Source organism: Hypanus sabinus, unplaced genomic scaffold, assembly GCF_030144855.1.
Source record: "Hypanus sabinus isolate sHypSab1 unplaced genomic scaffold, sHypSab1.hap1 scaffold_447, whole genome shotgun sequence".
Taxonomy (NCBI): domain Eukaryota; kingdom Metazoa; phylum Chordata; class Chondrichthyes; order Myliobatiformes; family Dasyatidae; genus Hypanus; species Hypanus sabinus.
The window spans coordinates 79,243-151,331 of NW_026781321.1; the positions used below are offsets into that span (position 1 = coordinate 79,243).

At 46.9% G+C, this 72,089-nt stretch overlaps 3 non-coding genes across 3 annotated transcripts; 2 read left to right on the top strand and 1 right to left on the bottom strand.

Annotated features, from left to right (window-relative positions):
• The first annotated feature begins 19,800 nt into the window (after positions 1-19,800).
• On the top strand, positions 19,801-19,873 carry trnav-uac (transfer RNA valine (anticodon UAC)). The gene has a single exon. It is a non-coding gene; the product is annotated as a tRNA-Val (tRNA).
• A 2,548-nt stretch (positions 19,874-22,421) lies between these two features.
• Positions 22,422-22,503, bottom strand: trnas-gcu (transfer RNA serine (anticodon GCU)). The gene has a single exon. It is a non-coding gene; the product is annotated as a tRNA-Ser (tRNA).
• A 4,900-nt stretch (positions 22,504-27,403) lies between these two features.
• On the top strand, positions 27,404-27,492 carry trnar-ucg (transfer RNA arginine (anticodon UCG)). Its single transcript is given in 2 exon segments — positions 27,404-27,440; positions 27,457-27,492. It is a non-coding gene; the product is annotated as a tRNA-Arg (tRNA).
• Positions 27,493-72,089: the final 44,597 nt, after the last annotated feature.

Genomic DNA, 72,089 nt, shown 5'->3' on the forward strand with positions numbered 1-72,089 from the left:
GAATGTGTGCAACTCGCTCACATTCGTCTTCCCTCCCCTCTCCACAGTGTTCAACTATTTCGTTTCTCCCTTCCGCCCTACCCCTTACCATTCTCTCAGCCCACTCCAACCCCTCAGCACACCGTCCTACCACTCAGCAAGACACGTCACCAGCACTCACACACAGTGAGCACGCAAAAGATCATGATGACGTAATAACAGTCCCGAAACCAGCCTTCCCAATCCACCCCCCCCCCACCCCGGTGACGCCGTGGCTGCATGTATACGTCATCACACCCACACAGAACATCAGTAAAAAAACAACAACGCAGGACAAATATAGCTTAACACTGGACATCCCAGCCCACCGATATCATCTCCCGACGCTCCCCGACCACCTGTTAGGCGACACCGCGGCTTTATGGAGCAGTTCCCCTCCCGACCATCGACTCCGACAATGTCCAAGGAGTGAAAAGGTGACCCGGAACTTTGAGAAATCGATGATCATACCCAACAGACACACACAGTGAGCACACACAAGGACACATTCACGCAATAAATATCTCGAGGCCCACTTCACCTCTCGAACACAACCACTTCCCCTCGACGAGTGTTTGGAGACTGGGTCTATGGAGAGAGAAACGGAAGGATGGGGTGAATCCAAGGGGAAATGAAGTCTGCGGTGAGAGAGACTGACGCAGACATAGTGGGGAATATGAGAAATACTAGGAGAGAACAGACAGGGGTCAGAAGAGACTTTGGAAAGAGTAAGACGAAGCGGGTGGAGATACTAGTGGAAAGGCAGACATTGGGGAGACACGGGGACAGAGATTCGGACGCGAGAGAGAGACAGGGGAGAACTCGTTACGGAGAGAGATTGTGGGAGAGACGGAGTGGTCCGGGAGAGAGTGTCTGGAGGTAGCGAGAGAGAGAGAGACTGGAGAGAGGGAGAGACTAGGAGGAAGAACATCTGGAAGAGAGTGACTGGCTGACTGGATTGCTGAGGAGAGTGAGAAAGGGGCGGGATGTGACAACAAGAGAGAGACTGGTGGGGTAGAGATAAAAACATGAGAAGTTTGAAAGGGACCTTGGATGCGGCGAGTGGCCATGGTGAGCAAATAGATCGGGGTGGGTAAAGCTCGTAGATGTGGTTTGGGAAGAGAGATCGGAGTGGGGATGGAAATTCGGTTGGGCAGAGACCAGGATGAGGAGCGAGATTGGGGCACAGAGAGACGGAGAGAGCGGTTGAAACCTAGGAGAGAGATTGGGAGGGGGAAGCGACCGGAGTAAAGAGAGCCTGGAGGAAAGTGAGATGGAGGGGGATACGTAGCGATTGAAACTGTGCGAGAAAGTGACCGGGCTCGGGAGAGACACGAGGTTGTGGAGACGGGAAAGAGTAACTGAGGGAGTTAGAGATTGGTGGGAAGGGGAAGAGACTGGGGGTTAGAGAAGGACAGTTGGGTGGGGAGACACACGGGGGATTATACTCTGAGGGACAGAAAAACAGCAGAGATTGACGGGGGGGTGAAAACGGGCTGGAGAGAGGTGGAGATATGGCAGTGGGAGAATGTTATGAGAGAGAGACCGGAAGTGTGAAAGTGGGTAGAGAGACACTGGGCAGAGAGACGGAAGTGAGAAAGGTTGAGTAGAGAGAGTAGGGAGAGAGAGAGAGAGAGAGAGGGAGAGAGTGACGAGGAGATAGTAGGGTAGAGAGAAACTGGAGAACAGAGAGACTGGGGGAGAAGGATAACGTGTAGAGCGAGTGGGTAGGGAGACGAATCGAGGGGGCTGAGGGGATAGAAAGCGTAGGGGTAGAGACTGTGGGTTCTGAGAGATGCTGAGAGATATGGAGAGAGAGGGCGAGGGAGACTCCAGGGCGAATGGGGTGGGGCGAGAAATACTAGGAGAACAGACAGGGAGAGAGACATTTTTGGGATAGACAGATTGGGGAGAAAGAGATTGGAGAAGAAAGATGACATATGTGTGCCAGTTCAGTAAGGGACACAGATATTTTGGGCTGAAAGAGAGACTAAGAGGTAGAGGGGATGACTGTTTATTAAGACAAACTGGGTAGGAAGAGACTTTGGGAAAGAGAATGAGGAACAGGACAGATGAGGGGATGGACACTGGGGAGCGACAGAGACGGGGAGAAGGCGGGTGAGAAAGTCGAGGGACAAAGTGTCGGGGAAGATAAGATGTGAAGAGACAGAGCGCTTGTGGCGAAAGAGAAGGGGGACACTAGGAAGAAACGAAAGGGAGTGATAAGGAAGAGAGCGAGAAAGAGCGAGAGAGTTAGAGACTGGACGAAGAGATTGGGAGAGAGAGAGAGGATACGGGTGACAGTGTCTGGAGTGCTGAGGAGAGAGAAAGTGGGGAGTGAGAGTGAGAATAGAGTGACTGCTGGGGTAGAGAGAGTTTGAGGTTTGAGAGAAAGAGCAGGCGGAGAGAGTGGACGAAATGGAAGAGAGGTCGGGGTGAGCTGAGGGATCTGGAATGGGCGGAGATATGGCGAGAAATATCGGAGCGTGGAGGGAAATTGGGTTCAGGTAGGAAGTGGAAGGAAAAAGTGCCGAGAGAGAGACAGAGAGAGAGAGAGAGAGAGAGAGAGAGAGAGAGAGAGAGAGAGAGAGAGAGAGAGAGAGAGAGAGAGAGAGAGAGAGCGAGAGAGAGGAGTGCTGCAGAGAAGGACTTGGGGGAGAGAAATAAGAGAAAGAGACGGGAAGAGCAGATATCGCTGGTAGGTTTGCTAGCATGGTTCGGCTGTAAACTAATTGGCAAAGGAGATGGGAACAAGGGGAGAGAGACAGAGGGGTGTAAAATGAGGGTAGAAGCAAAAAGTAGTAAGGTGAAAAGTAAAAGTGGCAGGCAAATCCAGGGCAAAAAGCGAAAAGGGCCACTTTTCAACATAATTGTATAAGGGCAAAGCGTGTTGTAAAACAAGCCTGAAGGCTTCTTGCGTCAGTAAGAGGAACATTCGTAACAAGGTGGATGAATTGAATGTGCAGATAGTTATTAATGAATATGATATAGTTGGGATCTCAGAGACATGGCTCCAGGGTGACCAAGGATGGGAGCTCAACATACTGGGATATTCAATATTCAGGAGGGATAGACAAGACAGAAAATGAGGTGGGGTAGCATTGCTGGTTAGAGAGTAGATTAAAGCAATAGAAAGGAAGGACATTAGCCTGGAGGATGTGGAATCGATATGGGTAGAGCTGCATAACACTAAGTGGCAGAAAACACTGGTGGGAGTTCTCTCTCGGCCACCTAAGTGAGTTTGGGGTTTGGGGATGGCATTAAAGAGGAAATTAGAAATGCATGCAATAAAGGAACAGTAGTTATAATGGGTAACTTCAATCTACATATAGATTGGGTGAACCAAATTGGTAAGGGTGCTGAGGAAGAGGATTTCTTGGAATGTAAGCGGGATGGTTTTCTGAACCAACATGTCGAGGAACCAACTAGAAATCAGGCCATTCTAGATTGGGTATTGAGCAATGAGGAAGGGTTAGTTAGCAATCTTGTTTTGCGAGGCCCCTTGGGTAAGAGTGACCATAATATGGTGAAATTCTTTATTAAGATGGAAGTGACATAGTTAATTCAGAAACAAAGGTTCTGAACTTAAAGAAGGGTAACTTTGAATGTATGAGACGTGAATTAGCTAAGATGGACTGGCAAATGATACATAAAGGGTTGACGGTGGATATGCAATGGCAAGCATTTAAAGATTGCGTGGATGAGCTACAACAATTGTTCATCCCAGTTTGGCAAAAGAATAAACCAGGGAAGGTAGTGCACCCGTGGCTGACAACGGGAATTAGGGATAGTATCAAGTCCAAAGAAGAAACATAAATTAGCCAGAAAAAGCGGCACACCTGAGGACTGGGAGAAATTCAGAGTCGAGCAGAGGAGGACAAAGGGCTTAATTAGGAATGGGAAAAAAATATTATGAAAGAAAGCTGGCAGGGAACATAAAAAAACTGACTGTAAAAGCTTTTACAGATATGTGAAAAGAAAAAAAAAAAGATTGGTTAAGATTGTTTCCGATGTTGTGGAAGTACAGAACGAGGGGTCACAGTTTAAGGATAAAGGGGAAGCCTTTTAGGACCGAGATGAGGAAATCTTCTTCACACAGAGAGTGGTAAATCAGTGGAATTCTCTGCCACAGGGAAGATTGAGGCCAGTTCATCGGTTATATTTAAGAGGAAGTTAGATATGCCCCTTATGGCTAAAGGGATCAGGGGGTATGGAGAGAAGGAAGGTACAGGGTTCTGAGTTGGATGATCAGCCATGATAATATTGAATGGCGGTGTAGGCTCAAAGGGCCGAATGGACTATTCCTGCCCCTATTTTCTATGTTTCTATGTGAAAACAAGACGGGAGACAGTAGCAAGTGATTTGTCGGGGGTTGGTGAGAAGCTTGGAGGGAGATCACAGGGTTGGAGAGAGGCGCAGATGAGTGACTGTGAGGTGTAGAGAGTCAATGAGACAGCCTGTTAGAAGTGAGGCGAGAGACTAGATGTTAGATAGAGCCGGCAGAGCAAGAGACTGGGGGAGGGTTATAGAGAAACTCGGGGATGAGACACAGACTGGGATGAGGGAGGATGGGGCATTGTGAGTCAGATAAAACGTTTATGTATCGTGATTCATTAGAGGGTTTTCATACTCGCTCGTCATTTTAGGATCGCACAACTTCCATTGTAAAATCCCTCTGAAGCATCCATCCAGCCCTTTCCGTCTCGGACTGCCCCTTCCCTCCCTGTCACACTGATCCCCCTCTCCACCATAACTCGCGATCCCCTTCTCTGACCACCTTCGCGACAATTCTCACTTCCGCTCCCGACCACCCTCTTCTGTATGACGCCCTCCCTCCCCTCCTCCGACTTGACCCTCACTATCTCGGTGACCCTCTTCTGAAATTGTGTTCCTGCCCTCTTTGTTGCCCCTTGTCCTTCACAATCGGGACAGTGCCTGCCTGCTGGCGAGAGATGCAGCGCCCCGGGGAGTGGAGGGGGTTGTGTACGCAGACTGGATACAGCCAGCCCTGTTCCCAGTCTGCAGTCGGATTTAGAGTCGCAGACTGGAGTCTGGGTGGACTGGAAGTAGGTAGGGAGAATCTGGCCCGTGTCTCCGTCGCCTGTACCTTGAAATACCCGTGTTCCCCCTCCAACCAGCAGGTCCATTCTACTTCCCATTCAATACGGTGATTCACTGGTGCCTATCCTTATCCGGACGCAAAACGCCCCCGGCTCCTGCCTCTGTCCCAGACGGTAAGGGTGCTGAAGGCGCGGGAGCATCCTGATTGTGTGTTCAGGGTGGCCTCGCCTGCGAGTCGTTCTGCGTCCATTGGTCCTGAGGCCGAAGTGGCTGTGGGAAGGTGAGGGAAGGTTGGAGCTTTACCTCAACTCCGTGATTCATGGGGGAGAGCCGTCCCGGTGGGTTGGTGATCAGAAGTCCAGGCACTCGTGTGTTTGGCGGTGCTCCTGGGCTCGGGGATTCCGTAGCCTGGAGGTCAATGGAAGGCTGGAGTAAAAGCATGGGAATGCGGGACTGCGCCGTTAGGGGGAGCTACTGGATGGAGGGATGTGGCGGGGAAGCTCGATTTGTCATTGTAACTATTTATGGAATAACACGAAACTGACTACTGTGAAAAAAAAACAGCAACATTTTTGTTTTAGAGTGCATCACTCGGTACTGGCACACACCTTTCGTAAACGGGGACACACAGAGGCCTGTGTCAGTATCAAAATAATGCCACCATCTCCCTATGTCTCCCCAGCCTGGTGTCACCCCAAACAAACCCCACTGCCCCGTTGTCCCAGCATATTCCCCATAGCCATGTGTCAGTCCTGAAACAAATCCCCCTGCCCCGCTCTCTCCCCACACCATCGTGTCAGTTCCCAAACGAATCCCGTTACAGCGAACTCTCCACACGAACCTATGTCAGTCACTGAAGTAACACTGAGGTTGTCTACAAGAAGGGTCAGAGCCGTCTCTATTTCCTGAGGAGACTGAGGTCCTTTAACATCTGCCGGACGATGCTGAGGATGTCCTACGAAGCTGTGGTGGCCGGTGCTATCGTGTTTGCTGTTGTGTGCTGGGCAAGCTGGCTGAGGGTAGCAGACACCAACAGAATCAACAAACTCATTCGTAATGCCAGTGATGTTGTGGGGGTGGAACTGGACACTCTGACGGTGATGTCTGAAAAGATGATGCTGTCCAAGTTGCATGCCATCTTGGACAATGACTCCCATCCACTCCATAATGTACTGGTTAGGCAGAGGAATACATTCAGCCAGAGACTTAGTCCACCGAGATGTAACACTGAGCGTCATAGGAAGTCGTTCCTGCCTGTGGCCATCAAACTATACAACTCCTCCCTCGGAGTGTCAGACACACTGAGCCAATAGGTCCTGGACCTATATCCACTCGGCATGATAAACATTATTATTTAATTATTTATTTGTTATTGTTATATTTCTTCACCATTCTTGGTTGTTGCGGCTGTAACGAAACCCAATTTCCCTCGGGATCAATAAAGTATGTCTGTCTGTCTTTCTATTTGTCTATCTCCTCACAGGCCCGAAGTTTCCAAGGTAATGAATTGGCTAAATGTAATTGTGATACTTTAGGCTGGAATCTCAGAGCTAAAACAGGAAACGGATGCACCCTGGGAAATGTTCACCGGAAATGAGAAGGTATTTTAGGCAGCACTTGGATAGGGTTCTGGGCAGGTGAATGAGCCATGTTCGACAGAGATGTGGATCATCTGGTCAAGAGGAAGAAAGAAACTGGCCAGGTTTAGAAAGCTAGGATCGGTCACGGCTGTCGAGTTACAAGACAGCCTGGGACGAGCTGAAGAATGGAATTAGGGAACTTGAAACCCCCACGGCATTCTAGATGTATGTGAAGAAGAGGATGACTAGAGTAAGAGTAGGACCGGTCAGGGTAATGATGAAACATACGGCTGGATTTGTTAGAGGTGGGACAGGTCCTTAATGTGGACTTTACTTAAATTTTCAACAGTAAGAGCGATCCTAACATTTGGGAGGACAGTTCTAAACGGGCTGTTGTGCAAAAACAGGACGGGGATGTAAAAACGTGGATGTACAGGAGCTTTTGAAAAACATTCGAATAGATAAGTCCTCTTCTGAAGTTGCGAGAAACCCCAGCTTACTGTGGGAAGCGGAGGAAGAGATTTCTGCGCCCTTAGCGATTACCTTTGCGTTATCACTGCCGCACTTGTAGTATAGGGGACCTAATTCAGTGACGGGCAAATTATTGGAGAAGTTTCTTAGAAACCGAATTTGCGAGGTTTGGGAGAAATTGATTTCGGAGAATCAGAATGGCTTTGGGAAAGATAGGTCATAGCTCACTACCAGGTTCAATTCGGTGAGGATGTGACAAAACACATTGGTAAAGGTAGAAAAGTTTATCAGGTATACATAGATTTTAATAAGGCATTTGATACGGTTAACCGTGGTAGGACCGTTCATAGCGTCAGAAGGTTTGGTATCCAGGGAGAGTTGGCTGGTGGATTCAGGACTGACGCCCACAGAAGGCAGACAGTAGTTGTGGATGGAGCGTTTTCTCCCTGGATTTCGGTAACCAGTGGTGTCCTGCACGGATCAGTTTGAGGCCCCGGCTTTTGGGTTTTTATGAATGATTTTAGAAGGTCGTCACCGATTTCAACAGGACGGTGACAGGACGCAGAGCTGCCCTGAGGAGTTACAGATGGAGCTCAATCCGAATGTTACAGAGTGATTCTCTTTAGGAGAATGGATTTGCAGACAGAGGGACTACTTGCTCGAGTCAACCAAGGGTCGCACATTAGTACAGGTTCCACAATGGATAAGACTTTCTCCAATAAGCCGAGGGCCGCTCATCGCTCCGAGAACCACAATCGGCACGGAGCGGTGCACTGCAGGAGCAGAAGGAAGTGTGATTGACAGGTGAGCTTGACCACATCCGCTGTTCTGCACAGAATCATAGTGACGATTGTCTTCTGAAAACAGTTGAACTCGGCCTTTTCTCCTTGGAGCGATGGAGGATGAGAGGTGACCTGATGGAGGTGTACAGGGTGATGAGAGGCATTGATCATGTGGATAGTCAGAGGCTTTTTCCCAGGGCGGAAATGTTTGCCACAAGAGGACACAGGATTAGGGGGCTGGAGAGTATGTTCAGATGAGATGTCAGGGATAGGTTTTCTACGCAGGGAGTGGTGTATGTGTGGAATGGGCTGCCAGCAAAGGTGGTGGAGGCGGATGCAATAGGGTGTTTTGAGAGACTTTTGAATAGGTACATGGAACTTAGAAAAATAGAGGGCTATGGGTAACGCTAGTAATATTTAAGGTAGGGACATGTTCGGCACAACTTTGGGCCAAAGGGCCTATGTTGTGCTATACGTTTTCTATGTTTCTATGTTTGTATGAAAGACAATACACCTGGAAGCAAATCAGGAGAAAGACAGACAACTTTGTGGCAAATAATAGAACAGCCTGAAAACCAGCGGAATGGTCACAGACTTCACTTGTTAAGTTTTCTTCAAACATAGAATGGATGGCGAAATACTCGTAGAATTGTGGCGGGTTTGAGAATATCTTTAAAGTTAAATCGACTGCATCGCAGGTCACGGGTATGGGGTGGTCAAGTCATTCGCTGGAAGAGCTCAGGTTCCTGCCAAACACCCCATGTTGTGCTTGAAAACACTGTTCTTCAAACTGTCCACAGCCCTCTCTAATTTCCTGAGGACACGTTCCATTTTTGATCACAGGCCTCTGGAATACCGCTGTGGATCTTTTACAGTGTTTGGAGGAAAATAAGTGCAGTTTTATTGTAATACATGTCAGCTGTAATGTCATTCCATCATTCACACTGCCCGGAATGACTGGAATGGACGAAAGAAAAGAAAGAACGAACGTTCCCCTTTAATAAATAAGTGTTCTCCATTTCACCCGACAGAACAAACTCCATCCTCAATCTCAGAAGCGAATGTGCTCCGTCAAATGTTAAAAAATAATTTGACTTCAATATGCATGCCGACTTTAAAGGCAACACAGATATAAAAATATCCTACTTAAATTGCTGAAGCCAGGTATCATGGAAAATAACATGGAAAATTCACATCATATTTTATTTAAAGTAAATAGATTGCAATATCCCTTGAGGAGTCAAATTAATGACACGGGGACAGAGTGAGTAAAAATAGTTTAACGCAATTGTTTGTGCAGTTGGTTGTCACTAATGTCCCTGACGTGATCGCCACGCTAATTGTCTTGTGGAATTGTGGAATTGTTCTCACCTCAATAAAAGTCTGCTAAACCGATCCCCAGTCAACCTGAGCAGCTGAAACGCTCCGTAAAACTGAACGCTGCTTCTGACGGAACATGCGATATCCGGCGATTTACTACATCGCAGCCATTTTCTATCCCACACTTGTAGCGGTTGGTGTCCCCGGTAAGATGCCGGAGCTGGTCACTTTATGTATGGTGCCGTCGTTACTCTGCTGCGGTATCCGCACTGTTACTGAGCACAAATGCTACCGTCGGTGGAAACGTGTTTCCGGAATGAAGGATTCCGGCATCTAATGGTTTTATTTTCATTTTTCATACTTCACTCACAGGGCTTTCTTCTTCTTTCGATATTGACACTGCTTCATAATTTGATCGAAGTGATCTTTCTTTTATCAATTATGTTTGTGCCGATATTGACATTGTTTCATAACTTCACTTCGCTAGGCTTTCTGAAGTAATGCTGGTCTCTGCTTTTCTAGGTCCGAGTCTCTATCAGTGCAGACACTCCGACCTTTTAACAATGTGACAGCTTATTTAAATGACGGTCCAGTCTATTTGCGACTCGTCGGTCTGTTCTTCTGTAAGGCACTAAAAGAGAACTCGTGTTTTATATCTCCTCACTTTGATACAACTACAAATAATCACGTCTGTTCTTTCACTTCCAATAATGGAAACGGTGCAGTTTACAGGAGCGATCGACTGCTCAACGGTCCGTGTGTCGTGGAGCTCGGATGCCTCGCTCTAAACTGTGGGAAGGTCGCCAATCCACTGACACTCACACCCGTCATTGTCCTCCAGCAGGAGTGCAGCGACTGAGACCGCACACACTGGACTCCCGCTTTCCACTTCCAAACAGACGATACCCTGCATAGCATCGGTAGAATGGGGGCATTCAGGGAACTGACTATATTCCTATTTTGTTTCCAAATTTCTTGCAGTTAACTTAACGGCGATTGCGATCCTTTCTCGGGGGAAATGCGGACTCTCCAAATGCATCACCCGTTACCTGGTTGGAATGGCCACAGCGGATCTGATGGTGGTTATCGTTGTTGCTTTGGTGGAACAGACCAACAATATCTACATTTATTCCAGATCCCTGCTCATCACTCCTGTATGCGCTCTGACACTTGTATTTCGGTTAGTAACGATGGACTGTTCTGTTTGGTTCACGGTCAGTTTTACCTTCGATCGCTTCATTGCAATATGTTGTCGAAAGCTGCGGGAGCGATACTGCACCGAGAGAACAGCAACGGCGGTTATCGTGACCGTGGTTATAGTGAGCTGCGGGAAATGTGTTCCGTTATACTTTGCTATTGAACCTTACATCATCATTGATAACACGCCGTGGCGGTGCGCCCTCACACATGAATACGCTACTTCACCCGTGTGGAGAGGATACGCATTACTGGACTGTATTTTAACACCATTGATACCAATCGGCTTAATCCTGGTGTTTAACGGGTTAACTGTAAGACATATCGTTGGGGCAAATAGAGTCCGCAGAAAGCTTCGGCACAGCAGCGACAATCAGAAAGATGCCGAGGTGGAAAAACGCAGAAAATCGATGATTTTGTTGTTTTCTATATCAGCTAATTTCATACTATTTTGGATGCCTGATGTAGCCCATTCCCTGAAATGGCAAAAGGAAAACTATTTTTACCAGGACAGATATTTGAGTTCCCCAGTATACATCCTACAGCAATTTGGGTACATGTTTCAAATGCTCAGCGTGTGCACCAATACTTGTATCTATACACTGACACAGAGGAAATTCAGAGAAGAGCTGAGGAATGGAATGAAGTATGTGTTCACATTAACTGGCCATCGATGTAGATAATGCCCGCGTCTAACGACAATTCAGTGGAGTTTTAAAATAAAGCTGTTTTTCAATGAACAGGTTTGGCAAATATGTCATTAATTCAAACAATCATATCCCTGGTCATCCGCGAAATGCAGAATTTGCAGAGTTGATGACTTCATGCAGTTCAGGTAGGTCGCAATACAAACTCTCAATGCTTCTGGCGTGATTGTCACTTTGGTTGAAGTATGTTCCAAACTGTCACAGACACTCGACTGTCATAAGGGCAGGGATGGCTCCAGGAATTTCCGGGGTTCAGATGTTTCAAAATGGGCAGATTCGGGTAACAAACTGGAAAGTGAGTGCGATGGGAAACCAGGGATATTATCGCAGCTGCGGATACGGAGGGCAACAGTGAGACAAACAGAGACATGTGATCACCTCATTTGGATTATTCTATACAGCCGCCCCTCTAACAAAAAAAAAATACCTGCAACGGGAACAGTGAGGAACCGATCGGGAAGCGGGACGTGGACAAGTTCAATGTTATTGACATGGGTAACTGATACTTCCACAATATTCTTTGGCATCTCCCCAAGGTGAAAAGTTTCGGTACAGCATAATTTCTCAGTTGCGTCCAGGAAGGATTAATGTCACTATAAGAAGACAGGTGGACTAGCGACTAGTCCGTACCGGATCTAATATTAGAAAAGGAAACGGATCAGGTGACAGATCCTTCCGCGGCTGAGCATTACAGAACAACAGGGCACAACACCCCTCCACTTACTTTGACCAGGGAGCATGGTATCTATTTAATTGGGGATCAGCGAATTATGGTGCTACCTGGCAGGAACTCGGGAAGGTAAATTGGGAAATGATCTACTCAGGGAAATACGCAACAAATATGATGGGATTGTATTGGGAGCACTGAGATAGGGTTCAGTATAGGTTGTCTCCGTGAAGCAGGGAAAGGATGATAGCGTAAAGTAACTCTGGGTGACAAGAAAGTTGGAACAACTCCTCAAGAGGAAGAAAGAACGATACTTAAAGATTAGGTAGAAAGGATCAGGTAAGGTTATAGCAGTTCAAAATGTAGAAAGGAAAAAAATTAACAATGGAGTTAGAAGAGGTCGAAGGGGACTTGAGAAGTTCTTGGCGAATTGTACTATGACGAACAGGCGGAGACTGGAGAGAGTCTGTGCAGATCAGAGGAAAACTTGTATCTGGAGTCCAAAAAGGCAGTGAAGCTCCTCACTGAATACATTGATGAATGTGAACACAGCTCGAACATGCCGACGCTCAGAAAGAGGATGCGCTGGAAACTTGGAAAGCATTATGATAGATGATTCCCCGTAACCGGAAGGGATATAGTCCAGGTAATTTGGGAAAGCGAGTGGAGATATTCCTGAGATTTTGGACAGGATATTTGTGTCTTCGCTGGCCACGGAAGTAGAACTAGATGACTTGGGGGGTGGGTGGAGGGTGGAAAATGTTATTCATTTGTTGACGAAAGATAATAGGGATACTTCCAGGAATTACAGACCAGGGAGCCTTACATCAGTAGTGTGTAAACTACTGGAGAGGATTACTGAAGAAGGAAATTATGAATATTTGGAGAAACGTTGTCTGGCTACGGAGAGACAACATGGCATGTTGTCCTTTATGAGTCAGATTGAATTATTTGAAAATAAATGAAAATAAAACCAACAGATGAACCAGGACAGTCGATGTGGGTGCATTAATTCTGGTCAGGTGTTTGATCAGTTCCCCATAGTAGACTCATTCAGAAAGTCAGGAGGCGTGGGATCGAAGGGAACCTGGTTGCGTTGATTCAGATTTGGCTTCCTAACTGAAGGTAGATCATGCAGTAGATAGGGTGAATTCTTGTTGGAAGACAGCGGACAACCGTGTTCCGCACGGAGGGTCGAAATTGTGGTACAAGTTACAACTCTATTTTGGACTCTGCAGAAACAGGACTGAGGGAAATAACCAATTTAATCTGATCACCCAGCAACAGCTGGAAAGTTAATGGAATTAGAGTTGACGATGTAAGCAAATCGCTGAACTAGTGACTGCTAGTGAACTAGTTATCTTAACTATCCCGTCATTTACATATTACGTAAAGATGCTAATTTATGGAAATAGGGCTGAAAACGTAAGCAGATCGCTCAGCTATTGACTGAACCGCCACGTTATCTAAACTGACCTGTCATTAACATATTACAGGACAGATGCTACAATGACTTCAAAGCAATCATTTCCAGTGGAGCCCTACAACTTGAAAACAAAATTTCAAAGTGTTCAGCAGCAGGTTTTTCTGCTTATTAAAATAACTAGCCTTCCAAAATGCCAATTCCAAATTCCCAATTCAAGTACACACCAATTTATCTGAATGGCAATTTACCTCTGAATCGTGGTTTTATCATATCGGGTGTAGATACGCTCAGATTTCGATCTATTTAACCCTGAATCCACATGGCCGGTGTGGAATCCGTGTCTCCGTCTGAAATCAATAATAAATGAAACATACAAAACTACACAAACTGAAAACGCAACGAAGGCAAAGCAAATATTCGGGCTGAGACTTTTCTTCCTTCAAAACCATCGCAGGCAATTGGAGAATACAGAATAAACAATTTCCAAAGCTTCCATCCTTTATCATCTCACATCTGCGCTTCCATCCTTCAGCATCTCACATCTGCGCTTCCATCTTCTCACGCTGTAACCATCCATTAACTCAGTCTCCATGCTTCAGTATGAGCAAGGACAGAGGGATCGGACAGTATCAACGACTTTCTAGATTGGTCGGTGCTGTGAGACATTAAAGCTCTCACCCAGATGCACAGTCAGACAGCCAAAGGAAACCACCGCACAGAAACAGGGTCTTCAGCCCGTCAGGTCAATGAGGAATTATTTAAACTGCCATCGACCTCACCAGGAACGTGGCCATCCATATCCCAGTACCTATCCAGTCATCTCTGAAACGTTCAATTCGGAATCTCAAATACCATTTGTGTTGGCAGCACTGTCTACTCTCTGGAGTCCATCTGGGTGAAGAAGCTTCCCCTCCTATTTTCCTTAAGCATTTCACATTTCACCCTTCACCCATGATCTCTGGGCGTATTCTCGCCCAACATCAGTGGAGAAAGCCCGCTGGCATTTACACTCTCTATACGCGTCTTAATGTTGTATAGCTCTATCATAATCTCCCCTCTGTCTTCTACCCGCTCGGGAATACAGTGCTACCATACCGAATCGTTCCTTTTAATTCAAAACATCCAGGCCCGGCAATAGCCGTATAACTTTGTTCTGTATTCGTTCAAACGTATTTATATCTGCACTGTTGGTAGTTGAGCAAAAACACAATATTCCAAATTAGGCCTCAATAATTTTTTAAACAGCATCGACATACCACCCCTACTCCGGTACTCAGTACTTTCGTCTCCTTTTTTTTTTTTTGCGACGCTTTCTAACTGTACCGCAACTTTCATTGAATATGGACCTGCATTCCCAGATTCGTTTGTTCTATCGTACTCCTCAGTGCCTTGTTTCTCATTGTGACATTGTGACAAAACCCGCCGTTTTTCAGCCCATTGTTCAAGTTGGTCCAGATCCCGCTTAATGCTCCGTTAGTCTTGCTCACTGAGGAGAAAGAGACTGAGGAATGTAAAGAGACGGCGGCGAGAGTCTGAGAAGGACGGGAGGGAAAGAGGCAGCCGAGATTTTAGGAGAGGAGAAACGGCAGTGGGGGAGAGAAACTGAGCGAGACCAGGTGGGGCGGGGTAGAGGCAGAGACCGAGGGCTTAGAGAAAGACCAGGGGGAGGGAGACCGGGGAAGTCGAGAGATCTGGAGTGAGAACAGATATTTGTGATGTGGAAAGATCAATGTGAGGAGGAAGATTGGAAGTGAACTGGGAAGGGTCCGAGACAGGTGTGGATATGAGTGAAAGAGGGTAGGAAGAGAAATTGGCCCGGGGGTGGTTTGGGGAGACTGGTGGATACAGAGAGACGCGAAATTAAAATATTTGGAAGGGTAATAGACACAACGGGTTGAGAGAGAGACTAGGATGTGGTCGGAAAGTGTGAGTCAGAGAATACTGTCAATAAATGCACTGAGCGATTAGAGGACTTTCCTTCCTGCAGGGAATTCTGGGATTGCAGCGCTTCCATTCTAAAGTCCTTCAGAAACGAGCAACCCGTATCGTCTCGCTGACCTCTCTCACCCTGCCTGCTTAAATACTCTCCTTCCCACACCGTATCCTCGATCTCGCTTTCCTAAACTGGTCTTCGCGGTCCTCACCCTCTCTCCGTTTCTGTGATCACATCCGTTGGCTCCTGTTACGAACGCCGCAAAGTAGAATGCTGAAACATACTGAGTCATGTCAGTAACGGGACATTCTGGACCATATACAGCGTGGGACCTTCTCCCCGGGTCCCTCTACCCATATGTCGGCTGTATAACCGGCCCGACCAGAAAGGGAAGCAGTGGAGGCTTACCTAAATGACTCTTTCGCGGCGGGCATTATCCGACCCTCGTCTTCCCCTGTAGGCGCAGGATTCTTCTTTGTGGGGAAGAAGGACAGCTCACTGAGCCCCTGCATTGTCTACCGTGGCCTGAACAACATCACCATAAAGAATAAGTCTCCACTGCCCCTCATCAACTCTGCCTTCGAGCCCCTTCACGGAGCCACAACTTTCTCTAAGTTGGACCTGCGGAGTGTCTATCACCTGGTCAGGATAAGGGAGGGAGATGAGTGGGAAAACAGCTTGTAACAGCTCTCTTGGTAATTTCGAATATCTGGTCACGCCATTCGGCCTCATCAATGCCCCCGCAGTCTTCCAAGCCCCGATAAACTATGTGGTTACGTAATTTATAAACAGTTTCGTTTTCTTTTATTTGGACGACATCTCAATCTTCTCCCGTTATCTCCAGGAACACACGCATCATGTCCGTCAGGTTTTTCAGAGGCTTTTGGAGAACAAGATATTCTTTAAGGCAGAGAAGTGCAAGTTCCATGCCCGTTCCGTCAGTTTGCTGGAGTACATCATTGAGAGCGGCCCAGTGAGGGCGGATCTCGAAAAGATCCGGGCGGTGGCGGAGTGGCCAAACCCCACGACGCTTAAGCAACTCCAGCGATTTCTGGGGTTCGCAAATTTCTACCGTCGCTTCATTAGGGATTACAGCCGGGTGGCAGCGCCCCTTACTCGACTCACCTCTCCTCCCACCCCCTTAAACTGGACCCCCGAAGCGGACTCGGCCTTCTCGGAGCTAAAGATGCGTATCACTTCCGCTCCCATCCTGGGCCAACCTGACCTGTCTGGTCAATTCATTGTGGAAGTCGACGCCTCCGACTCTGGGGTGGGAGCGGTCCTCTTCCAACGGTCCAGCCCAGACCAAGAGCTCCATCCCAGCTCCTCCTTCTCTCGCCGCCTAAACTCCGCTGTGCGGAACCACGACGTAGGGAACCGGGAGACACCGGCCGTCAAACTGGCTTTGGAGGAGTGGAGACACTGGCTGGAGGGAACGGAACATCCATTCATCATCTGGACGAACTACAAGAACCTCGCATAACTCCAAAATGTCTAACACCTGACCTCCCGCCAAGCCCTTTGAGCATTACTTTTTGGCCGTTTCGAATTCACACTCGCCTATCGTCCTGGTTCCACGAACGGGAAGCACGATGCTCTCTCTCGTCAATATGTCTCCGAGTAGGGCTTCCCAACCCCGAGACCATTCTTCCACCATCCGGTGTGGTGGCTACCCTCACCTGGGAGGCCCAGCGGACTCAACCTGACCCAAGGAATGGAACCGCCAGTCGTCTCTTCGTGCCCGACGCTGTTCGGTCTCAGGTTCTTCAGTGGGGAAACACTCCTCGTTTCGCCTGCCATCCCGGGATCGATCAGACTCTGTTCCTTCTGAAGAGACATTTCTGGTGACCCTGCATGGATGCTGACACTCTCTCCTTCGTCTCTGCCTTTTCTGTGTGTGGCCACGGAAATGTCTCCCATCGACAACCTGCTGGGTTGCTTCATCCTCTACCTTTCTCTTGTTTGCTACCCGCTTCACATGGTAACACTGCTGTACTCAACGTGGTGGACTGCTTCCTGAAAGCCGTGTACTTCGTAGCCCATCCCAAACGCCCTACAGCCCGTGACACAGCCGACCTCCTTGTTCATCATGTCTTCCGCCTTCATGGGATTCCCTCGGACATTATTTCTGACTGGGGTCTCCACTTTGTCTCTCAAGTCTGGAGTTCCTTTCGTCAGGACCTTGGAGCCTCAGTCAGTCTGTCTACCGGCTTCCGGTAGACTAACGGTGAAACCGAACGATCAAACCAGGATTGGGAGCAGCACTGCGCTGCATAACCGCCAACAACACATCATAATGGAGCACCCATCTCGCTTGGGTAGAGTCCGCCCACAACTCCCCGGCCAGCACCGACACGGAACGCCGCCCTTCGTATGCTCCCTCGGCTACCAACCCGCTCTGTTTCACGTACATGAAGACCAAACTGCTGTGCCTTCAGTCAGGCCCGTCTCCGCGGGGCCGCAAGATCTGGAGGGATGCGCGCGGCCTTGCTCCGTTGAGCCGACCGCAACCGGAGGATTGACGATCGCCATCGAGTTCCTGCACCCAGTTATCGGCCTGGGCAGGAGGTTTGGCTCTCGTCAAAAGACATCCCCCTTAAAAATGAACCCAGGAACCTCGCCCCTCGTTATATGGGACCTTTGGAAATTGAGTGTGTACTCAACCCCTCGGCGGTCATACACAAACTGCCAAAATCTATGCACATCCACCCTACATTCCACGTTTCACAATTGAAAGCGGTATCTGTCAGCCCTTTGTGCCCTCCTGCCGAACCCCTCCACACGCCCCGATTATTGACGACTACCCAGCAATGAGGCGACCAGAACTAAGTACCGTACTCCAAGTTGGTTCTGACCAGGGTCCTATATAGCTGCAACATTACCTCTCGGCTCCTAAATTCAGTTCCACAATTGATGAAGGCCAATACACAATATGTCCTATTAACAACAGAATCAACCTGCGCAGCTGCTTTGACTGTCCTATGGACTCTGATATCAAGATCCCTTTGATCCTCTGCACTGTCAAAAGTCTTACCATTAATACTATATTCTGTCATTATTTTGCCTTACCAAAATGAACAACTTCACATTTTTCTGGGTTGAATTCCATCTGAGTCTTCTCAGCCCAGTTTTGCATCCTATCAATGTCCCACTGTAACCTCTGACAGCCCTCTACACTATCCACAACACCCCCAACCTTTGTGCTAACGTCAAATTTCCTAACTCATTCCTCCTCTTCCTTATCCGCGTCATTTATAGAAATCACGAAGTGTAAGCGTCCCAGACAGATTCCTGAGGCCCACCACTGGTCACTGTTCTCCATTCAGAATATGACCCGACGACAACCACTCTTTGTCTTCTGTGGGCAAGCTTGTTGTGGATCCACAGAGCAATGGCTCATTGGATCCCATACCCCCTGACTTTCTCAATAAGCTTTGCATGGGTACCTTATTAAATGCAGGTTGATGCTTTGATTTGTTCGCCACTAATACAGCTAGCACTGTAACTGATTGGTTCTTTCGTTCAACCCGCGAGGCCTCAGTTTTGCTTTTTGAACATTACTGAATTATTTATCGGAGCAAAATATCACCCTCCGTCCCGCGACGCACCCGCCGTCTACTCCGGAGTCGAATTAACCAAAAGGAGAAGCAACGAAATCTTCCATTCCTGAAGTCATACTTCAGAAATAGTTGATATACTCTCATTGCTCCTCATCTTCTCCGTTGTACTGTCGATAAAATCCACTGCATTGCAAGATGAGATCAGAAAACCAGTTAAGGCTCCATTACTTCCCATGTGACAGTCCAAATGAAAAGATGACCTGTATCGCCAGCCTTAAGGCACAGAAGAATTCACAGTGAGATTCGTACCACTCCTTAGGATCGTAAACGGCACATCGGACCTTATATTCGGGGTACATTCAGCCGTTCTTTCTGTGAGTGCTCTCACAATTCCACCACCACCTATCAACCCCTCTCGCTAATAACTCCCTCTACCGGTTACTGGTCCACCTGTTTATCACTATTGTCCATGCATTTTTTGAGAGTGGGTGTGGGGGTGTGATCTTCAATAAATGAATTGATCGCAATCACTTTAAGAACACCAGGCAACCTGCTCACGGGTAGTGTAGCCGAGAGGTCTCTGAGGTGACGGGGCTTCGAATCACAGCACCGCCACGGTTCGAATGTATCCCGGTGTTTGTTCGAAATGCTGCCGTTGGGCGGACGGAACCAGCCGACATTCACCAAGCTACTCCTGCAACAGAAAACCCTCATCCCTCTGATAATCCCATAGATCATTTCTACAATCACCCCAGCTCAATAAATTTGTGGCTAATATTTTGTCACTAAATTGACTGTGGATTTGTTTTTTTTTTAAGTGGAGTCCTCGGAGTCCTCGTGTTGTAGGACGCTTCTGAAAGAGCTGAGCATCCACCCGCTGAACAGACAGACCGGAGCTCTCATCGCTGAAGCTCGTCTGCTCTTTACATAGGCCAACCCACGAAAAAGACCAGGCGGAAGAAAGAATTTCGTTTTCTATTTCTTGGGTGTAGAAAAGATTGTTCTGAAGAACAAGATGAATGAGTGGAGAGTGAAGGAGGTGTGCAGGGTGTCTGGTCGATGCTCAATAGCGTAGAACATTTCTGTAGTGTAGTGGTTATCACGTTCGCTTTACACGCGAAAGGTCTCCAGTTCAATCCTGGGCAGAAACACTCTTTAGACTCCAGGATTTAGAGAATAAACCGTGAACGTTTCAGTTCGGATTCAAATGAATTATCATGGGAATGCCCCTGCAGGAAATTGAAAAGTAATGGTCAAAAACTTCGTGCATAATCGACAGAGCATGGGAATTGAATACTTTTATTGTTTCGAGACAAGGTGATGATGATGGGAGATCGCATATCGGTACAGAGACAGGGTCACTATCTTTTAATATATCAACCTTGCTGTGTATTGCTGCAAAATGTAGCTACTTACGAAACATCCCACGCGAGCATACAGATTAGTAATTAACTAGTGATGTTCCCCCCCCCCCCCCCATCGTTAACTTCACAAATAAATATACAGATTTCGGTGTATACTCGGCCCCGTGACTCAACGCACAGCTCCGGATTTTCCCTCGGTACCGTGTACACCTATCACATTATTAAAACCTGACTGCCAGTCAATCTCAATAAAACGGCCACTGTTATATTATTCAACGTCCCGATGACGGACTTACCACTGATGCGCCAATCTGCCCAGTCGATGTAAAATATGTATCATTGAAGTTGCAAAATTTTCAATCAAGATTTATTTGAAATATCAGGGGAATCGAAGGGAGAAAGCTAAAAACTGTGCATCCGAAGTTACGAGAGAGATGGATGGGAAACTCGAGTTTTAATCAGAGCCACCCACAACATTCACACGCTGTACGGAAACTCCTTCAGTTTGTGTTTTCCTTGTAGATTCCTCACCTGCGTGGCAGCGGTTGACACATTTCACCTGTGCGGTGCAGACATTGTGCCGCTCTTCCTCTGTTTCCAGAATCACATGACAAGAACACACTCCACTCGACCATTCTTTGATATCAGTTCGGTACACTCGAGCATTAATCGACAATGCGCTGTGGTCTGAAGGAAGGATTCAAAGTCACCTCCTTCAGGATCTGTGCGCTCAACTCCCCGTTCAGAATTTCCGCACGCACCACCATCCCACCCTCATCTTTGCGACGAGACGAAGGATAAACGAGGGAAGAAGAAGGGTGAAACTGATAAACATCGCATCTTATAACGACGTTCAAGCATTTTGCCCTGTAGGCGCATTTATAGTGATCGTTCAAGGAACAACGGAGTTTCGAATAGATCCAGAGGACCGAAAATTGGAAATGTCTCTCCACTCTTTAAAGGGAGGGAAACAAAAAGACAGGGAAGTATAGGCCTGTTAGCCTTCTCCAGTATTTAGACGATGTTGTCCATTACTAAGGATGACGTTTTGGGGTACTTCGAGGCACATGTAAAAATAGGCCAAAGTCAGCATGGTGTTGCTTAAGGGAAAACTAGGCTGACAAATCTGTTGGAATACTTTGAGGAAATAACAGACAGGATAAATGAAGAAGGGTCAGCGGATATTGCTTGCCTGGAAAATCAGAAAGAATTTGACAAGGTGCCAATCTTGAGGTTGCTTAACAGGAGGAAAGACGGTGGTATTACGGGAAATATACTAGCATAGATCGAAGGTTGGCTGGATGGCTGGAGGCAGCGAGTGGGAATAAAGGGGGCGTTTTTCTTGTAGGCTGCCGGTGATTAGTTGGTGTTTGACCCATTTATTTTCATGTTATATGTCAATACTCTCAATAAGGGGTTTGATAGTTTTGTGGCAAATTGGCAAACCGTTAAATATAGATTGATATTAGTGTTAGTGTTGAGGAGCAGGACCCGGCAGACGAACTTGGTCGTGTGCTTAGGTAATAGCTATAAAGGCTAGTACAGGCTTCCTGAAAGATTAACTTGCAGTTTGACTCAGGATTAACGAAGGGAAATGCAGTGATGGTTTACATATCGAGAGAACTGGAAAATGAAAGGAAGGATGTAATGCTGAATCTTTATACGGCATTGGTCAGACCGTAGTTGGAAAATAGTGAACAGTTTGGCTCCCTGATGGAAAAGCGGATTTGTTGGCATTGGAAGCGGTCCAGAGGACGTTCGCGAGAATCATCCCGGGAATTACAAGGTGAAATATGAAGAGCGTTTAATGAGTTTGTACTCGCTGTAGTTTCGACGAATGACGCGTTGATCCAATTGAAACCTATCGATTATTGAAAGGCCTAGGTATAGTGGACCTAGAGAGGATGCTACTGGTCGTGGAGAAGTATAGGAAGAGAGGAAGCAACTCCGGAATATAAGGACGCCCATTTAGAACAGAGATAAGGAAGGACTTCTGTAGCCAAATGGCTAGGAATTTGTGGAATTTATTGCCACGGATAGCCATGGAGGCCGTCAATCGATGTATTAAAAGAGGTGATTGACAGTGTCATAATCAATAAGGGGGTCAATGTGACGAGGAGAAGGCAGGAGAATGGGGTTGAGAGGGATAATGTATCAGCCATTCCCGATGGTCTCAACGGTCTAATTCCTCTCTCAATGTTATCGTTTTATGGGCAAATTTGGAGACAAGTTCTAATTGTGAACATTATTTATCATGACTCACAAAACAAACTATCTGGTAAACGTTGCAGATCTGGATGTTTTCCAACCGATGGCTCCTCAGAGTAAGAGGTCGCGACGAGGGTGGGATTCGAACCCACGCGTGTGCAGCACAATGGATTAGCAGTCCATCGCCTTAACCTCTCGGCCACCTCGTCTGCTCTTCCCTCTCTTGTGTTCCAAAGTTCTGAATTTCATCACAGCACGTGAAAACCCCGCTTATGTTCCACACATTTGTCTCCAGATTCAACCTCTATTTAGTTTGCCTGTGATGCTTATCGGAATTCATGGAAATGGGGAAGGAAGGCTTATGGAGACAGGTGCTAACCACAGCAAAAACAGAACTATCTATTACTGGCATTTCAGCCGCTACCGCCGTGCTATGCCAGATTGATCGATTCAGTGCTCTGTAACTCTGAGAAACAGTGTGTTTCGAGCTGTAGAGTGAGATAGCACTGTATCGAAGTAAATATGCGTCTAGTGGCTTGCTTATCATGTTGTCTGACTTCAAGAAAACGGATATTATAGTTAATTCTAAGCCAGCTCCAAAACAACGGCTTTTCGTGTACTGGCAATTGTAAGAATCCGATAGCCACTAAACTAGAGAAACACTGAAGAGCACCGAGCACTGCCTGAGGCAGCAGATCCCAATGTCCAAACCTTCACCGACACAAGCGCAGGCCGATAGCCACTAAACTAGAGAAACACTGAAGCGCACCGAGCACTGTCTGAGGCAGCAGATCCCAATGTCCTAACCTTCACCGACACAAGCGCAGGCCGATAGTCACTAAACTAGAGAAACACTGAAGCGCACCGAGCACTGCCTGAGGCAGCAGATCCCAATGTCCTAACCTTCACCGACACAAGCGCAGGCCGATAGCCACTAAACTAGAGAAACACTGAAGCGCACAGAGCACTGCCTGAGGCAGCAGATCCCAATGTCCTGACCTTCACCGACACAAGCGCAGGCCGATAGCCACTAAACCAGAGAAACACTGAAGCGCACCGAGCACTGTCTGAGGCAGCAGATCCCAATGTCCAAACCTTCACCGACACAAGCGCAGGCCGATAGCCACTAAACTAGAGAAACACTGAAGCACACCGAGCACTGCCTGAGGCAGCAGATCCCGATGTCCTGACCTTCACCGACACAAGCGCAGGCCGATAGCCACTAAACTAGAGAAACACTGAAGCACACCGAGCACTGCCTGAGGCAGCAGATCCCGATGTCCTGACCTTCACCGACACAAGCGCAGGCCGATAGCCACTAAACTAGAGAAACACTGAAGCACACCGAGCACTGCCTGAGGCAGCAGATCCCGATGTCCTGACCTTCACCGACACAAGCGCAGGCCGATAGCCACTAAACTAGAGAAACACTGAAGAGCACCGAGCACTGCCTGAGGCAGCAGATCCCGATGTCCTGACCTTCACCGACACAAGCGCAGGCCGATAGCCACTAAACTAGAGAAACACTGAAGCACACCGAGCACTGCCTGAGGCAGCAGATCCCGATGTCCTGACCTTCACCGACACAAGCGCAGGCCGATAGCCACTAAACTAGAGAAACACTGAAGGGCACCGAGCACTGCCTGAGGCAGCAGATCCCAATGTCCTGACCTTCACCGACACAAGCGCAGGCCGATAGCCACTAAACTAGAGAAACACTGAAGCGCACCGAGCACTGTCTGAGGCAGCAGATCCCAATGTCCTGACCTTCACTGACACAAGCGCAGGCCGATAGCCACTAAACTAGAGAAACACTGAAGCGCACCGAGCACTGCCTGAGGCAGCAGATCCCAATGTCCTAACCTTCACCGACACAAGCGCAGGCCGATAGCCACTAAACTAGAGAAACACTGAAACGCACCGAGCACTGTCTGAGGCAGCAGATCCCGATGTCCTAACCTTCACCGACACAAGCGCAGGCCGATAGCCACTAAACTAGAGAAACACTGAAACGCACCGAGCACTGTCTGAGGCAGCAGATCCCGATGTCCTAACCTTCACCGACACAAGCGCAGGCCGATAGCCACTAAACTAGAGAAACACTGAAGCGCATCGAGCACTGCCTGAGGCAGCAGATCCCAATGTCCTAACCTTCACCGACACAAGCGCAGGCCGATAGCCACTAAACTAGAGAAACACTGAAGCGCACCGAGCACTGCCTGAGGCAGCAGATCCCAATGTCCTAACCTTCACCGACACAAGCGCAGGCCGATAGCCACTAAACTAGAGAAACACTGAAGCGCACCGAGCACTGCCTGAGGCAGCAGATCCCAATGTCCTGACCTTCACCGACACAAGCGCAGGCCGATAGCCACTAAACTAGAGAAACACTGAAGTGCACCGAGCACTGTCTGAGGCAGCAGATCCCAATGTCCTGACCTTCACCGACACAAGCGCAGGCCGATAGCCACTAAACTAGAGAAACACTGAAGCGCACCGAGCACTGCCTGAGGCAGCAGATCCCAATGTCCTGACCTTCCCCGACACAAGCGCAGGCCGATAGCCACTAAACTACAGAAACACTGAAGCGCACCGAGCACTGCCTGAGGCAGCAGATCCCAATGTCCTGACCTTCACCGACACAAGCGCAGGCCGATAGCCACTAAACTAGAGAAACACTGAAGCGCATCGAGCACTGCCTGAGACAGCAGATCCCAATGTCCTAACCTTCACCGACACAAGCGCAGGCCGATAGCCACTAAACTAGAGAAACACTGAAGCGCACCGAGCACTGTCTGAGGCAGCAGATCCCAATGTCCTGACCTTCACCGACACAAGCGCAGGCCGATAGCCACTAAACTAGAGAAACACTGAAGCGCATCGAGCACTGTCTGAGACAGCAGATCCCAATGTCCTGACCTTCACCGACACAAGCGCAGGCCGATAGCCACTAAACTAGAGAAACACTGAAGCGCACCGAGCACTGTCTGAGACAGCAGATCCCAATGTCCTGACCTTCACCGACACAAGCGCAGGCCGATAGCCACTAAACTAGAGAAACACTGAAGCGCACCGAGCACTGCCTGAGGCAGCAGATCCCAATGTCCTAACCTTCACCGACACAAGCGCAGGCCGATAGCCACTAAACTAGAGAAACACTGAAGCGCACCGAGCACTGCCTGAGGCAGCAGATCCCAATGTCCTGACCTTCACCGACACAAGCGCAGGCCGATAGCCACTAAACTAGAGAAACACTGAAGCGCACCGAGTACTGACTGAGGCAGCAGATCCCAATGTCCTAACCTTCACTGACACAAGCGCAGGCCGGTCGGTTCTGGCGTCTGCAAGCAACGGTTGACATTTAGAAAAAGAGAGCACGCATCTCTATCAATGACGAATTGTTTTTATTGGACCATTCTCGCTGATTCCAATCCCAGAATATAAGGCCGCCTCAAAAGTCAGTGGCGTGCATCTTTACAGATGTTTTTTTTTTCTGTAAGAGAAACAGCGAAATAGAATATTACATTTAAACAAAGTTGCAAAATTTATTGATATTAACAACAGTAGTCGAATGTTCATCTGGGATGAAAACACTGCGTTTTAAAATTACGTTTAGATCGGTCAGCGGATGAGTCATCTCGTGGAAATGCCTGACAGCAATTCGCACGTTTCGCATTTTTTCTATTCGCATTTCTTGCAGAAGACGATCGTGTGGCCGAATGGATAAGGCGTCCGACTTCGGTGCTTAATTCGAAGTGATCAGAAGATTGCAGGTTCGAGTCTAATCACGGTCGATTGACCAACCTGACGGTTTTGGTTCCATTCTGTCCCCCACTCTCTGCAGCACAGTTGCCTCATGTGAAACAACTGCACGCACGGGGATTAACCGGATTACTCCGCCCTGCTGGGGAACCGAGCGAAATATCACGCCTTCATTATACGCAACTTATAATGTTATGTGTCCCGTCTGTGATGTACTTCTACGAAAACTTACATAAACAACGCGTTGAAGCTTCTCAAACTTTCGGGACGAGCTGATGCTTGGAAGGTGATATCTAGTTCACACTGACCTCCATTTCCGACCCTACCTTTTCTGAACGAATTTTCAACCCCGCACTGATAATCACTTTTCCCGTCTCGAAACCCTCCTCCAATTCTTGGACAACCCGATCTGATTCTACCCCTCCCCGGACGTTTTCATCGCTACCTGCCGACGAGACATCATCCGGCTCGACGTTACCACACTCGCTCCTCGTCGAAGTTGATTCTCACCGAACGCACTTTCCACCTTCCACTCTCTCAACGTACCATCGGACAGCAGGCAAAGGGGTTGCTGCTTTAATGTGGCGGACTATCGCCTTGCTTGTAGAGACCAGGCAGTAGCTTTCAGACACCTCCACATACTCAGAGAGGGAGATACATCAATGGGAAGGGATAGCTGGAGAATGACAGACCGACAGACCAACTCAAGCGGGATCTTATGTAAACCCTAGAGTTCTAACCTGCGATTTCGTTTCCCTAACTCATCCGAGGTCATCTCTGTATGTCTGTCTGCCTCTGTCTGTCTCTCTCTCTCTCTCTCTCTCTCTCTCTCTCTCTCTCTCTCTCTCTCTCTCTCTCTCTCTCTCTCTCTCTCACACACACTCCCTTCCACCACCCTTGTAGCTCTCCATCTCTCTGTTTCTCCCTCCCTCTACCGTTCCTCTTCTTTCTGGCTGGTAGACTTTTTGTGCTGGGTACCATTGACAACCGCTCCCCAGGCATTGTCAAATGAATGGCATCGACCTTGATCGTCCACTCACTTCTGGCCCTGCTTATTCAATCCTAATTGGGATTCCAATCCCAGAATATAACGCCGCCGCTAAAGTCAGTGACGTGTACCTTTGAGAATTCCTTTCTGTGACAGAAAGAGGTAATTGAATTTAAGTGAAGAGCCCAAAACCAGAATGAATGTAGAGATATTGAAAACAATGGCTGAATGCTCACCTGGGATGAAAACACTGCGTGCCAGTACTTTTAGCTCAGTTGGGAGATCATTCTACAGGTGGGAAACTACTTGCAGCAGTCAACATGTTCCCCATTTTTCCCCTGATATTTCTCCTACAATAGGACCGTGTGGCCTAATGGATAAGGCGTCTGACTTCGGTACTGGATTGGAAGTCATCAGAAGATTGCAGGTTCGAGTCCTGTCACGGTCGTTTTGCCAAACTGGCGGATTCGGTTCCATCCTGTCTCTCACTCCCTGCAGAATGGTTGTCTCAATTCCGCGTGGGGATTAATCGGAGTACACCACCCTCGGGGAAAATGTAATGTCTCGTCTTCGTTGTACGCAACCTATAATAGTATGTGTCCAGTCTTTGCAGTATTTCTGAAAGCACTTCGTTACCAATTCGTAAACAATTCATAAACAATTCGTTGGGGCTTCTCAGTGCTCTCCATCAACTGACTAATATTCTCTGGCCTTGACCGTCTCATTTTCTCTATGGATGTCCATTCTCCCATCAAAGGGGCCTTAAAGCTCTTCACTGATTTCTCAAAAAAATAAAAAATAAATTCCCTTCGTCACCACCATCCTCCGTCTGGCAGAACCGGTCCTCAACTCAGCAGTTTGTCCTCCAGCTCCTCCCTCTTACTCTAATTTCAATGGGTGGCCATGGAACTCGCATAGGACCCAGATGTGTCTGCATTTTCCTAAAACAATCCATGTCCCAAACCTTCCCCGGTAACGCACCCCAATGCTCCCACCGCTACGTCGACCAATGCATTGCTGCCGCTTCCAGCAGCCGTGCTGAGCTTGACAATTGCATCAGCTTTGTCTGTAACTTCCACCCTGCCCCACGTCCCACTCCATGCAAGCAAGTCAAAAGGAAGGAGGAACCAGAGGTCCATGAGCCAGTCCTCTACGGAGGACGAGAGAGGGTCAGCAACTTCAAATTTCTGGGAGCTACTATTTCAGGGATCTCTCTTGGACCAATCACGTGCAATTGCTAAGAAAGTACGGCGGCGCCTCTGTTTTCTTAGGGGTTTGCGGAAATCCGGCATGACATCTGAAACGTTGACAAATCTCCATAGAAGTGATACAAAGTGTATCGACTGGCTGCATCATGGCTTGGTATGGAAACATCAATGACTCCGCTTCAGCAGCCGTCCATAGCAATGAGTTCCACAGACTCACCACTGTGATGGTAGAAATTTATCCTCATCTTTCTTCTAAAGGGAAGCCCTTGTATTCTGAGGCAGTGCTGTCTGATCCTAGACCTTCCCCACTATGTGAATTATTTCCACCACATCCACTCTCTCACCGTCTTTCAATGTTCTGTAATTTTTAGTGATATCACCCAAAATTCATCAAACGCTTCCCGCACGTTAACCCTTTAATTTCGGGATCATTGCCCTGTGCTTTCCCGGCCACCTTTCCAATGCCAGTGCATCCTTCTTTCGATAAGGTGATCGAAATTGCTCATCATCCCCGATGTGCTGTCTGATTATATTAAGACTCAGCATTTAATATTGTAGTCCATACAAAATGAATGCTGACGTCGCATCCACGAGGAAATCTGCAGATGCTGGAAATTCAAACTGACTTAGAGTCTCGGCCCGAAATGCCGACAGTGCTTCTCCTTATCGATGCTGCCTGGCCCGCTGTGTTCCACCAGTATTTTGTGTGTGTTGTTGCTTGATGACATCGCATACTGGATGATTTGATGCCTATGGGGACGGCAGCCTGGAAGAGTTTGAAGATGTCCATGAAGACGTCAGTGCTTTGGCGTGCACACTGCCTGAGCAGTCGGCCTGGGATTTTGACTGACCCGGCGCTTTACGGGGACTGGCTGCGTGCAGAGTCGTTCCTATGTCTGCCGCTGCTGCAGACAGCGGCTGCCAGTCTGTTAGACTTGATGTTCCTGTGAGTTTGCTCTCTGCGGAGTCCTTCTCACGTTCCAATTTGAACTTACAGCGAGTTTCACTTTTAATGCGGATAACAGCAAGTCGGCCGTAAAGGTGCCGAGAGCAAAGGATTGTCGGAGTTATCTTCGACAGCGGCTTTACGCTGATAGATGAAACTTCTCTTCCATGATTTCATCTCCCAGATCTTCCACTCTGCATCCATTGCAACGGCAGTTGAATTTTATCTGTGGGCACAGATTAGATTGCAAGGGAATTTCTGAACGAGCACAGCGTTTCTTCACAATGTCTGCACCGACCTCACTGATACACCGGCCACACAACTCGGTCACTAACGGAAGGAGTTCAAAGAGCGCGCACACAGAACTGGAAACATTTGTTCACCTATGTTCTTACCAGGAACACCAATAACGGCAATGATCATGTAATATATCTTTTTCACACGGTAAAACGTTTCAAGCATGTTGTGTGAGTTTCCGCCTGTCTTCCAGCTGCCCGCGATCTGGCCCAAGAAACTCTGAGCTGATGAATCTCCACTGTCACTCCAGCACACTGACTCTTCAATTCTACACAAGGATGACGTGTCTTCAACAGCAGGGGTAAAAATAAAGATGATGCAATTCAATTAAAATCCCATTATGGAGAGGTTGACACGAAATTGCAACATCTCAAAGATGAAGAAAGGACGATTGGAGAAGTCAATGAATGTTGTTGTGAAACACTCTCCGGCTCGACTCTCGGTTCTATGATTGCGATTGTTGATCTTGTCCATTCCTCGGGTCCACTAATGCGATACGTCATTGGGCTGCTCTGCTTCTCTCCGGGAATTTTCTCGATTGTTGATCACAACAATGGAAATTTAACAACGAAAAAGTTCTTCGTACCTTTTTATAATACAGTGCAGAGTCTTAAACTAAGATAGTGTCCAGGTTTACGATTATACTGAACGGATGCAGATTAATGAAATTAATAAACGCTCTGTAGTGCGACTCACGTCCATCGACAAAAAGCGGGTATTCCCAGTGGCCAAGCTATTCCGTTCCACTTCCCAGTCCTTCTGTGACATGTCGGTCCATGGCCTCATCTTCCACCCTAATGAGTCCACTTTCAGTTCGGATGTGCTACACCTCGTATTCCATCCAGACAGTCTCCAATTCCGTTCCACTTCGCAGTCCTTCTGTGACATGTCGGTCCAGGGCCTCATCTTCCGCCCTGACGAGTCCACTTTCAGTTCGGATGTGCGACACACCGTATTCCATCCAGCAAGGCTCCAATCGGTTTCTCCAGCCAGATATTTTTCTGTTCCTCCTTCCTCCTTGTTTATGTCTCCACTCAGGCCTCTAACCTCAGTTCCTGGCCTGCCTACCTCCGCCCCCGGTAACTCTGCCCCTTTACTGCCTCCTATGGTCAATTTTCTCAGTGAGAGTGATTACCGCGTTACCCATCGCCTACAGTCTGTCACTCTGGGCAAACAGTGGAGTTCGCCCCTCTCCGCCTCTGTCCAGCGACGAAGTTCAATGCAAATTTACTTCCAGTGTTTTCATGTCTGCGTCTCCTCTTCGACTCCCCGTTTCTCACCCACACAAAAGGTCAGGTTTGGCTCGCTCCTTTTAAATTCTGCAACTACCCTTCTGACCGGGGCTCGTTCACTCCCTGTCAAGCGATCCGATCGTATTCCTTCTTCTCCAGCCATTTCCACTCATCAACTCCCAGCCTCTTATTTCATTCCCCTACCTCACCAAAGTGGATTCATCTCTCACATTCTAGCATGCCCGCCTTCTCTTCCTACCACATCTTCCTTTTTCTTGTACCTTTCCCTTTCTTTTCCAGTGCTTATGAAGGGCCCCGGCCCGTAAAGTCGACTGTTCATTCATTTTCACACATTTTGCTTCACCTGCTAAGTAACAAATGTTATTCGACCCCCATCACACACCAGATAATTCCGTGTTTTACCCCGTCCCTCCCTCTATTCAAACATGAATATCCCAGCCTGATACAGACCTTCCCTCCATCTACTCAATGATTAAAACACCATTATTACAAACCAATTCTGTCCTCCCTCCACACTCCGATTAATATCCCCCGTACCCCTAACAGTCCCTCCCTCTACACAACGATTATTGCACCATTATTTCAAACCCATTCTGACCTTCCTCCTCTCTCCGATTGATATTCCCCCCCAACATTTCCTCCCTCTAAACAACAGATAAAACACCATTATTACAAACTCATTCTGTCCTCCGATTAATATCCCCGGTGCTCCTAACATCCCTCACCTCCATACACCCATTAATCCGCCATTAAGTATCGTTATTCTGTCCTCCGATTAATATCCCCGGTACTCCTAACATCCCTCACCTCCATACACCCATTAATCCGCCATTAAGTATCGTTATTCTGTCCTCCGATTAATATCCCCGGTACTCCTAACATCCCTCACCTCCATACACCCATTAATCCGCCATTAAGTATCGTTATTCTGTCCTCCGATTAATATCCCCGGTACTCCTAACGTCCCTTACCTCCATACACCCATTAATCCGCCATTAAGTATCGTTATTCTGTCCTCCGATTAATATCCCCGGTACTCCTAACATCCCTCACCTCCATACACCCATTAATCCGCCATTAAGTATCGTTATTCTGTCCTCCGATTAATATCCCCGGTACTCCTAACATCCCTCACCTCCATACACCCATTAATCCGCCATTAAGTATCGTTATTCTGTCCTCCGATTAATATCCCCGGTACTCCTAACATCCCTCACCTCCATACACCCATTAATCCGCCATTAAGTATCGTTATTCTGTCCTCCGATTAATATCCCCGGTACTCCTAACATCCCTTACCTCCATACACCCATTAATCCGCCATTAAGTATCGTTATTCTGTCCTCCGATTAATATCCCCGGTACTCCTAACATCCCTCACCTCCATACACCCATTAATCCGCCATTAAGTATCGTTATTCTGTCCTCCGATTAATATCCCCGGTACTCCTAACATCCCTCACCTCCATACACCCATTAATCCGCCATTAAGTATCGTTATTCTGTCCTCCGATTAATATCCCCGGTACTCCTAACATCCCTCACCTCCACACACCCATTAATCCGCCATTAAGTATCGTTATTCTGTCCTCCGATTAATATCCCCGGTACTCCTAACATCCCTTACCTCCATACACCCATTAATCCGCCATTAAGTATCGTTATTCTGTCCTCCGATTAATATCCCCGGTACTCCTAACATCCCTTACCTCCATACACCCATTAATCCGCCATTAAGTATCGTTATTCTGTCCTCCGATTAATATCCCCGGTACTCCTAACATCCCTTACCTCCATACACCCATTAATCCGCCATTAAGTATCGTTATTCTGTCCTCCGATTAATATCCCCGGTACTCCTAACATCCCTTACCTCCATACACCCATTAATCCGCCATTAAGTATCGTTATTCTGTCCTCCGATTAATATCCCCGGTACTCCTAACATCCCTTACCTCCACACACTCATTAATCCGCCATTAAGTATCGTTATTCTGTCCTCCGATTAATATCCCCGGTACTCCTAACATCCCTTACCTCCAGACACCCATTAATCCGCCATTAAGTATCGTTATTCTGTCCTCCGATTAATATCCCCGGTACTCCTAACATCCCTCACCTCCACACACCCATTAATCCGCCATTAAGTATCGTTATTCTGTCCTCCGATTAATATCCCCGGTACTCCTAACATCCCTTACCTCCACACACCCATAAATCCGCCATTAAGTATCGTTATTCTGTCCTCCGATTAATATCCCCGGTACTCCTAACATCCCTTACCTCCACACACCCATTAATCCGCCATTAAGTATCGTTATTCTGTCCTCCGATTAATATCCCCGGTACTCCTAACATCCCTTACCTCCATACACCCATTAATCCGCCATTAAGTATCGTTATTCTGTCCTCCGATTAATATCCCCGGTACTCCTAACATCCCTTACCTCCATACACCCATTAATCCGCCATTAAGTATCGTTATTCTGTCCTCCGATTAATATCCCCGGTACTCCTAACATCCCTTACCTCCATACACCCATTAATCCGCCATTAAGTATCGTTATTCTGTCCTCCGATTAATATCCCCGGTACTACTAACATCCCTTACCTCCATACACCCATTAATCCGCCATTAAGTATCGATATTCTGTCCTCCGATTAATATCCCCGGTACTCCTAACATCCCTTACCTCCACACACCCATTAATCCGCCATTAAGTATCGTTATTCTGTCCTCCGATTAATATCCCCGGTACTCCTAACATCCCTTACCTCCATACACCCATTAATCCGCCATTAAGTATCGTTATTCTGTCCTCCGATTAATATCCCCGGTACTCCTAACATCCCTCACCTCCACATACCCATTAATCCGCCATTAAGTATCGTTATTCTGTCCTCCGATTAATATCCCCGGTACTCCTAACATCCCTTACCTCCACACACCCATTAATCCGCCATTAAGTATCGTTATTCTGTCCTCCGATTAATATCCCCGGTACTCCTAACATCCCTCACCTCCATACACCCATTAATCCGCCATTAAGTATCGTTATTCTGTCCTCCGATTAATATCCCCGGTACTCCTAACATCCCTTACCTCCATACACCCATTAATCCGCCATTAAGTATCGTTATTCTGTCCTCCGATTAATATCCCCGGTACTCCTAACATCCCTTACCTCCATACACCCATTAATCCGCCATTAAGTATCGTTATTCTGTCCTCCGATTAATATCCCCGGTACTCCTAACATCCCTTACCTCCATACACCCATTAATCCGCCATTAAGTATCGTTATTCTGTCCTCCGATTAATATCCCCGGTACTCCTAACATCCCTTACCTCCATACACCCATTAATCCGCCATTAAGTATCGTTATTCTGTCCTCCGATTAATATCCCCGGTACTCCTAACATCCCTCACCTCCATACACCCATTAATCCGCCATTAAGTATCGTTATTCTGTCCTCCGATTAATATCCCCGGTACTCCTAACATCCCTCACCTCCATACACCCATTAATCCGCCATTAAGTATCGTTATTCTGTCCTCCGATTAATATCCCCGGTACTCCTAACATCCCTTACCTCCACACACCCATTAATCCGCCATTAAGTATCGTTATTCTGTCCTCCGATTAATATCCCCGGTACTCCTAACATCCCTTACCTCCATACACCCATTAATCCGCCATTAAGTATCGTTATTCTGTCCTCCGATTAATATCCCCGGTACTCCTAACATCCCTCACCTCCACACACCCATTAATCCGCCATTAAGTATCGTTATTCTGTCCTCCGATTAATATCCCCGGTACTCCTAACATCCCTTACCTCCATACACCCATTAATCCGCCATTAAGTATCGTTATTCTGTCCTCCGATTAATATCCCCGGTACTCCTAACATCCCTCACCTCCACACACCCATTAATCCGCCATTAAGTATCGTTATTCTGTCCTCCGATTAATATCCCCGGTACTCCTAACATCCCTTACCTCCACACACCCATTAATCCGCCATTAAGTATCGTTATTCTGTCCTCCGATTAATATCCCCGGTACTCCTAACATCCCTTACCTCCACACACCCATTAATCCGCCATTAAGTATCGTTATTCTGTCCTCCGATTAATATCCCCGGTACTCCTAACATCCCTTACCTCCACACACCCATTAATCCGCCATTAAGTATCGTTATTCTGTCCTCCGATTAATATCCCCGGTACTCCTAACATCCCTCACCTCCATACACCCATTAATCCGCCATTAAGTATCGTTATTCTGTCCTCCGATTAATATCCCCGGTACTCCTAACATCCCTCACCTCCATACACCCATTAATCCGCCATTAAGTATCGTTATTCTGTCCTCCGATTAATATCCCCGGTACTCCTAACATCCCTTACCTCCATACACCCATTAATCCGCCATTAAGTATCGTTATTCTGTCCTCCGATTAATATCCCCGGTACTCCTAACATCCCTTACCTCCATACACCCATTAATCCGCCATTAAGTATCGTTATTCTGTCCTCCGATTAATATCCCCGGTACTCCTAACATCCCTCACCTCCATACACCCATTAATCCGCCATTAAGTATCGTTATTCTGTCCTCCGATTATTATCCCCGGTACTCCTAACATCCCTTACCTCCATACACCCATTAATCCGCCATTAAGTATCGTTATTCTGTCCTCCGATTAATATCCCCGGTACTCCTAACATCCCTTACCTCCATACACCCATTAATCCGCCATTAAGTATCGTTATTCTGTCCTCCGATTAATATCCCCGGTACTCCTAACATCCCTTACCTCCATACACCCATTAATCCGCCATTAAGTATCGTTATTCTGTCCTCCGATTAATATCCCCGGTACTACTAACATCCCTTACCTCCATACACCCATTAATCCGCCATTAAGTATCGTTATTCTGTCCTCCGATTAATATCCCCGGTACTCCTAACATCCCTTACCTCCACACACCCATTAATCCGCCATTAAGTATCGTTATTCTGTCCTCCGATTAATATCCCCGGTACTCCTAACATCCCTTACCTCCATACACCCATTAATCCGCCATTAAGTATCGTTATTCTGTCCTCCGATTAATATCCCCGGTACTCCTAACATCCCTCACCTCCACACACCCATTAATCCGCCATTAAGTATCGTTATTCTGTCCTCCGATTAATATCCCCGGTACTCCTAACATCCCTTACCTCCACACACCCATTAATCCGCCATTAAGTATCGTTATTCTGTCCTCCGATTAATATCCCCGGTACTCCTAACATCCCTCACCTCCATACACCCATTAATCCGCCATTAAGTATCGTTATTCTGTCCTCCGATTAATATCCCCGGTACTCCTAACATCCCTTACCTCCATACACCCATTAATCCGCCATTAAGTATCGTTATTCTGTCCTCCGATTAATATACCCGGTACTCCTAACATCCCTTACCTCCATACACCCATTAATCCGCCATTAAGTATCGTTATTCTGTCCTCCGATTAATATCCCCGGTACTCCTAACATCCCTTACCTCCATACACCCATTAATCCGCCATTAAGTATCGTTATTCTGTCCTCCGATTAATATCCCCGGTACTCCTAACATCCCTTACCTCCATACACCCATTAATCCGCCATTAAGTATCGTTATTCTGTCCTCCGATTAATATCCCCGGTACTCCTAACATCCCTTACCTCCATACACCCATTAATCCGCCATTAAGTATCGTTATTCTGTCCTCCGATTAATATCCCCGGTACTCCTAACATCCCTCAACTCCATACACCCATTAATCCGCCATTAAGTATCGTTATTCTGTCCTCCGATTAATATCCCCGGTACTCCTAACATCCCTTACCTCCACACACCCATTAATCCGCCATTAAGTATCGTTATTCTGTCCTCCGATTAATATCCCCGGTACTCCTAACATCCCTTACCTCCATACACCCATTAATCCGCCATTAAGTATCGTTATTCTGTCCTCCGATTAATATCCCCGGTACTCCTAACATCCCTCACCTCCACACACCCATTAATCCGCCATTAAGTATCGTTATTCTGTCCTCCGATTAATATCCCCGGTACTCCTAACATCCCTTACCTCCATACACCCATTAATCCGCCATTAAGTATCGTTATTCTGTCCTCCGATTAATATCCCCGGTACTCCTAACATCCCTCACCTCCATACACCCATTAATCCGCCATTAAGTATCGTTATTCTGTCCTCCGATTAATATCCCCGGTACTCCTAACATCCCTTACCTCCACACACCCATTAATCCGCCATTAAGTATCGTTATTCTGTCCTCCGATTAATATCCCCGGTACTCCTCACATCCCTTACCTCCATACACCCATTAATCCGCCATTAAGTATCGTTATTCTGTCCTCCGATTAATATCCCCGGTACTCCTAACATCCCTCACCTCCACACACCCATTAATCCGCCATTAAGTATCGTTATTCTGTCCTCCGATTAATATCCCCGGTACTCCTAACATCCCTTACCTCCATACACCCATTAATCCGCCATTAAGTATCGTTATTCTGTCCTCCGATTAATATCCCCGGTACTCCTAACATCCCTCACCTCCATACACCCATTAATCCGCCATTAAGTATCGTTATTCTGTCCTCCGATTAATATCCCCGGTACTCCTAACATCCCTTACCTCCACACACCCATTAATCCGCCATTAAGTATCGTTATTCTGTCCTCCGATTAATATCCCCGGTACTCCTCACATCCCTTACCTCCATACACCCATTAATCCGCCATTAAGTATCGTTATTCTGTCCTCCGATTAATATCCCCGGTACTCCTAACATCCCTCACCTCCACACACCCATTAATCCGCCATTAAGTATCGTTATTCTGTCCTCCGATTAATATCCCCGGTACTCCTAACATCCCTCACCTCCACACACCCATTAATACGCCATTAAGTATCGTTATTCTGTCCTCCGATTAATATCCCCGGTACTCCTAACATCCCTTACCTCCACACACCCATTAATCCGCCATTAAGTATCGTTATTCTGTCCTCCGATTAATATCCCCGGTACTCCTAACATCCCTTACCTCCACACACCCATTAATCCGCCATTAAGTATCGTTATTCTGTCCTCCGATTAATATCCCCGGTACTCCTAACATCCCTTACCTCCACACACCCATTAATCCGCCATTAAGTATCGTTATTCTGTCCTCCGATTAATATCCCCGGTACTCCTAACATCCCTTACCTCCACACACCCATTAATCCGCCATTAAGTATCGTTATTCTGTCCTCCGATTAATATCCCCGGTACTCCTAACATCCCTCACCTCCATACACCCATTAATCCGCCATTAAGTATCGTTATTCTGTCCTCCGATTAATATCCCCGGTACTCCTAACATCCCTTACCTCCATACACCCATTAATCCGCCATTAAGTATCGTTATTCTGTCCTCCGATTAATATCCCCGGTACTCCTAACATCCCTCACCTCCATACACCCATTAATCCGCCATTAAGTATCGTTATTCTGTCCTCCGATTAATATCCCCGGTACTCCTAACATCCCTTACCTCCACACACCCATTAATCCGCCATTAAGTATCGTTACGCTCGGCTCTCTTTTCGAAAAAAATAATTAATTTCACCATCAATTCCCACCCTCATCTCCCCCCGTGCACCCATTGTGGAAGAAAATTTGAATTGAATTTTGTCGTCAAGCTTCGCTTGCATGTTATTGACCAAGATTAGGATCATGAGGGTGACAGGATAAGACAGATTCTGAATTGCCTGTGCGAGCTAATAATGGGTCATGCGAATATTGAGGTATTGCTGACCTTTGTTCGAGAAACAAAGCGACGTACAGACTGTCTGTCTCAGGCCAGCAAAAGGGTATTATTAACCGTTGTCCGAGTCTGTCTGGCTAATAGTCGAGCAGAGTGCGGACAGGCCGTTCTAATCTTGTGTACTGCGCGGAGATTTTCTCCACTGGCTAATACCGAACACGCGCTTCTTGAAATTGCTGACCACCGGATAGTAAAAATAACGTGTAAGAATTGTAAATATTGCCTATGAAGAATATTGAAATTTATGCAGTTAAAGGATAGTCTTATCAGTAACTGGAGGAGGAAAATATCGAGTCATCTCTGCAGTCGAGACTCACAGATTCTCGGACAAAGGCGCCGATGAATGAGAATACACGGAAGACGGTCGGAAGGTATTTGGTTGGTTTCCCTGCGGTCCCAATCGGAGAAGGTTTCTTTGCAAATGGGAGACAGCAGGTACTCTGTGACCATGTCGTGTGATCTCAGTGGGTTGAGTTGTGGAGCTTGTCTCTATAGCGGATACGTTGATGGCGAAAGATTCAGCACTGGCGAAGTGAAACATAATCTGGGGGTGGAGATCCTACCTGGGATTTAGAGTATATGATGAGCTGTTTTACAAATGGGAAGAAGTGGATAACCGAAACCAGTCTCAGAAGATTAAAGCTAAAAAACAGAACAATTTACGCAGAAGGCAGAGGAGCCCTCATTAGGACCCCGTTCCGTAAAGGCCTCAGACACTGGAATATATCCTCCAATAACAAACCACACTCCTCCCCCACTTAATATGGAAGTTCCGGAGAGGACAGAAATGCCAGTTTGGGTGTCCCGGCATTGTGCCCGCCTACAGTATCGGCAACAACAGCTACAGCTGAGGAGGGGCCGACGCATAGCTCACTGTTCCAAGGTCCTTGTGTTATGGTATGGGATGTCCTGATACTTAAAACCTGGAAGCCGACTGAGGTACACAACGCGAATAGTGAATCAAACCAGTAGCCTTCCATAACTGGTTGGTCCAGCCTTGCCGAAGGTTTAATCCATTGCCTCGAGATTTCCAGACATTTCTCATTGAGTCAATGGAACCTCCTGATCAGGAGTTAGAACAGGATGTCCCAATGCGCCCCAAGGACCACAAGGGGACTGGGCCCTTCCACCGGGGAAGGGTGGGATGGGAGTCCTACTGACGGAATGTATGATTGGCTGAGCAGAGCAAAAGATGCCACTCTCGGAGGACCCGGGGAACTCAGTGACGCCGGAGAAGTAACTAAATGTCAGTAAACGAAGGCGGAGACTATTAATTTTGTGTCTGTTGTAAATATACTTTGGAATCTAGCGCAGGGATACGCCTGGCAGGAAACAATCCACAGCAAGTGCAAACATTTATTAATTGTCTCAGAGCAGAGGCGGAACGCACTTTTAAACTGACCATTCTGAAGTGGCATTACCGACAGACAACAGAAGTATTAAGTCTTCAGATATAGCCAGAGACCCTATGGAAGAACCACTGTCGGAATCGGTTGAAATACAGAGAGGGGACATTTTGATTAGAAACATAGAAAGCCTATAGCACAATACGAGCCCTTCGGCCCACATAGCTGTGCCAAACATGTTCTAACTTTAGAAGTTAGCTGGGGTTACCTTTAGCCCTCAATTTTTGTATCAGCCATGTACATATCTGGGAGCGTTTTGAAAGAACCAATCGTATTCGCCTCCACCACCGTTGCTGGCAGTCCATTCCACGCACTCAACACTCTCTCCATAAAAAAGTTAGCCCAACTACCTATACTGTATCTACTCCCAGTCACCTTAAAACTGTGTCCTCCTGTGTTAGCACTTTCAGCACCGGGTAAAACCTCTGACTATCCTCACGACCAATGCCTCTTATCATGTTTTACACCTCTATCAGGTCTCCTCTCATCCTCCGTCGCTCCAAGGAGAAAAGGTCGGATTCACTGAGCCTATTTTTCAGAAGGCATGCTCATCAGTCCAGACAACATCCTTGTAAGCCTCCTCTGCACTCTTTCTATGGTCTCCACATCCTTCCTGTAGTGACCAGAACGGAGCACGGTACTCCAAGTGGGGTCTGTCAGGGTCCTATTTAACTACAACATGACCTCTCGGCTCACTAATTCAATCTCATGGTTGATGGAGGACAATGCACCGTGTATCTTCTTAACCACAGAGGCAAACTGCGTAGCAGCTTTCAGCGTCCTATGGACTCGGTCCCAAAGATCCCTCTGATCTTCTCCACTGCCAATAGTAAATTCTGCCATCATATTTAACCTATCAAAATGAACCGCTTCACACTCGTCTGGGTTGAACTCCACCTGCCATTTTTCATCCCAGTTTTGCATCCCATCAATGTCCGGCTGTAGCTTCTGACAGCCGTCCACACTGTCAACAACACCTCCAACCTTTGTGACATCGGCAAATTTACTCACCAATCCCTCCACTTCCTCATCCAGGTCATTTATAAAAATCATGAAGAGTAAGTGTCCCAGAACAGATCCCTGAGGCACACCACTGGTCACCGATTGAATGCAGAATATGACCCGTCTATAAACATTCTTTGCCTTCTGTGGGCAAGCCAGTTCTGGATCCACAAAGCAATGTCCCCTTGGATCCCATTCCTCCTTAACTTCTCAACAAGACATGCACGGGGTACCTTATCGTATGCCTTGCAAAAATCCAGATACACTACATCTACGGCTCTACCTTCATCAACGTGTTTAGTCTCACTGTGTTTAGCGGGGGCGAGGTAGAGGGATAACTGTATGACAGAGCTAGTGTAGAGAGATGAAAGGACTGGGGGTACAGTCTGAGAGAGAGACCGGTGAGGTAGAGAGAGATCGAGGGTTTAGAGAAAGACGAGGGGAAGTCGAGAGATCTGGGGAGAGGAGAGATCTTTGCGAATCGGTATCAGATGGCGTCCTCGAGACGGGAGTGTGAGATGGGGAGGGAAGGAGTGACGGCGGATAGGGAGAGAAATTCGTGCGAGGGAGAGTTGCGAGGGAGAGTTGGGAGGGAGAGACGTAGAATGGGGAGTGAATGGAGGGAGGGAGGGAGAGAGAGAAGGAGGCATGTTTAGCTACTGTTAGCCAGAGGACTTGGGGAGACTGATGAATACAGAGAGACGGAAATGTATGACATGAGGAGGGAAATAGACACTGGCGGTTGAGAGAGAGAGAGAGAGAGAGAGAGAGAGAGAGAGAGAGAGAGAGAGAGAGAGACTGCGAGAAGGTAGGGAGTATGAGTCAGATAATTGTGTCCATCGATGCACTGAGCGTTTAGAGGACTTTCCTCCTTGAGGGGAATTCTGGGATTACAGTGCTTACATACTATAGTCCCTCTGAAACAACCAACCCGTGCCATCACGCTGACCTCCCCACCCCACCTGCTTGACCCCACTCCTTCACACACTGTATCCGTGATCAGTCTTTCCTCATCCGGTCTTCGCGATCTTAATCCCCTGCCGCCCCCCCCCCCCCTTCCCTGTGACCATACTCGTTGGCTGCTGTTGCAAACACGGAAAGTAGGATGATGTAACGCTTATAGTGAGTCATGTTACAAATGGCACATTGGGCAATTTACAGTGTGGGACCGAACGGAAACCACCCGAGACGAAACACACGGACACTGGAAAGCCCGCGCGGAGACGGCGGCTCATACGCGCAGGAGGTCCAATCCGTACACCACGAGCTATCAAACAGCGCATGCGCACCTGACACATTGTCGCAATCGATCTTTCCCCTGCACTTCATCCCATCTCCACGACACCTTCTCTTCCCTCCGACCTGACCCTCTCTCCACCGGCATCACCCTCCCTGCATCCGAACCCTGCGCTTCACGGACAGCCTATCGGCGGGAGGTGAAGGTTGCTTTGGAAGATCAAGCCGGGGACATAACCAGCCTCCTGTCCAGTCTGGGGTTGCAGATGTTGCTCATTACATCCTGCAGTCGACACGGACTGGAGCTCGGGTAAAGTCCTGGAGGCAGCTTCTCCCTTGCCGAGGATCTGGCCTGGGTCGTGGTCGCTTATACCCTGGAACACCCTAACTCCGGTTTCCATCTAACTCTCTTCGATAAGGAGGCCCGCCGTTGCTTAGACTCATTTCCAGGCCCAAAACACTCCGACCTCTTGCGTGAACTTTCTGAGCTACCGCTGGCTGTCTCAGGCGCTAAGGGAGCTGAGGATGTGGGAGGAGAGGGCATGTCACAGGACCGTGTACAGAGAGGCTTTGCACCCCTTACGGGCCCGAGGGGTAGGCGGCGAGTTTCGTGTATTCATCTCGACATCAGCTTCCCCAGAGGTGACGGAGGCTTTTACCGGAGGGAGTGCGAGCATCCAGGCAGCCGGAGGAGTCATGGAAGACTCTTGCTCCCGCTACCCCGGCGGGAGGGAGGATCTGATACCACCGTCCGAGTCCTTTCGGGTGTTATGTTTGTGAGACCGAAGGTATCGAACAGAGGAGATGAAAGGTTGGAGATTTATCTAAACTCCGTGGGGCTGATGAATGGAGACACCGGCAGCAGGGAAAGTGGGGGTGGGATGGAAAGTCCGGATTCCCGGCACTTGTGGGGTTGGCGGTGCCCCTGGGATCAGGACTCCGTAGTCCTGAAGTCAACAAATGTGGAGTGAGAGCGTGTAATGCGGCGGTGGACCTTAAGGGGGAGGTCATCGATAGAGAGAGAGTTCGTGGTATAGTTTTCAGTTAGCTCGATAATAACTATTTATGGAACAACACAAACAGAAGATTCGTGCAAAATACAATAATTGTGATTCATTCTGTTCCAGCAGTCTCCATTCATAAACAGGGTGCAGACACTTAACCCGCAGTCCTGTGTCAATACCCAAACTATTCCCACAGACGCACGTCTGTCGCAAAGTAATCCCACTGCAGCGCGATTTATACCACAGACTCGTGTCGGTCTCCAAACTAACACCACAGCCCTGTTCATTGCCCACAGACCCGTATCAGTCCTCAAACTAACATCACAGCCGTGCTCATTGCCCACAGACACGTATCAGTCCTCAAACTAATACCACAGCCCTGCGCATTGCCCACAGACCCGTATCAGTCCTCAAACTAATACCACAGCCCTGCGCATTGCCCACAGACCCGTACCAGTCCTCAAACTAACACCACAGCCTTGCTCATTGCCCACAGACACGTATCAGTCCTCAAACTAACACCACAGCCGTGCTTATTGCCCACAGACCCGTACCGATCCTCAAACTAACACCACAGCCCTGCTCATTGCCCACAGACGCGTACCAATCCTCAAACTAACACCACAGACCTGCTCATTGCCCACAGACCCGTATCAGTCCTCAAACTAACACCACAGCCCTGCTCATTGCCCACAGACCCGTATCAGTCCTCAAACTAATACCACAGCCCTGCTCATTGCCCACAGACCCGTATCAGTCCTCAAACTAATACCACAGCCCTGCTCATTGCCCTCAGACCCGTACCAGTCCACAAACTAACATGCTTTCCCACTCTCTTCCCACATCCCGTATTAATGCCCGGACTAATCGCATTGACAAACTCTCTCCCTACAGCCCTTGTCAGTCCCCGGACTAATCACACTGTCCCACTCTCTTCCCAGAGCCCTTGTCAGTACTGGAACTACTCACATTGTTCCACTCTCTCCCCACAGCCCTAGTCTGTTCCTAAATACAATCACACTCTCCCGCTCTCCCCAAAGCCGCATTGGACCCCAATTATCGTGCCGTTCTGCCCTCTCCTCACAGCCCGTGTCAGTCTCCAAACTAATCACAATGTCACACTTCCACCTCACAGCCCGTGTCAGTCTCCAAACTAATCACAATGTCACACTTCCTCCTCACAGCCCGTGTCAGTCTCCAAACTAATCACAATGTCACACTTCCTCCTCACAGCCCGTGTCAGTCTCCAAACTAATCACAATGACACACTTCCTCCTCACAGCCCGTGTCAGTCTCCAACTAATCACAATGTCACACTTCCTCCTCACAGCCCGTGTCAGTCTCCAAACTAATCACAATGTCACACTTCCTCCTCACAGCCCGTGTCAACCCCCAGACTAATCCACTGCCCTGTTCTCTTCCCACAGGCCCACGTCCGTCCCCAAACTAACTCCACTGCTCCTCTCCGGCTCCCACAGCCAGTGTCAGTCTCCAAACTGATCACACTGTCCCAATCTCTCGCGACAGACACAGTCCCCAAACTAATTACACTGTCCCAATCTCTCTCTACAGCTCTTGTCAGTTTCCAAACTGATCACACTGTCCCAATCTCTCCCGACAGACACAGTCCCCAAACTAATTACACTGTCCAAATCTCTCTCTACAGCCCTTGTCAGTTTCCAAACTGATCACACTGTCCCAATCTCTCCCGATAGACAGAGTCCCCAAACTAATTACACTGTCCCAATCTCTCTCGACAGCCCTTGTCAGTTGCCAAACTGATCACACTGTCACACGACCTCGCCACAGCCAGGGTCAGTACTCGAATCTTACGATCTTTCTATCAGTCTCCTGTTTAAAGGTTTCAGAAGCAAGGATCAGACGGTTTCAAATTAGACAGAGTCGAACTGAAAAATGGAAATAAGAGAGTTAGGAAGTTCTTTAGAAAGGTTTAGCAATAAGGATCAAGGAAGGCCCCAATGTGTTTTAGATTTATGTGAAGAAGAGGCTGACCAGAGTGAGGGTAGGACCTGTCAGGGATAGAAGATGAAACATGCGTCTGGAATCGGCGAGGTAGGGCAAGTCCTGAATGAAGACTTTACTTCACTATTCACCGGTAAGAGGGACATTGATGTTTGTGAGGGTGTTAAATGGGCTGATGTGCTGCAACATGTCGAGGTGAAGTGCGAGAATGTGCTGGAATTGCTGAAACACATAAGGATAGATAAGTCTACTTGTGTGCTGAGGATATCCCCCAGGTTACTGCGCGAAGCGAAGGAAGAGACTGCAGCTCTCTTGTCGATGATCATTGCATTATCACTGGCCACAAAGGGAGTGCCAGTGTACAGGAGAGTGGCAAATATTACTTCTTTCCTCAGAATTGGATTGAGGATAACTCTGAAAATGATAGTCCAGTGAGTCTTACTTCAGCGGTGGGAAACCATTGGAGAAGATTCTTAGAGACAGGATTCACAAGAATAGGGAGATGTATATCCTGGTTAGAGAGAGTCTTTGTGAGGGTCAAGTCATGTCTCAGGAGCCCGAATTCTGTGATGCGACAAAGCAGATGATACAAATAGCCAGGGCGGTATGGTGTTTATGGCGATATTTAGTAAGATATTTAGCCATATAACAATTACAGCAGGGAAACAGGCCTTCTCGGCCCTTGCAGTCCGTGCCGAACACTTGCCCTCACCTCGTCCCACTGGCCCGCACTCAGCCCATAACCCTCCATTCCTTTCCTGTCCATATACCTATCCAACTTTACTTTAAATGACAATACCGAACCTGGCTCTGCCACTTCTACTGGAAGCTCGTTCCACACAGCTACCACACTCTGAGTAAAGAAATTCCCTCTCGTGTTACCTTTAAACTTTTGCCCCCTAACTCTCAAATCATGTCCTCTTGTTTGAATCTCCCCTACACCCAATGGCAAAAAGCCTATCCACGTCAACTCGATCTATCCCCCTCATAATTTTAAATACCTCTATCTTCCGCCTCAACCTTCAACGCTCCAAACAATAAAGACCTAACTTGTTCAACCTTTCCCTGTAACTTAGGTGCTGAAAGCCAGATAACATTGTAGTAAATCTTCTCTGTACTCTCTCTATTTTGCTGACATCTTTCCTATAATTCGGTGTCCAGAATTGTAAACAATACTCCAAATTCGGCCTTAACAATGCCATGTGCAATGTTAACATTACATCACAACTCCTATGCTCAATGCTCCGATTTATGAAGGCCAGCAAACCAAAAGCAATTTGGTAATGTTTGTCATGGTTGCGTTCTTCATAAAGTCAGTAGCCATGGGCTTCCAGGAATGGTGGCTCTGGATTCAGAATTAGATTTTGTCCATATAAAGCAGAGGATAATTATGCACAGGGTGTTCCTTCCTGGGGTTGGGTGGTCAGTTGTATTCTGCAGAGATCTGTTATGAGACCTCTACTTTATGTGATTGTTATATATGATTTGAATGAGAATGTGGAAGGGTGGAATGTGCAAGGCTGAGAAGTGGCAGATGGAGTTCAGTCTGGGAAGCTGTGGACTGGTTTACCTTGGAAGGATAAATTCCAAGGCAGAATACAGAATTAAAGACGGGACCGTTGAGGGTTGTAATGAAACCAGAAGATAACGTAGAAAGGGAATTAGGAAAGCTTAGAGGGGCCACGAAAAGTCCTTGGTCCGGAACATTGAAGAGAAACCCAAGGCATTATGCACATATATCAGGAGCAAGACGATAACACGCAGCGGGGGCGACCACACAAGGATAAATTGGGAGGGTGGGGTTTGGGGTAAGCAACTGCTTGGGTACAAAGGATGTGGGTAAGGTCCATAACGAGTACTTCACATCAATATTTACCGAAGAGAAGGACGTGGAGGATGCGGAGGTCGGTGCCAAGTGTATTAAAATGCTCAGGTATTTTGAAGTGCAGGAGGAAGTGGTGCCGGGTATCTTAAATAGCAATGTTTGGATTACTCGCTGTTGCCTGATTGGAGCTGGAAGTGAAGAGTTTGCTGAGGCCTTGGCCAATATCTTTGTGTCACCCATAGGTGGGGTCCTGCAGGACTGGTGAGAAGCTTATCTTGTCCCATTATTCAAGAAAGAAACCCGGGATAATCTGGGAAAACGTAAACCGGTAAGTCTCTCGTCCGTAGCACGGAAGGATACTGAGGAGAATTCTGAGAGATAGGATTAATGATTATCTGAAAAACCATAGCCTAATTAGAGAGAGCCAGCATGGCCTTATGGGTAAATTGTGCCTTACTACATTGATTGATTTCGTGACGAGGATGATTGATGGAGACAGAGCTATGGTTGTCATTTCAACATGTTTCGGAAAGGCATTTCACAAGGTCCCCCATGTGAGTCTCATCCAGAAGATTAGGAGCAATGGTGAATTGGCCGCTTTGTATTCAGAACTGTCCCGCCCATTGCAGACAGAGGGTAGTGGGTGAAGGGACCAGTTGTAGCTGGAGCTCTGTGATTAGTGATGCTCCACCGGAATCAGTTCTGCGACCCCTGCCGTTTGTGATGTACATAACCGATCTGGCTGAAAATAAACATGGCTGTTAGCACCGGTGACTGGCGGAGAATACACAGGTCTCTGGAATATCGTTGTGGATCTTTTAAATTGTTTGGAGGAATATAAGTGCAGTGTATTTTATTGAAACACATGTCAGCTGTCACTGTGATTTCCATCACTCAAACCGCCCTCGCTAATATCCCGAAGAGACGCTCCCTTTTTGATCACAGGTCTCTGCAATATCGCTGTGGATCTTTCAAATTGTTTCTTGGAATATAAGCGCAGAGTTTTTTTTATTGTAACACATGTCAGATTTTCATCACTCACACCGCCCGGAATGACTGGAACGAACGGAAGAAAAGAATGAACAAATATCCCCCTTTAACAAAGAAGTGTTCTCCATTCCCCCTGCCAGAACAAACTCCTTCGCTCAATTTCAGAAGCGAATGTGCTCCGTCAAATGTTACAAAATAAATCGACTTCATTATGAACGCCTCCATAAACACTGATACAAAAATGTCCAGTTTAAATAGCTGAGGTCAGTTGCCATGGAACATAATTTGGCAAATTCACGTCATATTTTGTTTTAAAGTAAATAGATTACAATATCCCTTGAGGAGTCAAATTCAAGGCACGGTGACAGAGTGAGTAAAAATAGTTTAACGTAAATGTTTGTGCAGTTAGTTGTCACTTATGTCCCTGACGTGACAGCCACCCTAATTGCCTCCGTGGAATTGCTCTCACCTCAATAAAAGACTGCATGGCCTTCTGTGGGGAAACTTGTATCTTACTACCTTGATTGATTTTATTGATAACGTGACGAGCATGATTAATGAAGGTTAGAGCTATGGTTCTCATTTCAACATGTTTCGGAAGGGGTTTTCACAAGGTCCCACATGGGATAGCACAGATAATGAGCAATCAATACAAAGAGACCTACTGTAAATCAAATGGGACAGACTTGGGTTGTTTACTCTGGAGAATGAGGGAAAAATATGATTGTTTTTAAGATTAGGAGAGATATAGATAGAGTAGACAGACAGTATCTCGTCTGAGGGGTTAAAAGGTCTAAAACCAGATGGCATGCATTCAGTTTGAGAGGGGGTAAGTTCAAAGGAGAAAGGCGACCTCTGTATGAAAGGCAAGTTCCTTTACGCAGATTTGCTGGTGCCTAGAATGAGCACCTGGGTTTTTGTAGAGACAGGTACATTACAGACTATTAAGAGACTTCCAAACAGGGACAGGAAAGTGAAGAAAATGGAAGGATATGGAAATTGTCGGTGAATAATGCATTAATATAGATGTCCATTGGATTACTAATTTTCTTGGCCATCTCCTTGGGGCTATGAAAATTGTGGGCCGTGGGGGCTGTTCCTGTGTTGTACTAATCTCACTTCTATATCAGCGTTACATTGAAACCTAGTGGATAAATCTCCTGGTCCTGACAGGATATTCCCTTGAGGGAAGTTAATACAGAAATAGCAGGGGCTCTGACGGAAATAATTCAAACGTCATTGGAGACGGGGGTGGTGCCGAAGGTTTGGCGTAGTGCTCATGGTGCTCCTTTGTTTAAAAAGCGTTCTAAGAATAGGGGAGATTCAAACAAGAGGACATGAGTTGAGAGTTAGGGGGCAAAAAGTTAGGGGTAACACGAGTGGGAACTTCTTTACTCAGAGAGTGGTAGCTCTGTGGAACGAGCTTCCAGTAGAAGTGGTAGAGGCAGGTTCAATTTTGTCATTTATAGAAAAATTGGATAGGTGTATAGACAGGAAAGGAATGGAGGGTTATGGGCTGAATGCAGCTAGGTGGGACTAGGTGAGAGTAAGCATTTGGCACGGACTATAAGGGCCAAGATGGCCTGCTTCCGTGCTGTAATTGTTATATGTTATATAGTGTTATGTACCCCTAGGGCTCATATTTTCTGTGGACAGTCACTTTAAAACGCCGGGATATTTGAGACAGCCTTTTGCACTATTGGACTTCTGCTGACTGCAGAATTGCTAAGCAGCGATTGTTTATACAAGTGGCAGCTTGTTTTGAGTAACCAAGGCCAGATGATTTTCTTACAGACACACAGTTAGAGCCAAGATGGATTCGGCCAATGAAAGACACCGGTGAGTCGGTATCTGATTTAAACATTTAGGAGCCCAGAAGGGGTGAGTTGAGATCGACCATGAGTATTGATAAATGACTCGCACAAGTTTTCTGCAACTAGAACAAGTGTGCAGGAAGGTAAGGGAGGAGAGGAAGGTTTGAAACAGAAGAAACCTAGTGACAAATAGATCACTGTTTGTACTCTCTCTCTAAGTAGCCCTTGAGGGTGAGTTTGTTTCCATTCGGCTACGGAAGTGTGATTAACACTTCGTTAATCTACAGGACTGGGTTCTCTGGTGAGGGGGAAAACCATTATGAATGCCACGTGTAGTTCACTGAAGAAAGGCACCCCTGTGGCAAATCACTGTTGGAGTTATTTCGTATGTCGTGTAACTGGATAAGTGGCTATCACGTTGTGTGATCGGGGTAACCTTGTGGAATCTACCGTGGTGTCGACCCTTACCTGGGTGGTTGTTCCGTTGAAGATGGTCCCCTTTGTGATAAGCTACTGTTGGTGATAATCCCTACACGGATTCTGTTTGAGTATCCTGTGACCACCACTTTTGGATGTCCCGTAGCTGAATTCGGGTTGCTACCACTTGTGTTGAAAGGATATTCTTTGAAGATCACTGTCGTTGATACTTCGTGTGTGGAGTGGAACAACTTTGGAGATTAAGCCTACTGCTATTGTTATTTTGTATTGCTGTCGTGGAAATTGTGGAATATCAGCGTAATTGCCTTGTCACAGCATACGCCTTTTGGATTACAAATCTCTCTCTCTTACCAACAGCAGCAACCTCGTTCATTGAACTGAAGTTTCTCACATGCGATCATAAGACTGGATCATTTCACCTCCTAAGCTTGAAGAAGTTTGGGAATATTACTTACTCACCTATATATACGGATGTACTCCGCTAGCCTGCTTGATTGGTTTGGTTTTATATTACTTTATTTCGTAAATACGAATATAATAGTGTGTGTAACTGAAGATTCAGACTCCAGGTGTGTTCCATTTCTGCTGGTGCTTTTAACCCGTTACGGGGTACATAACACCTGGAAAAATAGAACGCCTAAAGCACAATACAGGCCCTTAAGCCCACAAAGCTGTACTGCACGTGTCCTTACTTTAGAATTTACCTAGGGTTACCCATAGCCCTGTATTCTTCAAAGTTCTATTTATCAATCCAGAAGTCCCATAAACGATTCTATCGTATCCGCCTCCACCACCGCGTTCAACGTACTCACCACTCTTTGCGTAAAAATACCCCTGACATCTCCTCCGTACCTACTTCCAAGCACCTTAAACCTGTGTTCTCTCGTGTTAGACATTTCAGCCCTGGGAAAGACTCTCTGACTACCCACAATATCAAAGCTTCTCATCATCAAATACACCTCTGTTATGTCACCTCTCATTCTTCGTCGCTCCAATGAGAAAAGGCCGAGTCCACTCAATCTATTCTCATAAGGCATGCCCACCCAAACCAGGTAACATCCTTGCAAATATTCTCGGCACCCTTTCTATAGCTTCCACACCCTTCCTGTAGTGAGGCAGCCAGAATTGAGCACAGTACTCCAAGTGGGGTCTGACCGGTGTCCTATATATCTGCAACGCTTTGAGCGTCCGATAGTCTCGGACCTCGAGAACCCTCTGATCCTCCACACAGCCAAGAGTCTTACCATTAATACTCTATTCTGCCATCATATTTGACTAACGAAAAATAAACCGCTTCACACGTATCTGGGTTGAACACCATCTGCCACTTCTCAGCCCTGTTTTGCATCCTATCAATATCCCGCTATAACCTCGGACAGCCCTCCACATTATCCGCAACACGTACAACATTTGTGTCATCAGAAAACTTACTTACCCATCCCTCCGCTTCCACTTTCTGGATCATTGGGACCTCTCCTTGCGCAGGTGTGACATGTACCAAACGGACAGGTTGCACTTAAATCCGAAGGGAACCGATATCATGGCGGGAATGTTTGCTAAGGCTATTGGGGGGAGTTTAATCCAGAATTTCTGCGGCGTGGGAACCCAGCTGAAGTGACGGAGGAATGGGAGGTTGGCTGACAAATAGTGAAAGCTTGGAGACACTGCGAATGAGAGGATAGGCAGGTGATAGAGAAGGAACGCGCATATACCGATGGTTTGAGATGTGTCTATTTTAACGCGAGGAGTATTATGAATAAAGCGGATGAACTTAGAGCGTGGATCAGCACTTTGAGTTATTATGTTGCGGCCATTGCAGAGACTTGGGTGGTGCAGGTGCAGGGATGGCTACTTCAATTACCAGGTTTTAATTGTTTCAGAAAGAATAGGGAGGGAGGCATGAGGCGAGGGCGTAGCATTGCTGATCAGAGATAGTGTCATGGCTGCAGAAAGTGAGGAAGTCATGGAGTAGTTGTCTACGGCGTCTCTGTGAGTGGAAGTTAGGAATAGAAAGAGGTCAATAACTCTATTGGATGTATTTATAGACCATCCAATAGTAATAGGGCCATCGAGGAGCAGTTAGGGAACAGATTCTGGAAAGGAGTAGTAATAACAGGTTTGTTGTGGTGGGGGTTCTTAATTTCAAAAATATTGGTTGGCTTCCCCCTAGAGCGAGCGGTTTAGATGGGGTACAGTTTGTTAGGTGTGTTCTGAAAGTTTCATATCTCGATATGGACTTGATCTGATATTCGAAAACGAACCTGATCAGGTGTCAGGTCTCAGTGTGGGAGAGCATTGTGAAGATAGTGATCACAATTCTATCTCTTTTGCTATGGCATTGGAGAGGGTTAGGAACAAACAAGTTAGGGAAACTTTTAATTGAACGTAAGGGGATATATGAAGCTATCAGGCTGGAACTGGTAAGTATAAATTGCACACTGATGTTCTCAGGGAAACGTACGGAAGAAATGAAGCAAATGTTCAGGGGAAATTTGCGTGGGGTTCTGAGTAGGTACGTTCCAATGAGACATGGAAAGGATGGTAGGGTACAAGATCCGTGATGTACAAAAGCCGTTGTAAATCTAGTCAAGAAGAAAAGAAGAGCTTACGAAAGGTTCCAAAAACTGGATAATGATAGGAATCTAGAAAATTATAAGGAGAGCAGGAAGGAGCTTGAATGAAATTAGGAGAGCTAGAAGGAGCCACAAGAAGGCCTTGGCTGACACGATTAAGTAAAACCCCACGATGCTCTACAGGTATGTGAAGACACCGATGATAACACGTGAAAGAATAGGACCTACCAAGTGTGCAGTGGGAGAGTGTGTATGGAACTGGAGGAAATAGCGGAGGTATTTAATGAATTCTTTACTTCAGCATTCACTATGTAAAAGGATCCTGGCGACTGTAGGAACGACTTGCAGTGGACTGAAAAGGTTGAGCGTGTAGATATTAAGGAAAAGGAAGTGCTGGAGCTTTTCGACAGCATCAAGTTGTTGAAGTCACTGGGGCCGGACGGGATGTACCCAGCCTACTGTGGGAAGCTAGACAAGAGACTACTGAGCCTCTGGCAATGATCTTTGCATCATAAATGAGGATGGGAGAGGTTCTGGAGGCTTGGAAGTTTCCGGATGTTGTTCCCTTATTCAAGAAAGGGAGAGATAGTCCAGGAGACAATGGGCCAGTGAGTCTTACTTCAGTGCTTGGTGAGTTGGTGGAGATGATCCTGAGAGGCAGGTTTTATGAACATTTGGAGAGGCATAATATAATTGGGAATCGGCAGCATGGCTTTGTCAAAGACCATTTTTTGAGGATGTGACTAAACACATTGATGAAGGAAGGAAGAAGATGCAGTGAATATTGATTTTAGCAAGGCATTTGATAAGGTACCCCATGCAAGGCTTATTGAGAAAGTAAGGAGGCATGGGATCCAAGGGGACATTGCTTTGTTGATCCAGAACTGGTTTGCTCACCAAAGACAAAGAGTGGTTGTAGACGGATCGTATTCTACATAGAAGCCCAGTAGTGTTCGACTACTACCAGTGGTGTGCCTCAGGTATCTGTTCTAGGAACCCCTACGCTTTGTGATTTTTATAAATAACCTAGATGGGGAAGTGGAGGGATGGGTTAGCAAATCTGCTGATGACACAATGATTGGGTTGTTGTGGATAGTGTGAAGGACTATCAGAGGTTAAAACGGGACATCGATAGGATGCAAAACTGAGCTGAGAAGTGACACATGCAGTTCAACACAGATAAGTGTGAGGTGGCTCATTTTGGTTGATCAAATATGATGGCAGAAAATAGCATTAATGGTAAGACTCTTGGCAGTGTGGAGGATCAGAGGGATCTTGGGGTCTGAGTCCAAAGGACACTCAAAGCTGCTATGCAGGTTGACTTTGTAGTTAAGAAGGCATACGGTGTATTGGACTTCGTCAGTCATGGGATTCAGTTTAAGAGCCGAGAGGTAATGTTGCAGCTATATAGGACCATGGTCAGACGCCTCTTGGAGTACTGAGCTCAGTCCTGGTCGCCTCACTACAGGAAGGACTTGGAAACAATAGAAACGATGGAAAGGAGATTTGCAAGGATGTTGCCTGGATTGGGGAGCATGCCTTATGAGAATAGGTTGAATGAACTCAGCCTTTTCCCCCTGGAACGATAGAGGATGACAGGTGACCTGATAGAGGTGTACAAGATAATGAGACGAAATTAATCGTGTGGATAGTCAGGGGCTTTTTCCCAGGGCTGAAAAGGCTAAGGTGCTTGGAAGCAGGTACAGGGATAACTTTTTTACGCAGAGTGTGGTGAGTGAGTAGAATGGTCTGTCAGCGGCGGTGGTCTTTTAAGAGACTCCTGGATGTCTACATAGAGCTCAGAAAAATAGAGGCTATGGGTAAAGCCTTGGTAGTTTTCAGGTAGGGACATGTTCAGCATAGGTTTGTGGGCACACATTTTGCTGTAGGGTTTCTATATTCTAAGTTCTGTTATATGTTATTGCATCATGACCTTTCCCGGCAGTGTGTCAGGTCTTCGGAATGTATTGAAAATCAAGTTATCAATCTGCATTGCCACCTCCATTAATGTCTGATCTTCCATGTGTTTTCTACATTAGCACTCTCGAGATCCCTGTCACTCTTTATGAATATCCCAGCCCTGCTCATCCACGGAATGTAATCAGCAGGGAGTTTATTATTGACCCATGTCTGCCCTTCGCTGTCGATCTGTCAAACTGATCAATTTCATCCCATAACCAATAGCACATGTGCTTATTACTTCACCGAGTGTCTAGACACAGTGAAAACTCTTCTTGTGAGCTATTCAGTTCAGACCACACGTACATCGATGTAGCACGTCAGCGCAAAAAGTAAATAAAACAGATTATACAATGTTTTGATATATTTAAAGTGAAAATGAAGTTTAAAATGTCGAATATGTAAGTACAACGATCTATCTCTCTATTAACAACTCTACCAATTGTCTTTGCTGGTAAAAATGTGATGAATGCAGATGCCCTGTCGGTATGATTCGGGGGTCATGTGCACGTGATTGAATTACTTTGCTTCATACCGTGCGCCACATGCTGGGAGCCGGTTTACCATGTGATAGAGTGCGATCTGATGCACAGACAACATTCCGGAGGAACTCAGCAGGTCAGGCAGCATCTGTGGAAATGAATAAACAGTTAACGTTTCAGGCCGCACTGTAGAAAAGTGGGAGAGTCCCGATGGACGGGGGTTTGGGGAGACAAACTAGAAGGTTGTAGGTGAAGCTATATGATTGAGGTTGGGGCACGAAGTGTAGCTGGACGGTAATAGGTGGAAAAGACAAAGGCCTGGAGACGTAGGAACCTGATCGGAGTGGAGAGTGGATGGGCATCAGCGGGATGTGATCCGCCACAGAGGAGAAGGGTAAAAGGCCAGAGTGGAAAAATTAAGTGGACGGAAATACTGGAAGATGGAGATATCCAACTTCATGCTGTAAGATTGGACGTTACGCAAACGGAATATAAGGTGTCAGACCTCCAGCCTGAGAGGCCCTCATCGTGGCAGAAGAAGAAGAAGATGTGTTGTGACATGTCGAACCGGGAATGGGGATAAGTATTGAAATGGATGGCCACTGATACATTCGGCTTTCTGTTGACGGAGCTGCTGTACTCGACGGAGCGTTAATGAACTTGAAGGAGGGTCTCGGCCAGGACGTGAACTGTGATTTCATTTCCAGAGATGTTGCCTGATCTGTTGAGATCATCCAGCATTTTGTGTGTGTTGCAATTAATATGATTTAATGGTTTGCATGTGTTCATTATCTTTGTAGGCATCGATATTATATTAGTTTAAGAGTTTTCGCTATATTCCTGTATTGTACAATCAACATATACATATTATGCATTAAAACATATTCGTATTGGATGATCTATAAGAAAGACACTTCCCAGGGTCAAACAGAGCAGCCCAATGACAGTACGACATTGGTCTTTGATGGCAAAGTCTATAGAGGCTAGGAATGGACAAGATCAACAATACGAGCTTGAACCCCAGAGCTGAGCATGGGAGTGTTACACAATAACATGCACGGACTTCTCGCACCGTCAGTTCTTCATCTTTCAGATTTTGCAATTTCATGTCAAGTTATGCATTCCTCATCACGATTGGGATTTTACTTAAATTACATCATGTTTATTTTTACCCCAGCTGTTGGAAGACACGTCAGCCCTGTGTAGTATTGAACATTCAGTGTGCTGGAGCGAGTATAAATGAATGACCGTGGAGATTCATCACCTCAGAGTTTCTTCAGCGAGATCGCGGGCAGCTGGAAGAGAGGCTGAATCTCATAGAGCATGCTTGAAACATTTTACATCGTGCGAAAGATATGGTACATGATCATTGCCGTTATCGGTGTTCCTGGTAAGAACAGAGGCGAACTAACATTTGCGGTTCTGTTTGCGTGGTCCTCGGACTCGTTCAGTTACCGATAGTGTTGTGATGCCGGTGTATCGGTGAATGTGGTGCAGACTTTGTGACAAAATTCTGTCCTCATTCAGAAGTTCCCTTGCAGTTTAATCCGCGGTCTCGTCCGAAACTAAATCGGCAGTTGAAACAGATGTAGAGTGAAAGACCAGGGAGATGGATTCATGTTGTAACGCTGCAGTCAAAGTAAACTCCAGTCATTTACTGTGCTCGGCACATTTACGGGTTTGTTGGTGTTATTCGTTTCAATGAAGCAACATGTTTGAATTCAAATTTAAGGGTATCCCTCTCTGTGTTAGTGATTGTTGCAGGTTTGAAGGCGAACGCAGGAAGCGAAACCCTGATGAAATTTCGAGGAAAGCGCTAGATATAATTTCCGTTCTGACGAAGGGTCTCGGCCCGAAACGTCGACAGTGCTTTTGCTTATAGATTCTGCCTGGCCTACTGTGATCCACCATCATTTTGTGTTTGCTGTTTGAATTTCTAGCATCTACAGATTTCTTCTTGTCTGAGATATGATTTCTGATTTGAACTCCGAACTATCGTGAGTCTGGAAAGTTCAATTAAGGGTCTGTGTGGTTTGACAGTACCAGGGTTTGTTTCCACGCCCTATGAATCGTGTAGTGAAGAGGCAGTTAAGAGCTAACCCAGCAGTGCCCGTTACAGTTCAGACGGGGTAAGGTTCATGCGACACTCCGCCCAGGAAGAAAAAAAATACTTCGAAGTATTTAGAATAACGCTGCAGTAGTCTGGAGCAACCCCTGAAGGAGGCAGATGCTTTGAAGTATCCATATTGTTATTCGATTGGATGGTTTAAGCATTAACGTGCAAGCTATCTGAAAGTTCAGAAGTCAGGTAAAATCTTCCAAAGCGAAAATTTAAGCTTTCTGACATTGACAAAGTCTAAAGGAATTGCAGAATATTAAGCAAGCGAGACTGAGGTATGCAGACGGATGAAATAAAACTGCTTTCCGCATCGTGCCTTGGACATGGAGAGAGTCCGAGAGGCCGGGTGTCCACTGTATGGGGAGAGTGTCAGAACATGGGTGACGGGAACGGGACAGTCCTCCACAAGCACTGCTCCTCTTCCAGTACCGAGCACCGCACCCGTTCGCCCAGCACGCATCCGTGTGGGCATCTCCGGAAACCGCCTTACACCTTTTAAACCTCCAGAAATGAGTAGCACGAACAGTTTGATAGTTCTGTATTTCCGGATTGGCTGTGCCACGAGACCCACGGAATAGCGGGACACTAACTCACTTATTATTTTTGCTGCTTCCCCAGTGAATTTAGTGGCGATTGTGATCCTGTCCCGTGGCAAATGCGGCATTTCCACCTGCACAACTCGCTACCTGATGGCCATGACAATGGCGGATCTACTAACCATCAGCTTTGAACTCATATTATGGCGGGTCAGTTATTACTACTTCCCCGGGACCTTACTGGATATCACCCCCGTGTGCAGTGTGATCTCTGCCTTGGGATTTGCAGCCATGGACTGCTCTGTCTGGTTCACCGTCATGTTTACATTTGATCGGTTTGTCGCCATCTGTTGTCAGAAACGGAAAGCAAAGTATTGCACGGGGAAAACTGCGGTTGTGGTTCTGACAACAACCGGCATTCTGTTCTGTTTTAAAAATTTGCCCGACTTCTTTAGATATCGTCCTATGAAAGTGGTTGGCAATATACCCTGGGATTGTATTCCAAAGCCAGGATACTATACGGATCCCGGGTGGGTGGGATATAACTGGTTTTCTACAGTTCTAACGCCATTACTTCCATTCATGTTGATACTACTGTTAAACGCTCTGACAGTCAGACACATTTTAGTGACGAGTCGCGTCCGTAAGGGGCTGAGGTGTCAGAGCAAGTCGGAGAACCGCAGTGACCCGGAGATGGAGAGCAGGAGGAGGTCTGTGATCTTACTTCTCTCCATCTCCGGAAGTTTCATCATCCTGTGGTTGGTGTATGTTGCCGAATTCCTTTATTACATAATTGCTGGATTGGATCCAAATAATTACAACGATTCGCAAAACATATTTGAACAGTTCGGATACATGCTGATGATATTAAGTTGCTGCACAAACACATTTATTTATGGGGTAACTCAGTCCAAGTTCAAAGAGCAGTTCATCAGCGCAGCGAAATATCCACTCATGTCAGTTATTCAAATAATTAATAAACAAAATATCTAAGTGTTTCTCAGAAGCTGTGGCCATGTTTTCCATCTTAACACCACAGAAATGGCATGATCGGAGAACGTGGCAGCGGGGAGAATGAATCTGGTTTAGAGCCCGAGAGACACAGCATGGGATCAGACACCTAGGGCTCAGCAACCTGCGACCTCCAACTCGTACCAATGATTAAACTAATCCTTCCTTTTATTTTTATTTTTTTCAACTTATTCCCGGTATCCTCACCGCCACACCCCTTTCAATAATGATAGAGGGGGTTAGGATCTGAAGACATCGGCAGAAATGCATCTCACTCGATTGTCTGTCTTTTGCATAAGAAGGCAATGGGAAGAGAAGGTCAACAGTCCACACGAGCTTACAGAAAACCTTACACTTGTCCTTCGCATTAAATAAACCTGTCCCGGAGAAATCCTCTACACGACAGAACACATGAATTCTGTTCACAATGGAGGAAAATTCGGTACAAATTCTCAACGTCTACTCTGCTAAGTCATCTTACCGCCTGATGTCTGATAAATATCCACCCGAATAATCTGCATGCTGAATTCCCTCTGGATTCACTCCACTACAACCGCACGTCTATTAATATTTTTATTGTTTTCAGCTAAAACCAGTAAAACTTGAAATGCGGAGATGGGCAAGCACACTCGTTTCTCTATTGCTGAGAACTTTGCGACTATTCTCGTGGTGTTTAGTATTTGCATAAAGACAACCTTTTTGGCCGATCTGTTTAATATTGTTCTGTGCTGACTTTGGGATGAAACTAGTTATAGATATTACAATTGGGACAATGTATACATTGTTCTTGTGCCCGAGACTTTCTATTTCCTCTATGAAGTCAGTATATATTTGGTGTTTTTCACTAATTGATTTTTGTAAGTTAGAAACAGAGAATGCATGCAAAACCTATAGCAGAGCTGTAGGACAAAGCTGAGCCGAGCACGTCCTTACGTTAGAAATCACCTAGGGTTGCCTTAACCATCTATTATTCTCAGCTCCATGGACTGTTTAGGACTGTCTTAAAAGGCCCTATCATATTTGCTCCCACCATCGCAGTTGGCAGCCTATTCCACGCACTCACCACACTCTGCGTAAAATACTTACCCCGGACATCTCCTCTGTACCTTCTATCAAGCACATTAAAACTGTACTCTCGTGTTAGCCATTCCAGCCTATTCTCATAAGGCATGCTCCCCAATTCAGGCAACATCCTTGTAAATCTCCTGTGCACCCTTTCTATGGTTTCGACATCCTTCCTGCAGTGAGGCTATCAGAACTGAGTACAATACTCCAAGTGGGGTCTGGCCAGAGTCCAATATAGCTGAAACGTTACCTGTGGGCCCCTAAATTCAATTCCACGATTGATGGAGGCCAATTGCACCGCATGTTTTCTTAACCACAGAATCAACCTGCGCAGCAGCTTTGAGTGTCCTATTGAGTGACAAGTTTTTTTTTAATTGAATGTGTTGGGCGTTCATTCTGTACTTTTGATTTTTTTTGTTTGTGTAAGCCACCTGGTCCTGTGTCTCCAAAAGGAGCCAATCTATTTCTGAGAAGTGTTCTCCGACTTTAAGCCAGATGTTGGACACCAGGTCTGCTCCGATCGAGTGGATTCCTCATGTTCATCCACTGGTTAAAGTTTTCTTCAAAGATGATAACATCTTCGTATTCATGGGTTGAGCTTCCATTTCAGTTCAGTGGCGTGTACTTCCTACCGGAATATTCGCACGGAGTGTTGAATCCTGCTTTCCTTGATGAAAATATATCCTTAGAAGGTTTACTGCGAGTGGGAAAGAGGGAATTGAACACCCTGTCTGAGTGTGCGCAGCTCCCTCCAGATTTTGTACCCTGCCGCCCTCCCACAGTGAGCTCACCTTCTCCGTCTTCCCCTTTCTCCACACGCCTCGACATCCTCTCACTCCTCCCTCTGTTCGCTTCGTTTCTCCTCCCACCCTAATGCTCCCCCTCCTTCCTCATCTCCCTCTCTATCATCTCACCCCCGCATTCTCACACTCTATCACTTCCTTTCTCCCATTTCTGTCTACATGAACCACCACCACCCCGACCTTTACAGACTGACTCAGAAATTCTCCCCGCGTTCATTCCAGGATAGCATCTCGTCTATTTAAATGTGCGACGGTGAAAGAGGCACGATTGTCAATAAGATAAATAAATCAGAACTTGCAGGCTTTCAGAGCTAGATTGGGAAGACAGAGCGGCATTGAGAAAATCAGAGAGAAACGTGCTTACAGAGGACAGAGGGACCAGAGAGGCAGGCAGGGTGGTTGTTGGGTGGGTGGATGGGTGAGAGAGAAAAGGGTGAGAGACAGACAGAGAGACAGTGAGAGGTTGAGAGAGCCAGAGAGAGAGAGAGAGAGAGAGAGAGAGAGAGAGAGAGAGAGAGAGGAAGAGGGTGCATGTATAAGAGAGAGAGAGAGAGAGAGAGAGAGAGAGAGAGAGAGAGAGAGAGAGAGAGAGAGAGAGAGAGAGAGAGAGACAAGCGGAGATTGTGCAAAACATCGGGACCGAGAGACAGAATCGGAGGAAGAGAAGTTGGGGAGAGAAAGACGGATACCGGGGGAGAGGGATAAGGAAAGTAGGAGGGTTGAAGATATGGGAGCAAGAAACTGGGGTGGATAAAAGACTGAAGGAAAGAGAGAGACTGGAAAGAGAGCCGCAGAATGAACTGAGAGAGACTGGGAAGAAAGAGACCGTGGGAGAGAAAGATTGGGGAAGCCAGACTAAGGGGAAAAGTACTGGAGGAGAGAGACTGCGGGGAAAGAAAGCGCGGGGAGAGAGACGGCGGAGGTTGATACTGATGAGACAGAGTGGGCAACAGAGACAGGGGAGAGAGAAACTTGGGAAAGAGAGTCTCCTAGAGTGACTGGTAAAAGCGGGGCTGGGTTAATGACACTGGAGGAGAGTGACAGGTGGAGAGAGAGAGACTGTGGTGAGAGACTGGGGAGAAAGTGTGGAAGAGAGACTATGGGTACTATAGACTGACAGGAAAGAGACTGCGTGCAGAGAGACCAGATGGGAGAAGGAGGAGATAGGGACTGGAGGAGTGAGACTGGGAGGGAAATTGGGGAATGGGGGACATGGGGAATGAAAGATACAGAGTTGAGAGAGGAAGCGAGTGGTTGAGAGAGAGAGAGAGACAATTGAATGAGATAGAATGGCGTAACGAGGGACTGGGGCAGATAGAAACTTGAGAGCGAGGGGAAAGACGAGGGTGAAAAAAGAAAGACAGGAAGGGACACCGGGGAGCATGAAAGGGGGAAGAAAAGATGGGGCGAGACAGATTCGCTGATGATAAACTGCAGGGAGAGAACGAGAAGTAGGGTGAGAGAAAGTGACGGGTGTGTCTGATGTGTCTCATTTCTTACGACTAGGAACAAAAATTTCATCATAGGCGCATAAGTATGGGGGATGGTGTCACAGAGACGGGGAGGAAGGATCATAGTGAATTAAAGTGAAGGTGATGTAATCGGTGAGAGAGGCTGAAAGAGTGTACGGGGCAGAGAGACATGGAGGGAATGAGAAAAGACAGAGAGAGCTGGAGGAAGAAGGGTGAAGGGTGGGAATCTGGGAGAGAGGGGGAAGGAGGAGGAGAGCGATGGGGACAGAGACCGATGTGGAATACAGAGGAGGAGACCAGGGGAAGGGAGTCGGGAAAATAGAGAAACCTGGTGTAAGGATAGAAATTTGGGATCAGGAGAGATATCGCAGAGAAGAAGGGATTGGTAGAGACCCGAAAGGAGAGAGACCGTGGTGTAGAGGGATAACAAGCTGGTAGCAATACGGGGAGAGGGAAGGATAACTGAGAAATACAGACTGTAGAGAGAGATACAGAGATCCTAGCGAGGGACTGGAGGGAGAGAAAGGACTGGGGGAGGGGGAGTCTCGAAGGAGAGTGTGACGGGGTTAAGGAGTGAGACTAATGGGAGGGTGACGAACCGGTGTTAGAAATTGAATGGGGGGGGGGGACAGTAACTCGACGGAGAGATGGGGATATAGAGAGCCGGGAGATTAAAAAAAAAGAACTAGGGGAGGGAAATAGACACTGGGGGTTGAGAGGGAGAGATTAGGGTGAGCTGGATAATTGTGAGTAAGAAAAAAAGACTGAGCACAAGTACAGTGAGGTGTTAGAGTTATTTCCTTTTCGCGGAGCTTTCTAGGAATGCTGCGCCTCCATCTGAAGTCCCTCTGAAACAACCAACCCTCCCCATCTCGCTGACCCCTCACAAACCCGACTGCTTGACGCCATCCTTCCCACAGCGTACACGCAATCTCCCTTTCCGCACCCGGTCTTCGCTACCTTCACCGTCACTTCAGCTCTCTATGATTCCTTCCTTCCTCCCCGTCTCTGTGACACCATCCCCCACCTCCTGTTACGTTTGCGCGTATAATGAAATTTCTGTACCTAGTCGTAAGAAATGAGACATATCAGGCAATTTACAGTGCGGGAGCTGCGGACTGAATCCACCCGCAAAACAGGGCCTTCGAGTACCCGCGCCGAGAGAGCGCCTCATGGCGCAAGATGTCCAATCGGTACTCCTCCCGCTATCAAAATGCTACATTGTCGCAATTGATCTGATGGAGACGTTCATATACTTCCCGTCCACTTCTTCCCAACTTCACGACTCCTTCCCGTTCTTCCCCCGAGCTGAAACACGCTCCGTCTCTCCACCGGAATCACCATCCTTGCAGCCGACCCTGCGCTTCTCGGACGGCATGGTCTCCTTGCCTGTCGGTGGGAGAGCGAATGGAAGGTTGGAGATTGATCTGAAAACTGTGTGACTGATCCATGGAGCCAGCCGCGGCCGGAAAACTGGAAGATGGGGAGGGTAGTCCCGGATTCCCTCCGTCGTGGAGTCGGCGGTGTTCCTGAGCTCACGCATTCCGTGGTCCTGATGTCCTGAGAGCGCGGTAATGCAGCGCTGGGTCACTAGGGGGAGCTCCACGACGGCGAGGAGTGAGTTCGCTGCATGGTCTTAAAATAGCTCGATCGATCACTTTAACTATTTATGGAATCACAAACAGAAGACTTGTGCAAAATATAATAATATTAATATTTTATTGTGATCCACTCTGTTCCAGCAGCCTCCTTTAATAAACAGGGAACGCATACTAATCCCGCTGCACTTTCTCAGTTCCCAACCTAATCTGACAGAACCGTATCATTTTGAAAATAATCTCACTGCACCATTGCCCCACAGACAGCTGTCAGTCTCCAAAGTAATACCACTGTCCTCTGATTGCCCACAGACCCGTTAGAGTCCTCAAATTAATCACACTATCCTGCTCCCACCATAACCTGTGTCAGTCCCCAAACATCACATATAACCATATAACAATTACAGCATGTGAACAGGCCATCTCGTCCCTTCTAGTCCGTATGGACGCTTACATTCACCTAGTCCCACCAACCCGCAGTCAACCCATAACCATCTATTCCATTCCTGTCCATATATCTATCCAATTTTACTTTAAATGACAATAACAAAATTGCCTCTACCACTTCTACTGGAAGCTCATTCCACTCAGCTACCACTCTATGAATAAAGAAATTCCCTCTCGTGTTACCCTTAAACTTTTGCCCCCTAACTCTCAAATCATGTCCTCTTGTTTGAATCACATTGTCCCACTCTCTCCCCACGGCCCGTGTCAGTTCACACAATAAATACAATGTCCGTTTCCGTCTCCACAGGCCGTGTCAATCTCCAAACTAAACACTCTGTCACACTCGCTCCTCAGAGTTCGCGTCAATCGCCGAACTAATCACACTGTCAGAGCCTTTCCCCACAGCCCGTGTCAGTTTCCGAACTAATCACGCTGTGCCACTCTCTTTCCACAGACCGTGTCAGTCCCTAAATTAAATATACTGTCCCACTCTCTCCCAACAGCCCGTGTAAATCCTTAAGTTAATCCCACGGCCCCGTTCTCTTCCCACAGGCCACTGTCAGTATCGAAACTGATTCCACTGCCCCTCTCTCGCCCCATAGTCCGCGTCAGTCTCCGAACTAATCACACTGTCCCCCTCTCTCCCCACTGCACGTGTCGGTCTCCGAACTAATCACGCTGTCCACTACCACACTACAGACTGTGTCATTTCTCGAATCATACGGTTGCACGATCTCCCCATTGCTCTGTTTCAGTTCAGAAAGTAATTCGTTGTAGGAATTGGAACTATGATGCGATGTGGCTGGAAATCTGGAACGGATGTGCTCTGGGAAATGCAGAACGGAAATGTGGAGGTATTTCCTACTGCACTTGCATGTGGTTCTGGATAGGTTTGTGGCTTTGAGGCAGGGAAAGGACAGAAGGGCGATGGAACAACGGTTGACAAGAGATGTGGATCATCTCGTCAAGAAGATGAAAGAGGCTAAACGTGTCGGAAGCAAGACTCCGATAGGACTGTAGAGAGTTGCGAGTTAGCCAGTGACGAACGAAGAATGGAATTAAGAGAGCTAGAAAGGTCTTTAGAAGGATTTACAAAGGAGGAACAAGGAAAGCCCCAGGGCATTTTAGATCTATGCGAAGAGACGATGACTAGATTCAATGTAGGAACTGATCTGGGATAGAAGATGACACATGCGTTGGCATCGGGGAAGGTATGGCTGTTCCTGAAAGAACACTTTACTTCACTCTTCACTAATAAGGGGGATCTGGATGTTTCTGAGCGTGTTAAATGGGCTGATGTGCTGCAACATGTCGGGGTGAAGAGAAAGAATGTTCTGGAAATTTTGAAAAAAACATTAGGATAGATAAGTTATCTTGTGTGGTCAGGATATCACTCCTGTTTCTGTGCTGAGTGATCCACCACTCCGGACATGCAAGGCATTGACTTCAAAACTCCTCACCCCTCTGCATACGAAAATAAACCAGATGGTACCGTTTTGTTTCCACTGCAATTATCTGCTTTTATCAAGGTTACATACAGACTGGAGCAAGAAGGCTGCGAGTGAACGGCTGACGTTTCGGAGCGAAGGCACGCTTTACTAATCGGGGTAAAAAAGAGGCGAGGCTGCGGCGTGACGACAGGCAGTAGAGGGCGAAATGTTTAAAAAGAAGGCCACTATATCCAGCGGGCTGCGTTCGGAGCGGGCAGAAGAGTCATAGGGCTTTGGCTCAACGGGCTTAGGCGGGAATGGGACCAGGCGAGGTAGGTTTACCGGTGTAATCTGTGGAAAGGAGGAAGTATGTGCGTGAGGCTAGTTTTCTGTGCTCGCTGTCAGATGCAGGGCGTCCTGGCGTTTCCCAGCCTCACGGACACCATATCTGAACCAGGTGCGCCGAACTGCAGCTCCTAAGGGACCGCGTTAGGGAACTGGAGTTGCAGCTCGATGACCTTCGTCTGGTCAGGGAGAGCGAGGAGGTGACAGCGAGGAGTTACAGGCAGGTGGTCACACCGGGGCCACGGGTCACAGTCAAGAGGGGGAAAGAGAAGGGTAATATACTAGAGGATACTCCTGCGGCTGTACTTGACAATAACTACCCCCTGTTTGCGTACTGTTCGGGAGGAGTGGAAGCGACAGTGGCCGTGCCTCTGGCGCAGTGTCTAGCCCTGTGGCTCAGAAGGGTAGAGAAAGGAAGAGTAAGGCAGTAGTGATAGGATATTCTATAGTTAGGTGGTCACACGGGCGATTGTTTGGATGCAGGAAAGAAACACGGATGGTAGATTCCAACCCAGATACCAGGGTTCGGGATGTTTCAGACCGCTTTCCAGATATCCTGCAGTGGAATGGAGAACCGCCAGAAGTCGTGGCACACATTGGTACCAATGACACAGGTCGCAAAAGGGAAGAAATCCAGAAGAAAAAAAACTACAGGGAGTAAGGAAGGAAGTTCAGAAGCAGGAACGCAAAGTTAGTAATCTCGGGATTACGGCCTGCGACAGTGAGAATAGGAATAGAATGAAGTGGAGGATAAATGCGCTGCTGAGGGATTGGAGCAGGGTGCAGGGATTCCTATTTCTGGATCATTGGGATCTCTTTTGGGGATGCTGTGACCTGTACAAATAAGACAGGATGTACTTGAATATCAGGGGGAAGAATATAATGTCGTGGAGTTTGCTAAGGCTACTGGGGAGAGATTAAACTCGATTTGTTAGGGGGTGGGAACTGGACTGAAGAGACTGGTGAAGAGAAGGTTGGCTCTCAAATACAGAAAGCTTGTAGACAGTGCGAGAGGGAGGATAGCCAGGTGATAGAGAAGGGACTTGCTCAGACCGAAGGCTTCAGATGCTTCTATTTTAACATAAGGAGTGTTGTGAACAAAGCGGATGAGCTTTAGAGCGTGGATCAGTATTTGGAGATATGATGTGGTAGCCATTCCAGAGAATTGGATGTCTCTAGCACAGGAATAGTTACTTCAAGTGTATGATTTTAGATGTTTCAGAAAGGAAAAGGAGGGAGCCAAAAGTGGTTGGGGCGTGGCACTGTTGATCAGAGATAGTGTCATGGCTGCAGAAAAGATGGACGCCATGGAGGGATTGTCTACCGAGTCTCTGTGGGTGGAGCTTAGTAACAGGAAAGCTATCAATAATTCTACTGGGTGTTTATTATAGGCCGCCCTCTAGTAACAGGGATATCGAGGGATCAGATAGGGAAACGGATCCTGGAAAGGTGTAATAATAGCAGAGTTGTCGTAATTGGAGATTTTAATTTCCCAACTATCGATTGGCATCTCCTCAGAGCAAGGGATTTAGATGGGGCGGAATTTGTGAGGTATGTTCAGGAAGGTTTATTGACATAATATGTAGATAGGCGTACAAGAAGAGAGACTTACTTGATTTGGTATTGGGAAGTGAACCTGGTCAGGTGTCAGATCTCTCAGTGGGAGAGCATTTTGGAGATAGTGTTCATAATCCTGTGTCCTTTACAATAGCATTGGAGAGAGATAGAATCGGACAAGTTAGAAAAGCGTTTAATTGGAGTGAGGGGAATAATGAGTTCATCAGGAACGAAGTTGGAAGCCTAAATTAGGAACAGATGTTCTCAGGGAAAAGAACGGAAGAAATGTGGCAAACGTTCAGGGGATATTTGTGTGGAGTTCTGCATAGAAACGTTCCAATTAGACAGGGAACTTATGGAAGTGTATAGCCGTGGTGTACAAAGGCTGTAATAAATCTAGTCAAGAAGAAAGGAAAAAGATTTCAAAAGTTTCAGAGACCTCGGTAATTTAGAGATCTAGAATATTAGAAGCGAACAGGAAGGAGGTTAAGAAGGAAGCCAAAAGGGGCCATCAGAAGGCCTTGGCGGGTAGGATTAAGGAGAACCCCTAGGCATTTTACAAGTATGTGACGAGCAAGAGGGTAAGATGTGAAAGTATAGAAACTATCAAGTATGACAGCGGGAGAGTGTGCATGGAACCGGAGGAAATAGCAGAGGCACTTAATGAATACGACTTCAGTATTCACTATCGAAAAGGACCTTGTTGATTTTAATGATGACCTGAAGAAGCTTAAAAAACTTGAACATGTGATACTAAGAAAGAAGATGTGCTGGAGCTTTTGGAAAGCATAAAGTTGGATAACTCACCGGGACCGGATGAGATGTACCCCAGACTGATGTGGGAGGCGAGGGAGGAGATTGCTGAGCCTTTGACAATGATCTTTGAATCATCAGTGGGGACAGAAGAGGTTCTGGAGGACTGCAGGGTTGCAGATGTTGTTACTTTATTCAAGAAAATGAGTAGAGATTGGCCAGGAAATTATAGACCAGCGAGTCTTAATTCAGTGATTGTTAAGTTGCTGGAGAAGATCCTGAGAGGCAGGATTTATGAACATTTAGGGAGATGTAATATGTTGGGTAATAGCCAGAATGGCTTTGTCAAGGGCAGGTCGTACCCTACGTGCCTGACTGGATTTTTTGAGGATGTGACTAAACAAATTGATGAAGAAGAGCAGTAGATATAGTGTCTATCTATTTCAGCAAGGCATTTGATGTGGCATCCCATCAAAGGCTTACTGAGAAAGTAAGGGACATGGAATTCAAGGGGACATTACCTTGTGGATCCAGAACTGACTTGCCCACAGAAGGCAAAGAGTAGTTGTACGCGGGTTATATTCTTCATGGAAGTTGGTGACCAGTGACATGCCTCAGGAATCTGTTCTGGGACACTTACTCTTCGTAATTTTTGTAAATTACCGGGATGAGGAAGTGGAGGGATGTGTTAGTAAGTTTGTTGATGACACAAAGGCTGGAGATGTTGTGGATAGTATGGAGGGGTGTCAGAGGTTACAACGAGACATTGATAGAATGCAAAACAGGGCTGAGAAGTGGCAGGTGGAGTTCTACGCAGGTAAGTGTGAAGTGGCTCATTTTGGTAGGTCAAATATGAAGGCAGAATATAGTATTAATGGTAAGACTCTTGGCAGCCTGGTGGATCAGAGGGATCTTTGGCGTCCGAGTTCATAGGACGTTCAAAGCAGCTGCGAATGTTGACTCTGTGGTTAAGAATACATATGGGGTATTGGCCTTCACTCATTGTGAAATAAATTTAGGAGTAGAAAGTTAACGTTGCAGCTATATTGAACCCTGGTCAGACCCCACTTGGAGTAGTGCACTCTGTTCTATTCACCGCACTACTGGAAGGATATGGAAGCCATAGAAAGGGTGCAAAGGAGATTTACAAGGATGTTGCCTGTTTTGGGGAGCATGCCGTATGAAAACAGGTTGAGTGAACACGACCTTTTTCTCCTTAGACAGAAGGAGGATGAGAGGTGACCTGATAGATGTGTAAAAGATGACGAGAGACATTGAACGTGTGGATAGTCAAAGGCTTTTTGCTGGCGCTGAAATGAGCAACAGAAGACGAGAGAGGATTATGGTGCTGGGCAGTATGTGCAGAGGAGATGTCAGGGGTAAGTATTTTTTAAGCAGAGAGTGAAGAGTACGTGGAATGGGTTGCCGGCAACGGTGGTGGAGGCATATACGATAGGGTCTTTCAAGAGACATTTGGGTCGGTACATGGGATTTAGAAAAATAAAGGGCTATGGTTAAGCCTGGTGATTTCAAAGGTAGGGACACGTTCAGCACAACTTCTGTGCCGAAAGGCCTGTATTGTACTGTAGGTTTAATAAAGAACCAAACAGTTCGCCTGCACCTCCACCCTCTTTCGTCAAACAGAACTGGGCTTCACAATCAATTTTTTTTTTTCATTCCTCTCTTCCCACTTGCATCGGCCTCTGGGTCGCCACGGACGTCTGTATGGTTCCCAGCCCTGCTTGCCTCTTCGTTGGATAGGTCGAACAATACATGTCCCATGCCTTCCCCGAAAATACTTCTCAACTCCTCCTCCGCCACTTTGACGACAGCACTGTTGGTTCATCATACACCCATGTAGAGCCCGTCAGTTTCAGTAATATTGCCTCTAACTTCAACCCTGTCTTTAAATTCACAGTCTATTTCTGACACCTCATCCCCTTTCTCGATCTCTTTGTCTCCATTTCCTGGACAGACTGTCGAACAACATCGTTGCCAAATCCATCCATTTTCATGCTATCATGGGGGTCCCAACGTGTCTCCTGTAAAAATGCTATTCCCTTTCCTCAGATCCAACGTCTCCTCTATATTTGTTCCCAAGATGTAGCCTTTCTGTCCAGTCATTCAGAGAATCCCTCCTTCATCAAAAAGCGGGTCTTCCCTTCCGCCACCATTGATGCTGCCCTATCACGTTTCTCCATCGTTTCCGAAACATCCCTGTTCACCATGTATTACCTCCTTATTAACAGTGATATAGTTCCTTTAGTCTTTACTTACCACCCAGTGCATCTCTGTATTAGTACGTCGTCTTCCACAACATCCAGCATCTCCAAATGGACCCTAAAACCAAAGATATACTTACTTCCTCTCTCCGCTTTCGGCATGGATCTCTCCCTCCGTGTTACCCTTGTCCATTTGTTCCTCCCCAGAAATCTCCATCCCGGAGCCTACTGCTGTAAGAGGACAAAATGTTACTCTGGCCATTCACCAGCTCCCTCAACTCCAGTCCGGGCCCTAAAGAGTCTATCTAGGTGATGTAAAGGTTCATCTGCGAATCTGCCGGTGTGTCTATTGTGTGCGCCATATGTACAAAGGGAATGCCAGGAGTAAGTTTATTACGCAGAGAACGGTGAGTGCTTCGAATGGATTGCCGGCGGCGGTGGTGGAGGCGGAAACGATAGGGTCTTTAAAGAGGTTTCTGGATGGCTACATGAAGCTTAGAAAAATAGAGAGCTATAGGTAAAGCGTGGGTAGCTCTAAGGTAGGGACATGTTCGGCACAGGGGCCTGTATTGTGGTATAGCTTTTCTATGTTTCTATGCTTCTATGACTCCGAAATCCCATTGCATCTCAGATTTTTGGGATTTCTCCCCGTTTAGAAAATAGTCTGCACATTTATGCCTACTAGCAAAGTGCATGACCATGCATTTCCCAACATTGTATTTTATTTTCCACTTGCTTGCCCATTCTGCTGATCTGTCTACGTCCTTCTGCATCCTACCTGTTTCCTGAACAATACCTGCCCCTCCACCTATCTTTGTATTATTTACAAACTTGTCAACAAAGCCATCAGTTTCGTCATCTGAATCATTTATATACAGTTTAAAAAGAACTGGTCCCAACAATGACCCCTGCGGAATACCACAAGGCACCGATAGCCAACCAGAAAAAGGATCCTGTTATGCACATAGGTGCCTCCTACCAATCACAAATGCTCTAACCATGTTAGTAATGTTCCTATAATATCATGGGCTTCTAATGTGATAAACAGTCTTCTGTGTGGCACCTTGGCAAAGGCCTTCTGAAAGCCTTAATATACAACAGCTACCACGCCCCCTTTATCTACCCTACTTGTAATCTCCACAAAGAATTTCAACAGGATCGTTAGGCAGGATTGTCCCTGAAGGAAACCATGCTACCTTTCTACTATCTTGTCCTGCGTCACAAAGTACTCCATCACCTCTAACTTAACAATTGAATTTAACATCTTCTATAATTTCTATAATCGTCTATAATTTCCTTTCTAAAGAGTAAACACGAGGAAATCTGCAGATGCTAGAAATTCAAACAACACACACAAAATGCTGGTGGAACACGGCAGGCCAGGC